Source organism: Ammospiza caudacuta, chromosome 3 (assembly GCF_027887145.1).
Source record: "Ammospiza caudacuta isolate bAmmCau1 chromosome 3, bAmmCau1.pri, whole genome shotgun sequence".
Taxonomy (NCBI): domain Eukaryota; kingdom Metazoa; phylum Chordata; class Aves; order Passeriformes; family Passerellidae; genus Ammospiza; species Ammospiza caudacuta.
In genome coordinates this window covers 54,371,141-54,443,229 of record NC_080595.1, presented here as the reverse complement: position 1 = coordinate 54,443,229, position 72,089 = coordinate 54,371,141, and the positions used below count along the sequence as shown (strand labels likewise).

Genomic DNA, 72,089 nt, shown 5'->3' with positions numbered 1-72,089 from the left:
GAACATAACATCTTATCTGTACAACCGTGTTGGTGTGCAAAAAGACATTCCAAGATAGAAAGTACACTACACCCGTATATATGTTATGGTGAACTCGGTAGGTGAGCGGGATTTGAACATACAGCATAAAGCCTCATGCGTTACATTGTAATATGCCTGTCAGTGTGGTTTTCTGAAAAATAAAGTTGCCAAGGGCGCAACTTTTTTTGTGACTTGCCAACATACTTGCTTTAAATGTAGTTGTCCAGAGTTATGATGCATAAAGTATTTATTATATTTATCTATTAAACTTGTAATTTTATAAATCTGCTTTCATTTATATAGTAGACTTTGTTCTTTTGTATATTTTTTATCTCACCTGGAAGAGCTATGTAAAAAGTGCTTGTAACGTGGGGAGGGAGGGTGGTGGGTGTCACCCTCTGCCTCTCTCTTACCTCACAGGGTAACCCAGGATATTGCTGCATCAATCCAGATCTGCGTGACACTGGAACCAGTTTCATTTCATTTCCAGTGGCTTAGGAGAAGGAGAATATATGATTGAAGGATTCCACAGTGGGACATCTCTGACCCCCCTCCCCCAGGAATTGCTGCCACCTGAAGCCACTGACACAAATACATACAGGTCTACTTAAAATATTTTGGAGAAAAATGCCCATTATTTTAAGGCAGCTGACATTAAGTGCCAACTGTTGCTGCCTTCTGCCCTCACTCGGCCTTTGGCAAAGCTCCTGCACAAGTTATTAGTTTGGTGAGGGCTGTGGGATCAGGACCCTAATAATACATGTAATCCTGTTTAGCCATGCTTCCCAAGTTCCACAGAGGAGCAGTACCACTGAGCCTTCTTTTTGCTTACTTTTTAATCCTTGTCTTCTGAATTAGCAAGAAAAACAGCATGGTGGATGTAGTTAAATTTTAAACCTGGTCACGTAAACAGGAGGATATCACCACACAATGGAAGTGTAAATAGCAGTGTTTTGAATCAAGCTGGGAAATTAAAGTGATTACTATTTCTAAGATTGCCCCAGCTGGTGAGAAAGTGATACTTGTCCTTCTTTGCCTTACAGACACAAAGCAGCTAACATGTTTATGGATGAAAAAAAGGTAAATATTAAAGTATTAGCAAAGGTAAAAAGAAGGAAGTGTATGCTTCTGGGAAAAACTGAGATGACAAAAATGCACTCTGCAGGCAGTGACAGTCCATTCCTAGAAAACTCAATACCAAGAATTTTAAAAAAGCAGCCTTGTGGTTTCAGCCAGTGATTGCTAATGTTTTGTGACAGTTAATTTTACATCAAATGACAGTAAATCATAACTTACCAATTCACCAATAACGTAAAAGAGTGTTTAGAAGACTACAGCTGTAGTTTTAAGAGCCATTGCCCAATTTGCCACTATATAAATCCTTTTTCCATTTTAAGGCTGTTTGATCTGCGCACATTTCATTGCCCTCTTCTGCGGGAGTTAGGATGATTCTTCTGATTCTAATCAACTTCTTGTAAAACAGACTATCAAATTATGTGCATACCAAATTGCATAGATATTTAAAGCCTCAATGATCTTCTAAAACCAAAGGGAATACTCTCACTTTAATGATAGGCACTTTTGCTTCATAAAGTTGGTTAAACAACAGATTCTTCACAGTTGAGACATCACTACTTAAGTCTGTCAACATTAAATCCTTCCATGCAAGATTTTCCAAGAGTAGGCACTTCCATGGGCATACTGGTAGAGTGTATTTGTGTACAACTCTATGTAAAACTGAGGGCTGCTGCCCCTGAGTAACAGCAGCTACAGAAAGCACTGGCTTTGGGCGAGGCATCACTAAGGGGTTTTATGATTTCTTAAAAGTAGACCCTGGGGAAATTTGCCAAACAATCATATTGTCTGCCTTGTCCCTTAATTTTTAATGAAGAGTCAGATCCCAGTGGATACCACAAGTGTGTATTTTTTTTATTCATTATATCATCTACTGAGCAATATTGGGGGCCTGACCCTCATCTTGCCGACATGAACCCCTTGGCAATGCTCCCACTGGCTCCCATGGCTGAGGCAGTTACAGGCTTTCAAGTAGATCCTCTCTCTCCTCGCCACGCGCTTCCAAAGAGACTAAAGTAATTTATAATTGGAACCCAGCGATTAGTGAAGGATGCACAGTGACCCAGTTCTCCAGCTCCTCAAGAAGGACACTGCCGTCTCACATCCCGCTAAGTTGCTGTCAGTACAAGAAACTTGACCTCTGTACGTTGGCTGTTTTTCAAGAACTTCCAACATGGTACATGAGATCTGCTCCTCTTTAAGCCACGGCCAGAAATAGGCGCGCTGCTTTATTTGGACGGCAGATCAGCCCTAAGCCCGCCCGCCACGCAACGCGCGCTCGGTGGGAAATTAGGCACAGACTGACGCCGTCCTCATCCTTGCTCCCCGGAGTCAAGAATTCACGGGTGGGCGCTGGGCTGGAGGCCGCAGGAGGGGCGGCTGCCCGCTCACCGAAGGGCTGGGGCGCTGCCCGCCAGGGCCGCGGGCGCCGCGGCAGACCCGGCCCGGCCCGGCCCGGCGCGGCCCCTCAGCCACCTGCGCGGGGCGGCCGCGGCGCCAGCGCGGGCCGCGGCGCCAGCCCGCCCCCCGGCGGCGGCAGCGCGCTCTGCGCCGGCCCGCTGAGGGCGGGCGGGGGGCCGAGGGCCGCCTCCGGGCCGGGAATGTCCGTCCGAGCCGCGGGCAGGGGCTGTGCGGGGCCAGCGGCCCGCAACGAGGCCTGCCGGGACTCAGGAGGGGCCCGGCTCTCAGCCAGGGCAGCCGGCCCAGTGCTCGTCACTGCCCTGCCCGAGGGACCCCCGGGGAGCCGTGCCCACCGAAGGGGACCCTCCCCAGCACCCGGCCCGAGGGGGGTGCGGGCCCTAGCGAAACTTCTCGGTGCGGATTTGGAAAAGAAGCACACTAACCTGGAGAAAGCATGCCTGTTGGTCTCAGGTTTTATTAAAAAAATTTTTAAAAGAAAAAAAAAGAAAAAAGTTATATAAACAAGGATTATCCCCTGCTTATCTTGTCTTGCGAGGGGGATTGGAAAATTCCAACATCTGGATTTGCGGAGTTCCTTTCATTTGTTTCATTTTTTAGTCACTCTTTTCTTTTTTTTTTTCCACTTTTTCCCCAGGGAGATGTTTTCCGCACTCAGTTGGATACAAAGCCCTGTGCATCGCTGGTGTTTAGCCAAAGGCTTGTGTCTGTGGAGCCCCACAGAAGTAGTTCATCAGGGCATAGGTGACTTCTGCATCAACATCTGGCTATAGGAGTCGTCCTATTCCAACCTGTTCCCGCCCTCTTCCTCCTGCCCTCTGCCTCTGTTTCTTCCCGACTGTGTGGGACACCAGGGCTTAACGTGTGAGCTGGTACCCAAGGGGACAATACACCCTTGTATCAGAAACCCCAGCAAAATCGTGGGTCACAAGCTCTGAGCAGAGGGAAATGAAGTCAGAAGAAGCAGTTCTTGTCCCTGACCCTACTGCTGTCCCTTTTGAAGCCTTCATTTCTTCAAAAATACTTTGGCTTTACTGCAGACAGGAATAAGAAATGCCAATGATACGGATCTGGGCTACACACACCGACCTTAGCCAGATCTATTTCTGTATCATCACTCACAGGGATAGCAGTGTGAACAAGGACTAGGTAACATTGACAGGAGCTGTTTAAATGATAAGACAAAGTATTTTTTAAATAGTCTGGCAGATATATTTGTCAGATAACAGTGCACGTGCAATAAAACTCAGATGAGGAATCAGAGGAATTTGGAACCCGAGGCAGCAGCATTTTCTCAGGATTTCATGTATTCTAAGTGCATCATTTTGTCAGTAAAGAGGAGGTGTTTTACATAGTTTATGAAAAGATATTTACACATTTCAATATGGTGTCACTATTGTGCTCACGCACAAGATAAAGCTGAGTCTCAGTAACTGCAACAATAAAGAGATACATCAAGTGACTGAACAGATGAGCTGCTGTTATGGTAGGTTCCCCATTACTCTCTTTGCCTCATTTTAGAAAAAAATTGCAACACCTGGTTTTTAATAGAGTTGGTTCAGTCCCTTTCCAGCTGCTGTGCCTTTCCCCCTCTTAAAAAATTACAGAGAGCCAATTTGGTCACAGGCCTGAAACAGATTTTGAAAGACTTATTTACCATATAAAAACCAAGCAAAACATTTTCCGCCTTATCGGTCTTCATGAAATGCTAACCGCTTTTCACACCTTTTTCTTTCACTGGACCATTTTGTTATCTGTCTCTATTGGAGTGTTCATTTGGCAACATATTGCCCATTTTATAAGCAGTGAAGTAAAAGAAAAGAAACTTTCAGAATTGTGAAGTTCCTAAAACTGTGTCTGAAGTTATTAGTGCCACTACACAGCCTTTCCTAAGCTCAAAAGCTAATTATTGAGCAGATGCTCGTTGTGAGACGAGCATAAGATGCTAAGGGCAGTTTTGACCAAGAGCCTCCTAAGAATTGCCTCATGAGTTTTCTGCTGCAGGCTGCTTTGCTAGCAATAGTGTACTGTGCAGGAGATGGGGACATTTCTGAGAGTATATAAAATGTCTTATCTGCTGCTATTCAAACACAAGTTAACACAGGGTATTTCAGATTTCACTCACTCTCTCTGCCAGGATATGTATTTAAAGGCTTGATAGTCGAAATCTTTTCTATTTACTTCAAGTTACATTATTTGGTCTAATAAGTGATATTATCTCTGTCTACAAACCTCATACACTTATATGCCCTCCATCAACTTTACATGAAGTAGAGTATGTATTTGAAGACAGAAATTAATTCCTAGGATTTCCCAATGATGGGGAAAGACACCAAGCTTTTGCACACATCTGCTTTGTACAGAAACTAAATAGCTATATTTAGGTTCCTTATAGGATTATAAGGGTTATATAGCTATATTTTGGGTTGCTTATCAGCAGGCTGCACTAAGGCTAGTGTGTGATCCAATGAGGAGATGAAGGGTAATGTTCAAATCCAAAGTCTTTCTAAGTAGCAGGCTGAAAAAAATTAGTGACCACAACACAGAAAGTTTTAGGAAAAAGGTCTGAAGACCAGTAAAGCCTTAACCACATGCTGTGAACTGGTGCCTATCAGTGGAGTGGTCAGGACAGGCTGGTTTTGCTCATCATGTCTGATGGGGCATAACACTGTATGCCAGAAAAGTGGAAAATTCAGGAAAACATGAGGCATTGACATGTTAACCTTCTTCACAGACCATTATTTACAAGAAAAACCTGAATTTTCTTAGGTGAATATAAGTGAGCAAAGCTGCTGCTGGATGGAGCCAATGAAGCCTGCAGTGTTGAGCACCAGCTTCTCTGCTCTTAAGGGTGGACACAGGATGCATGTCCCTGCTGCTGCACTGTGAGCAGGGAGCAGTCCTGTTCCCATCAGTTGTCACACTGGAAACTGTTGTAGCCAAAGGATGGGCTTGAAGCCTGTGCTCAGTGCTGCTTCTAAAAACCACCTCCTCTCTTCCTAAATCCCCTGTAATACCCTATCTCAGCTTTGTCTGGTGGGGCTCTTTCAGGGGCCAGGAAACACCACAGGCCTTGTACTTCCTCATGTCCTCACCCCAGTTTAATCGGGGCAAATGTAACCACTGGAAGTACTTGGGGCAGCAGCGTGTTTGCTTTGGGATGCACAGCCAGCCATGCAGTGCAACAGTGCTCTGGGATGGTGGTGGGGGAACAACTGGTCTGTCACAAGTCACCGTGTGACTTTGCCCTATAAGGAAAAGAGCAGCCTCTGACAGGGATCTTGCCCTGCCCCTGGCTCTGCAGAGAGGGACCTGCTGCAGGGCAGCCCGCCATCCCATCGTGTCACTTCTTGGTCTCCATCTGAGCTGTTGCCTTTGAGACCTTGCCTGACATTTTTAATTAAGCATTTTATGTGAAAGATGCCAATGTACAGATAATCAGACAGATTTTACAAGGAGCTGTTTAAATTGTTGATACTTACTTGGAGGTGCTTAGTTTCAATTCACAGTTTCTGTATTGAAGCAGAGTCAGTCATTTACCACGACAGATAAAGCCTTGCTGTCACAGTGCTGCAGGAGAGGCTGCAGTACTGGGAGCTTGTAGCTAGGTGTAGCTGAAGCCCTGCCTTTCTTATTGATTAAAGTATTTAAAAGAGCAGTCTTTTAATTTGATTTATTGTATACATTTTAACTGAATGAATGTAGTCAGAATGAGTAGTGATGGATGCTCATGGAGCAGAGCCTTTACCTACTGCGAGAATTGCTTCTTGGCAATCCCACAATGCCTTCACAAAAATTAGATTAATACACACAGCAACTCTACTGATTCCTTTAGCCCAAATCTCTTAGTCCAGGGGTCTTTTTGACATGGTTTTACACGTAAATATTGCAAGCAATTAAGTCCTTTATTAGAGGACTGTGTTGTTTTCCCCCAAGCTCTGTTACCAAGGTGTGTGTTTAAAGGGCGAGATTGGGTCCACAGGAATCAGTGAAGCACAGCACTTCTAAATTCCAAAGCTGAACTCTCAGTATTTTGGCCTGAGGAAGGAACAGAGACTACTTTTCTTCCTTGCCTCTCTTTCAGATCTCTCCAGCTCTTACTGTACATAACAGCTTTGCCCTGAATGGCATTCATATAACTGTGATTGTAGATAAGGCAAAGTTCAGGAGTTACAGGAGTTACATTCTATTCTCTCTCTCTTAGGGTTTTTTTTGTATGTTTGTTTGGGGTTTCCTTGTTTTTATGGGGGGCTTTTTGTTGTTTTTTGTTTGTTTGTTTTGGGTTTTTTGTGTTTTTTTTTTTTTGTTTGTAGTTGATTTTGGTTTTAGGTTTTTATGCTTCGCTTTCAAAAGACAGTGGTCTTGAATTGTAAAGATTAACATGACTTAACTTTATTATTCACCTATGATTTTTTCCAGATACGCTTTATAACCAAAATCTATATCAGTGATCTTTGGATCCAGTTCTGACTTAGGCAACTGCTTGGTCAGTGAAGTCCAAGTCAAAAACCAAGGCCTGACTAATGGCTTATCCAGTATAGCCACAGCCTTGGGATCCTTTTTTGAGAGCAGACAGTACTTTATGCCAAAACTACACAGCATATTCTTAGTCTAATGCAGCTACTTCAGCTCCCCCAAAGTCACCCCACCAGAATCAGTGGGCCTAAAAGTGCTCAGAGCACATTATTCATTTTAGGAGGACTATATGTTGCTTGGTCAGGTTATACCATAGTAGTGTAAATTAGTCTTGGGTCTTTTCAGTTCATCTTGAGAGTCTGGAGTGGTGTTGCTGGAGATACTGCTGGATCAATTAAAGTGTGGATTGAGCACAGCACTGCAGATGCAGACAGGAACCATCCTCTCTAACTCCAACACCTCGTGTAACAGTGGTAATTTCAGATTGGATTACATCAGAATTCACAATCACTGTGATGACTGAGAGTCTATCTGATATTCTCATTAACTTAATTCAAATATGGTGTCACATATTTGAGTATAACCTTAAAGTGTTTGGGTCAAGAATGGATTAGAGAATGTTCTGATCCATATTTTGCTCTGACATTAACTTACTGGGGTTTATTACTGTTAAAATCATTCTGATAAAGAACTGCTGTGACCTTATGACATCAGTTTTTTAACTTATGACCTTTTTCCTCAGCCTAAAGTGAAAAAAACTTGAAAATGCCTTCTTTCTTAGTTTTGAGGGTTTTGTATCACCCTGGTAGCAGGTGGTCTTTAACTGCTGAGAAGGAAAGGAAAGTAGATGGAAATGTGATTGACTAATATTTTCCTAAATTTTTTCCTCCCTCACAAAAATGAGCAGCTCCAAAGTGCTTGTCAGTGGCTTTGGTCAGCCTCTTTCATTGTGAGGAAATTGCATGTTGCTTTTTAAGGAAGCTTAACAACATTCATGAATCACTTTCCTGTATGTCACAGCTATGGGGTATAGAAACTTCTGGGTTTTGGTGGTTCTGCTAAAAAAGTAAAGACATAGGTGTATATAATATTTAACATCCAAACCAATTCCCACTGCCAGTAAAGTATCCATTGTTATCAGGGAGATTTTGTACTTTCCTTTAGAAAGGCAAGTTGCCAGCTTAGGCCTGCTTGTGCCAAGAGTTGCCAGATTCATGACTCCTCAGTGTTTGTTGCCTGAGGCGGGTGATCATGCTGAAATGCTGCATGACTTTCTTCTTCCACTTTGTTGATGAAAGTTATGTAGAAGATTGATGATCTCTGGGTATCCTTGACACCTGATGGTCTATGAAGGAACTGGGTCATGGAACAGGACTTAGAAATTGATAGAGCCTCACAAGGACCCAGCTAGTCAAACCTTAGTTGGTGACATAAAAGGAAAGAGAATACAGAGAAAATGAGACTCACAAGAATTATATTTTCTCCTTGCTTGCTGTTGGCTGGCACACAGGACGTTTCTGAGGGCCTTAATGACTGGTGTGCCCTTCAAAAGCTTTTCCTCTTTGTAATTGGCAAATAAGTGAGAAAGGATAGGACTAAAGACTGATTTTTTTTTTTTCCTATTTTGTGGTTGGTAAAACAGTCCACAGTCATATGAATTGTGACTGTCCTTCTTGCCTGCTCTGCTAGCTGATCTAGAGAGAAAAGATTATGGCACAGAAGCCAACACTGAGAAGCCTGGAGGTGCAACCAGACAGTAGGAGCCTGCTGCACCAAGAAAGCACAATCATATAACAGAATGGTGGCTCTGGTGATTTACTCACCGTCTATCTTACAAGACAGGGAAGACAGATGAAAGATCAAATGATGGGGGGAAGGAAAACAAACTGAAAAAAGGTAATATTTATTAGTCATTAGAATCATGATATTAGAGTCCTGTGGTTTTATTTGCATTCTCCTGTGTGGGTTGTCGCTGTCATAACCTCTGAAATTTCTCTGAGATCTCACAGATTTTTTTTTTTTTTAATTTAATGAAAATCAAAATTACTCATTTCCCTGATCATGTGGACTACAGTTCCTTTGTACAGGAATAGATTTGATTGGTTAACATTTAGGCCCTGCAGTCCTATATTTACCTAACAGCCCTCCTTTGTTAAAAGCAATGTGGGTTTTAGACTGTCTGCTCAAGCTGGCTGGGCTGGTCATATGAATTTTTCAACCTATGTGAACCCTTTGCAGAAAGTGAAGGCACATCAAGCACACAAAAACACAGAATATTTTTGTGAGGAGGACTTCCCTTTCACTCTAAGTATGCAACTCTGGTCCTCCTGTATTAAGCAAGCATGCCACAATTAAAGTAGAAAAGAATCTGAGCACATCTTGTTCCCATCTGCATGACCTTGGGTAGGTCCTTATTTATTGTGCATTAGCATGTAATGCTTTGTGTGTCAGTTTACCCTTTCAAATAATGAGTACAGTGTGCTTTTTGCAGTTCACTGCTGCTTGATCTTGAAGTTACTGAATAGGTTATATTACAATCTTGCATGCAAGCTACTACACAACTGGAAAACACTGGAAACCACAGAAGCAAACAGTAATTAGTGATATATCTTGCAATGCTATAGAAGCACAGACAATATTACAGATTGCCTGCTGATGAGTTTCCAAGCAAACTAGAATTGTTCTCTCTGATTCCAGGTGGGGGGCTAAATAGTTAATTTTCTTCCCTTAGTTCAGCAATTCCCCATACTCCAAATAGTTTGAGAGTCTCAAATTACATAACTGCTCTGAGGCTATTGAAAAGCAGCGAGATCTGACCCATCCTCTCCTTTAGCATGCTGTTAGAGGAAAAACAACTCTTTAAATTCATAGTAATAGAGTTTTGGAGACACATCTGAAGATATCTAAGGCTAAATATTATGTATGTATCTCTCTGTATACTCCTATTCAAGTCCAGGATCTAAATTAGAGACCAAATTGCCTTTCCCAATAAATATGAGTTGCATAGGCTTTTTATGTACACAGAATGAAGATTTACTATATTCTAACAAGTTGGGGACATTGGTGCCATCTCCTGTATTTGTCTTTCAGCTTAGTAAAATATGAAGCTCACTCTCACTGATCTTTTCTTTATTCATCCTTTCATCTCTTGGGTTCTCTTTTCTTCTGTATTAATTTGGTCCCACAAATGTTATGATTAATAAGGTGCTTCTGCATAGCTAGAAAACCCTTATAAAAAATCCAGTTGACACCATTTCACAGTTCTGGTCTGCCAGTGCCAATATACCTCTTGCATCCTTTTGCATTCTCCATGTAGTGATTCTCCTTCCATGCATGCCCTAAAATAGGTCATTGGTGTTTACATCAGCAGCAGTTTTAGCCATCACAGGCTTGTGCTGCCCGTTCTGCTGATCACAGGATCATTCCTTCTGAACTAACAGTCCATTGTCCACCCTGTCATTATCCTATAAAATAAGATCCTTATTAGGACTTATTTCACCATCAGTGTCTCTTATTTTCCCACTTCTTTCTACAGATCTTTATCTTTCACTACAAATGTTCCCTGATTTCCAAGCATCATTTATCTCAATCTGTCATTTTCATTGTGTCAGGCCCTAATCTTTCCTCCAGTATTCCTAGACAGGCTAGTCATAACCTCAGTGTTGTTCAGCCCCCTGCCCCTCTCAGCTTCCTTATGATTATCAGCAGAATTTGGACTTTTCCAGAGAAAGATGCTTGGCTCCAATAATGAGATGCTTTCCTGCCCATATACAGCTCATACAGCTGAGAGATTCAAGCCTTCAATTTCTAATTTGCTTTATTCTCTCTGCTGCTCACAGGCAGGTGCTGTTTGGGAAATCAATGAGAGCTCCACACATGAAGCAGCTGCAGGACTGAGCCTTTAATGAGTCTTTCCCATTTCTGATTTTTATAAGCCAGTTCTAGCAGCAATCTAAAATAAACTATACATATTGATAATGAAACTGATGCAAGTGAACATTACTAGCAAATGGGAGGATTTAGAAAAGGGAGGAAAAGACAAAGACAAGTACCTTTTACAAAATAATTGTCTACATTATCATGCTGTAATAATAATTTCTTCTCTATAACTCACCTTTGACCGACATACCACTGGCATTTAAAAGACTTCCCAATTACATTTGATATGTGATTTACAGCATGATCACATCTGAATTGGGCCCAGAGATTTCCCCTGGCCAGCTCAGAAAATGTCTGGGGTTGATGGTTGACTTGGCCCAACTCTGTTCCCATTGTGTCTTGATAGAAGATGATTTTAAGCTGGAGGAGTATAATTTTAAAATGAAATTACATGACAAAAATAGATTGTTTCAGGATTCAGTACCTTTTTTGAAGTTTCATGCTAGATTTGTGCTCACTTATAAGGGTGTAAATCAGCAGTAACTTCACTGCAGTACCAGAATAAGAGCAGTATTAGCTGTTTCACTAGAAACAGCTAATACTGCTCTTTCCTTTCCCAATGAATTTCCTTTATATATGGAGAAGAGTTATTTTCAAACTGCTAATATGCATTCAGGTGTGACTGCATGCCTCACCTGAGGGTTTTCTTTACCTTTTGTGTGATTTTTCAAGTGGAGCTATTCTTGACTCTGCCAAATTCTCCAAGTAGCACATAGCATAATGTATGTATGTAGAGTCTGTCTCCTGGGCAAGCTGAAGCGGTGGAAATTGCCTGGAGAAAATTGAAACCCTGATAATTGATTTTGTTAGCTCTTAAAGTTTCAAAAGACTTGAATCTTTCCAAGAATAAATCAAAAACTGTTCAGTAGCAGACCATGGGTATTCCCTCCAGATTCTTAGAGTGGTTTCCTTGCTACACTGCAGAAATTATATTCTTACTGATGTAGATTAAGAATTAAATTATTTGCTTAAAATAGTTAAATCTGCTGCCTGTTGGGGTTTTCTGTGTCAGCTAATTTGGCTGCATTATTAAGTGCCATTGGTAGTCAGGATCTTTAAGCTCTGGAAGAAAAAAACATGGCAAACATTAGGTATATGACAAACTCTTCAGGCCATAAAATCTTATTAGAAGGCAAATCACAACCTTCCAACCTTTTCGAGATTGATGTGGAGCTAGGAAATCTGTAGAAAATTGATACAGTGTGGAATGCAAATATATTATTCCCCTTCCCCTCCTTTTTTTCGTATTAACAGAGGACTAAACAGGAGAGAAATTATTCCCAAGAGACCACTATAGAAAATGCCCTATTGGTCCTGGTGTTCACAACGTTTCTATGCAAGTAAATTAAACCCAGTGGAGATTGGTCTTGGCTAACTTTTTATTGGAAAATCATAGAACTCTCCCTATACTGGTTTAGTTGGCGGTGCCAATGGCATAAAAGACTACCAGACTGAGCAGCCTTCTGACTTTTAGACCATTCTTCACATGTCACTGTGCTTCTGTGTCTCAAGAGCCATTATGAGGGCTCTTTCTAAATTCAAATTAAATGTTTTATGTTTATAGGCATTTCTAAATTTTTCATCAACACTATACTTTCATTATGTATTTTACATACCTGCTTGTTACTGTATATTATCATGTTATAAGTATATTAAATTATTATGTTATAACAAAAGTATATTATGGTCATATTTAAACAGAACAGATCATTGTTATTTCATAGAATCATAGAATCATAGAATCATAGAATGGTTTAGGTTGGAAGGGACCATCTAGTTCCAACCTCCCTGGCACAGGCAGGGACTCCTTCCACTAGACTAGGTTGCTGGAAACCCCATCCAGACTGGCCTTGAACACTTCCAGAAATGGGGCATTTACAGCTTCTCTGGGCAACCTGTTCCAATGCCTCACCAACCTCACAGTAAAGAATTTCTTCCTCATATCTTATCTAGATCTACCATCTCTCAGTTTGAAGTAATTGCCCCTTGTCCTATCATTATCTGTCCATGTAAAAAGTCACTCTTTCTCATTTATAAGCTCCCTATAAGTACTGGAAGGTTGCTATAAGGTTTCCCCAGATCGTCCCTTCTCCAAGCTGAACAACCCCAATTCTCTTAATATTTTTTCATATGAGAGGTCCTCCTACTTTTTGTGGCCCTGCTCTGGACTTGCTCCAACAGGTCCACACCTTTTTTGTGCTGAGCTGGGGAGGTGAGGTCTAACAAGGGCAGAATAGAGAAGAATCACCTTCCTTGACCTGCTGGCCATGCTGCTTTTGATGCAGCCCAGGATGTGTTTGGCCTTCTAAGGATGTTTATAAAATAACTGACTGAAATACTGGTATTACAGCAAGTGGTTCTGTCACTGCACACTATAATTTGAAAAACCTGTATCTGTCAAAAAATAAACCAAAAACTGTTCAGGAGGAAAGCCATGAAAAACTCATTCGAATTCTTAGAGAAGTTCCTGCACAAGAATAAAAAATGATACTCTCACCAATACAGAACTGGCACTGAAGTAGCAGACCATGGCAGTCCACTGACGTCTGCATCCCTGTGTGTGACAGGACTGTAAATGCTAGTCTCCAAATTTCCTTCTGCTGCTGGCTAGCAGGGTCATGGTGAAGAGCAGCTAGAAGTTGCAGAGGGGTGCAGACAGCCCTTTCCTTGCCAGTGCAGAAGGCAGGAGAACCTCTGCAGCCTCTTTGCCTTCTGCCAAAAGACTGGCCTGCAGGACAAATCAGTCTCTATGGCTTCCAGGGGATATTAGGGCTTCTGCAGAAACTAAGTGTTTGTTTAGGTGGTAGAACAACTAAGGCTTGCCATTGCTTGTGGTGAAAAATAAACCCTCAAAACTTTTTCAAGTAGTTTTATCCAACACAGTACTGCCTTCATTGTCGGCATTTTTTAAAGCCTTTGAGTATTTGAGAGAGAGACTCTAAACATGAACCATCAGTCTTTCACCTAAACTATCCTACGGAACACAGAAGGAACACACAAAACTCTCAAAAGCAATATTAGCACTGGAGGGAGTGAGGAGAGGAGGGAGCAGGTGAGAGGTGAATGTTGAAGCTGTGGAAAATGGCCTAGGCAAAGAAGGGAAAAGGTATGTCAGAGGTAGATAGGAAGGAAACCCAAAAGCTTCAATAACATTGACTTAATGATGAACTTGTCCTTCCATTTGGTAAGGCTGAACACGTTCTCTATTATATAGAGCAAATGACCAATACAGGTAGAAGTTTTTTCCTCCCCTGGGAAGTCTATCCTTCAACAGATTTATGCTGCTGATGATTATGTTTAATCCAGAAATAGACAGTTTGTTTATGATATTCCCCATGACCCCCGTGGAAATGCCACTGTGCAACAAAAATCACCATTGATATGCAATCCAGCTCATAGCTGAACACATCTGTAAAATAAACTCAGTTTTGTTCCTGCAAATTCTCAAGGAGTCATCTAGCTTTAATGTGAGGAAGGTACATTTCTCCTCTTTCTCATGTATTAGGGAATGATTTCTTTCTCTTCCCCAAAACAGGGACATGAAATGCCTAAAACATTGCAAAAGCTGAGACCTCACACACTGTGCAGACTCCACAGAAAGCACTTTCAGTCCACTCTCTCCTGAACTTGTCAGATGTAACCATCCTAGCATGCAGAATCCAAGTGCCAGTCAGTTGGTTGTCCTCAGCATGTAAATTGCCTGCATGGCAGTTTCAACACACTCCTCTAATTTTTTCTGAGTTTTTCTTTCCATTTCCAAGACAGTTATTTCAGTTCACAACCCAGAATCCAGCAGATCCCTTTTAATCTTCTGAAGCTACACCCACATACTCCCCACAAACTAAGTAATACTGATTTTATCTGTGTTTTTCTATTTCCTGACTCTACCACAAACTGCTTTATTTACTTCATATTTAGGAACAGCTCAGAATGTGTGGCTTTGTACTACTTGTAGCTGATTTTTATAATGATGGCCCCAACTAATTTCCCGTTATCAGTGCACTCTGATGTCTCAGGGACATGACCAAGTTCCCAGTGCCCAGTGAATCCCATAATTTCATTTGACCCATGATAAGGGTTCCCATACATGCTGTTGCAATGAAGAGCTGACACTCGTTTTTGTCATAGCTTTAACCCCAGTGAAAGAGAGCAAAGCTGAACCTGTCTTGCCTTGTGTTTGCCAAGGAGTGAGACTATGCCAGAGTGAGTTTCTACAACTCAGCTGTTACTTAGCTCCTTGGTACTCAGTTGTGCATTTTGATCTCAGAGCTGACTTTATTTCAAAAGAAAAATGAACAGGGACTGGAACAGGAAAATTCTTCAGTCAAATCAGCAGGAGCACAAAGAGTCCATACAAACATTCTTATTTTCATTGGTATTCTGATCTCTCACACTGCCCTGTCACAAACATCCCCAGAGTTTTATCTTCTCTCAAAATATATCCAGCCAGTTTCCAACCCTCTCCAAAATATTTTCTACAGAAGCCCCTGACCTTGCAAGCTCATGCCTTTTCTTTGCCCCTAAATCAGTGACTTCCTCAGGAATTCTACCAAGCCACCACCAGTGTCTGCAGAAAATTGGAAGAACCGATTTTCCCTGAAGCCATAACACCTATGCATACCCAGATTGTAGGAGCTGCCTTTTCAAAGTAGAGAAATAAGACTAATGAGAAACCACCTCAAACATGAACTTTTTGCCCCACCATCTCCACAAACATAGCAAGACTTTAGTCCTCTCCAGTAAAAGTCTGAGATGCTGCTAACATACAGACTATTTCTGAGCTGGTAGTTCTTGATACTGAGCTGCCCAGTACTGCTTTCTCTGACATCCCCTGTAAATCAGGCACAAAGCATTTCTGGTTCTTCTGTTGCCATGGATCAGTCTGAAGCTTACTCCAAATCATTATAGTTTTGCCACCCTTTGTTCTGAGCCTCTTTGTTTTTAAGTGGAGACCAAGTCCCATTTCTCTTCTCACAGCCCTGGCTGCCACTTCAGTACCAGCCTATCATTTCTCCATTGTTAATGCATATCTGTGCATTAAACTGACCTACATCTCCTTCTAGGGAGTGGGTAGCAGATGGTGCTTCGGTGATATGGCATCTCAAGATGGTGCTTGAGTGGCTTGTGGGTCACAGAAGTGGGGAATGCTGGTTGCTGCATAAGCAGCATGCAGCTGTGTTCCCTGGTGAGCATTCTGCTTGTTTGTATCAACAACTTTGGGCCAACATGATCCAGCACAGTCACATGCAGAAAGTGGGTCAGGCAGGTTATCTTGGCTACAATATTTGTTTGGGAGCTGCTGGGACTGGGAGCAGCTACACCACTAACCTCTTTTAGCATCACTGCCTTAATGGAAAAGTTGATCAATTCAACAGAGGAGCACCATGGTGGCTGGCACTGGAGCACTTGTCCTGTCAGAAGAGGTTGGATGTTCAGCCTGGAAAAGGGACAGCTTTGGAGGAGATTATCAAGAAGATAGAGACAATCTTTATAGGACTGTATAGCAGGAAGACAAGAGGTAACAGGCACAAGCCAGAACAAGGGAAGTTAAGGCTAGGTAGAAAGAGAAACTTTTTCAGTGCCATGACAGTCAAGCCAGATAACAGGCTTCCCAGGGACGTCATGCAGTCTCCATCCACAGAGGTTTTAAAGAGCAATTTAAAGCCCTGAGAAACCTAGTCTGAGATCACAGCTGAACTTCTTTCAAGCAAGAGCTTAAACTAAAGATGTCTTGTGGTTTCTTCCAGCCAGTGAGTCTATGATTAAGAATCAGTCTGTTTTTTAAAAAAAACTGCCCAAATCCCAGGCTGCAAAGGGCAGTCACAGCTGGGAGTTCACATTATGGAAATCCATCCCAGTCTTTGTGGTAGACACAGAAAAATTCAACCAAGTTGGACCAATCCATTGTCAATACAAATTTCACACAGCACAACGCCTCAAGTCATTGAGGGGTTAAGACTTAAATTTGAAGGGTAGCAGCTGTGTAAGTATTCTTCCTTTCTTTTTGAGCCCTCTTTCTGAGGGCCCAAGTCTCTAACCTCTCGTGCTATCTCTGTCAGAGCAGGGAATAGCCAACATAGCTGGCTCGTGCTGCCAGCCAGCAGGCAGCTTCCCCGCACCTATCAGAGACAGTCCCTGCACAGTGCACACTCAGCCCCTGCACTGTTTGCTCCTCCTGTGTCACTCTGTCCTTCCCGCCTCACTCCGTCTTCCTCTCTTTCCTCAGTGCCAGGAGTACAGAACCTGTTGCTGGAGTGCCCTTGTCTGAGTTTCTGCCTGGCTTTTTTCCTCTGCTCAGATCTTCTCTTTGCTGCGGTAAGTCTGATGAACAGCTTCCTTGCTGTCACTGCTTGGTGACATGGCACAAGGGCTTTAATGCAAGTACTTCCCTTTGGGAGTGTCAACATGCATTTTATAGGAACAGCCCTAGGAAAGTCTGGGCACCATGTGACATCTGAGGAAAACGGGGGGGTATCCAAGGCTGCTAGTTAAAGAAGAAGAAATTCTTGTCTCAAGAGTGATCAGAGAAATTACTTTGGTGGCACCTGTATTGAATTGAGATTGGGGGCCATGAGTGGTCTGCTACAACAGTGGTCAAGGTTCAGGTGCCACGTGAAAGGTGAGGCAGGAGGCTTCAGAAAGCCTCCAAGTCTGGTTCTGAGCCTGTATGGAAAACTGCCACAAAACCTCCAAACTTTTGTTCAGTTTTGTACTAGGAAATGGCACATAAACCATAAAGCTATTCAAATGCAGTGGGTAGCTGATACAGCTGGTTTTATCTCTGCTTTCTAAAGTAACACATAGGGCACTGTCTATCTAGACTGTAAAAAGGTACTTGTATTTTTCTGGAGGGTGATCAGAGCTACAGTAGCAGGAGCAATTCCAGAGTTTAATGTTTGCTGCTTTGAGGTATCACTGTAGATCAATCTGGTGTTATATAAAGATAAAAAAATCATAATTTATCAGCATGTGTTTGCTGCTGCAAATATACGTAAAGCTTTGTTTTAGAGAAATGTGTGTGTATGTGAACTTTGAGCATAAAATGCTAAATACCATCACCCACTTTAGAAGAGCTTAAAATAGCTCCTGGCTGCAGAGCAGGTGCCATGTGTCCTTCTGCTGAATATAGGGGGATGCAAAAGCTAAATATAGACCAGTTTGTAAACCCTCTAGAAGTTAAAGCTGCAAGAAGAAAATCAGGAAGCAAATCCCATAAGAAGGAAGGGGAAGCACACTGTTTATAAAAGATAAACAAAACTCTGTGACAGTCTTCAAGGCAGCCTGTAAGACAAGCTAAGAAGAAGATGTTTAATTTGTGTTTTGGTCATGCCAGGAGGGTGCCTGGGCAGAAATGCCAGCTCCCACCAGTGAGAGGTGGGCTGGCACACCCCAGCACAGGAGCAGTTTTCCCAGCAGCAGTGGGATGGCTATTTCAGCTCTGCTAAGTCAGTCATTGGGCCTTGCCTACTGACCTTTTACTTTGGAAATACAAAGCACAGTGAAGGCAAATTGTCTGTAAATGTGAAATATTGAGGGATATAATTGCAGACAAACAAACTCAGCATGAAACCAGACTGATATGAGGCATGCATCTCTTGCTTTGCCTCTGGATGCAGCTGTGGCTAGGCTGTGTGCTCAGCTATGCTGAAAGCTCCATTTCTGTCCTGAGTCTTCCCAAGTTCTTAACAGATGAAGGAGAAGGGAGAAGAGTCTTCCTCACAGTGGGGAGGCAGCAGCACTCTCTAGCTCTTGGGGGTGTTCCCCACTGAAGGAGAGGAGAACCACAGTGACTATTTGTAGGCAGCAACCACAAGTGTCAAGTTTCCATCCAAAACACCAGAGCCAAGAAAGGTGCTGATCTCACAGCTGTGGAACAGGTCCAGGATTTGGGAATGCAGAAAAAAAAAGAGTAAACAAGATGCAATGCTCAGACTCAGTCAGAGTAGCCAGTCCTCCCCCTTTCCACAAAACAAGATAAGGCTGTGTTGGAAATTCAGTGCCTGGAGGCAACAGTAATGCTAGTAGGAGTTGCAAAACTGAAAAAGTGGCCAGTCTAAAATTGGGCAAGTCTGAAAAACCAAGGAATTCCTCTTCTGGACTCTGTCACCTAATTTTTAGGCATTACTGTGTTTAAGATAGAGTATAATGTAAACACTTTGGGTCTTGCTGAAATTGGCACCAAAAGTCTTTTATGGCCTGATAAGGGAGAATTCCTTGTGTACATCAAGGTTAAGCAGGCTGGGGTACAAGGGAGAACTGGGGCCAACTGCAGTAAAAACTCCCAGCATCAAAGGCTGTAAGTAGGCAACTCCCAGATGCTGTGACTCCCTCAACATAAACTGCAGCACTGTGAAAGCTGTTGTGCAAAACAAGGTACAGAAGTCTTCACAGGCATTGTGTTTGTGCTGGACAGCAGTTATCAGACTGGTTTAGTCTGAGGAAGAGCAAAATGAAACATTAGGATATTTATTGTGTGTGTAAATACAACTGCTGGTACGACCCAGTGGGTGGGCACCTTTGGGTTAGAAGTTCATTGCCGTGTATTTCTGGGGTTCCTGCCTGCTCACCATTCTGGGCTGGTGGATGGAAACTCAGCAGTTGTGAATTGCCATGGTTTCAGACTGATTATAGCTAATCCCTTTCTAGCCAGGAATGTATGTTAGGGAAGATTTCCTGCAAGGCCAGCTTGTAAGCATCTTGTGTCCTTGATTCTAATAATCCAGTTTCTCTTTCACTCACCCATGTTTTTCTATTGTTACTGAGACACATCATGGACAGATCAATTGCCACAGTGTATTTAAAGCCTACAGTATTTGGAGACATGCTTTGTGATTCACATAAGAGGAAACCTTTAGCCAGAGAGTGCTACAACATGAGTGATGAAGTTGGGAGGCAGCCAAGGGGAGAGTCGGAGTACAGAGAGAACATCGGCTTGAGCCTTCGTACAAAGAGGGAGAGATAGAAAAGAAATTAATATTTGGAAATAGAGCATTTTGCAGTCCTGCTCTCCCTCTGTGATGAACATATAACAAAAATAGCTGTTTTGAAATGGGATATATAAATATAACAAATATAATAAAACTTTCTGAGTTTTATTCTGCCTAAACAAGAGCTGGTAGTCCTGGACTTTCTAGCTGATTGATTGCCAACTGCCAATTAGCTCAAATTAATGATTGCAACAGTAAACACTAGCCTGAACATGTCAGAGATAAACACATATTTTGTGGAGTGTCTAGTTTAGCCTTTACAATATTCTTACTGACCTTGAATTAGTTGGCAGTCAATTAACTCTAGTTTAAAAAGATCACAAACAGGAGGCTAACATTTGTGCTATCTGGAATTATTTACTTAAATTGCACATATAGGGTCTAATTTTTCAACGTCAATTAAATTCGATATGACATCAAATCAGATCACTATAATTTTACAGTAATTTTGCACTGATATAGTGACTATGGCACAAGGAGTGAGGAAAGAATGGGACATGACTGTGTGACAGATTTGTGAGACCAGGTCCAGATGCATTCCTAAACCAATTCTGCTGGCAAGTTGTATCTATGGGTGCACTGCAGGGGCATGGATTTACAGCTAACAGCTTTCAAGCACTTCCTGAGCCCACTCAAAGCTTTCAATTATTTGCTTGAGAGATGATAACTCATTTGACTATCTTATCTGCAAGCCTGGTCATATAGCTAGAAAATCAAATCTTCAAAAATGTTGCCTTAGTGATGGCCATCACTGCACTTCCAAACATCACTTTGACTGGGGAGAATTTAAGAACACTGAGTCATTTATTACAGTAAACGACATCTCTCTTATCATATAATGCCTTTGGTCATGTTATTTACAGTTTTGAAAGCTGTAGAAATTTAGACACTATAGAAAACATATGTTGCAGCCTGTTTGAGCAGGGAATAAAATGATTTCCAGTTAGCTCCATGTTTTCAAAATCTATTAAAAATAAGAAAGCAATCACTTCACATGCTGGAAAGAACCAACCAAGTAAGTTTCTTCCCCTCTTCCCCACTGGCACCATTATAAATTATATTATTAAGGAGAGGAACAACAATCAGTCTGGAAAAGAGAGAGAAGGAGTCGTGGCTGGAAAGAGTACAAGAGTCTGCAGTCAAGCAGTAGTGGGGGCTAGTTGCAGGTCAAGGTGCAGCTGTGCACCCCACACCTCTGCCTTACTTCATGAGGGCAATGCAGAGGTGCCAGCAACCTCTCCCTCTAAGGGGAAGGGGCCTTCACTACTCTGAGTTTTCCTGGTGCCCAGGATGCTCTTGCTGACAACCTCATTACCAGGTCCTGGGTAAGCCAGAGCAGGAGCACAGCTATGTTGGGGGCTCTGTATTTGCCTGGCTGAGTGCAGCTGCTCAAATACCTGAGAAAACAAAAACTTCCCTTTGCAAACTGGGAACAAATTAGCTGAATTTCACTCCACAAAAGACCATGGACTATCCAGCTGTGTTATGTGTCGTTGGGTTTATTTCATTGTGATTTATTCTGCAGTTTGTACTTTGTCAAAGAAGCTGTCAGCAGCATGCAGCAAGTACAAGAGAAGGGTGGTTTATAGCTGCTAATCTTATTCTTTGCTGTTATTGTGATGGTACCAAACCACGTCTCTTGTAGATCAAGCACCATGCTGGGCTTTCCAAGGGCACAATGCAATTTTCAGTTGCACTGAAAATATAAATAGTAAAACATTAAAAATATTAAAATATTTTTTGTGATTATTGACTCAAGATGTGTCAACAGGAGAGAAACAGGAAATGAAACTAATGCAGCTCTGAAGTGAAGCTGCCTATATCGGAACCAGTGTTGCAAGTAAACAGATCAAGAAAAGTAAACATGTGGCAAATATTTTATTCAAGGAGGAAAATGGTATAAGTGACTGGGGTGTCATTTCATGTGTCATTGCTGGCAGTGGGAATAAGAGGTTTTCATTTTTAAGTGTTAGATTTGGGTAGGCTTTTCTCTTGGAAAGTATATGATTTGCCTTTTTCCTTGCAGGCAAATTACCTTGGTTATTTATCTAAGTGTGACATATTTGTCAAGCCAGAACCAATGGATAAGCTGCCATCCCAAATTTCACACAAAATCACTCACACGCTGGCCAAGCTTTGAGAACAGCCTGATGGCTAATTCTTTGTATGGCTGGTTCTATGCCTTTAAATTAACCCTCCATTTGTTTTTCTGTCAGGTGCTGCACTAAGCATGGAGAGTGACCAGTCTTCCACCTCACCTGGGCAGGACATCCAGGGGCAGAGCGGGGACAGACCTGCCCCTGGCCTGCCATCCCCTGCTCCAGCCCCCATGGAGCAGCCAGGTAGCTGGCCCCAAGCAGCCGTGTGTGACATCTCGGAGGAGCTGAGCCGGCAGCTGGAGGACATCATCAAAACCTACGGGTCTGCCACCAGCCTGATGGAGAAGGAAAGCACTGCTGCAGGAAGAGACAGGCCTGAGAAGGGAGAGCCAGGCAGCTTGGAGGATGCAGAGTATGAAGATGGAAATGAAGAGAGTGAGAAAGAGAAGCTGGCTCCTGGGGATGCCTCCAAAGCAAAGGAGCCCAGCGGCAACAAGGAGCAGAAGCTGGAGAAGAAAATCCTGAAGGGACTAGGTAGGTATTTACATACTCACACAGCCCTTCTGCAAACACAAGTGAGAACTCCCTGGTCCTTGCTCTTTACCATGTTAAGTTTCTGGTATGGATGATAGGGGCCTCCAGCTACCACTGAAAATTATAGCGATCATTACAATTTTTCTGTAACTGATAATTTATTTTGGCACTACCCAACATGTAGGCTATATCAGATATTAGTTCTTTAAAGAAAAGAGTTGTATCACACAGTACTGATGTACTTCTGAGCCACCCACATTGGTTAGCCAGAGCTGTCAGTCCAATGACACACTGCACAAAGTCACTTAGATGAAGGAAAACCTAGCCTCTCATCTGTATCTTGGTGCATTTTTCTTCTCCTGTCTGCTCAGATATGGCTACTCACTGGTCACAACAGTAATAATGGTGCTACTGTGTGGCATGGGGACCTGCAGAATAAATTAACTGTCATGCCCAGGTTGTTTTTCATTTAGTAAACCCCTCGACTAATCATATAATATAGATGAAATAAGCCAATACATTTGTTCTCTAACACCTCAGCCCTGGCAGAGCTGTCAGCTGAGCTAGAAAGAAGTCTTAGCAAGTTTTTGAATACATGTACTTTCTGCTGGGCAGCCACTAGAGAGCAATGTAGTTACATTCTAATCTAATATAGATGTAAATTATTTCCCTTCCTACATTTAATTCCAGCCAATCTTCGAGCCTCCCCTTTGCATGAGAATCCAAACCCAAATGCAGACTAAGCCTGTAAATTAATCACCATAGACATTCTCACAGACAAGGGACTAAGCATAGGACACAGCATGGATTTTTTCCCTCAGAAATTCTTTGAATATCCAGAAGAAAATTCCTCAGTTTCTACTGCCTTGGCTTTGGTGCTGTTACTGTACTTCATCAAGCTCTGTGAAAACCCTACCAACACACAATGCTCCATCTGCCCTTGTGACAGTTCACACCAGGATTTGATTTTAGCTCCACTTATTTATGCTGATGCTGTAGAGAGAATTTAGTGTGAAATAAAGGATTTTCTCCAGAGACAGTACTCCTGGCCTGCACTAGAACTGAAAATGTAGAAAATGTCCAGCCCAAAGCAGAAAGCAGATTTTGTCTAACAGTCTCAGGAAGGAGGAGCATTTGGAAAAGCATGTCCAAGCCCCTGGGACCACAGGCAACCTTATCTCCAGGGATGTCAGAGACACTTTGTATTTCATGGACAGCAGTGTTCAAGTCCCAGCTCATACCTGGGGCTGAAATGAAAACCAAGAGGTGTCAGAGGAGCAGCAATACCTGAATGGCTGTGCAGTGATTTGGCTTTGCACGCCCAGGGAGTTATTAGACTCCCTCTGGAATACAAACTTTCTCCACCAAGTCAGTGAAGTGATTTACACAAGTATCACATAGCCCAGACCTGGCTGGCAGCACATACCACCCTCTGATTGTTTACTTCCACAACATAGTCTCTATATCTGACTTAATATCCTTGATGTCTTGTGTGGGTCTATCAGCAAAGGAGCTGAATACACCAGACTTGATCCATTTTCACTTACAAAGAGAGCTTTTCCTGAGCCTCTGGGGTCCAGGCCCTTTCTGTCCTATTTCAGTCCAACGTGCCACGTGTCTGACCTAATCATCTTGCAAAGACATTGAATGGAAATCGGATTACACAGGACAAAAGCATCTCACAGACAATGTTTTTGTTAGAAAAAAGCCCATTACTGAGGTGTGAAATGGAGGAAATTCCTAGCATGTTTGTTCTCATGGGGCAAAGAAAAACTCAGAAATTTACTGTAAAAATTGTTCCTTTCCTTCCAAAATGCCTCATTTCAGCCTGTGTTCTTACAGGCCCAACCAATTTCAAACAGCCAATTTCATAACAGGACATCAACTACAAACTATATAGCATCAAATCTCTGCTTCCTCTTTTTCTAAGGAAAAGAAGCCACCCTACTGATGCAAAGTTTGAATAAGCTGAGTACTCCAGAAGAGAAGCTGGACCTGTTGTTTAAGAAGTATGCTGAGCTGGTGAGTACAGTGTTGGCTCTTTTCTGTACAAACTGCCTACACAAGAAGGTATAAAAAATACATGACATGCAGCATGGTCAAACCTCACATACCAGCAGTGTCTGTACTCATAAGTGAGTCCCAATACAGTTGTCATAGTCAGATAATTATGGGTAAAAAAAGAGAAAAAAAGTAAAAAGTGAGGAAAACAAGATTTGGGACAGAAAGTTGATGAGGCAGAATATTTGTACTTAAAAGCAAATCTACCAAACTGACCCACACTGGAGACTGGTGTCTAGGCTCCTGCCTTCACCTCCTGCAAGGAGTTTTGCATGTTTCTGTCCCAGGTATGGCTTTAAATTATGCATTGGTGATTTCATCCAAATGAAAATAATACAGGATCTAGAATAAAGCTTCCTGTATTAGGAAGCAGACAATAGACAACTAAGACTAATTGTAAGAGAAGCCAAAGCACAATGAAATGAAGAGTCAAAGCCCCTGCCACCATAATGTCACTCCTGTAACAGTGCCACCTACCTGACTGTTCTTTCCACACTTAAGATGGGTTATTTTCAGATGAAGGGATATTTTCCTTTGTAGTCAAAGGACTGCATGACCATAAGCTGTGGAAATCTTACAAATGACAAGGCTGCAGCATTTTACACTTTGTGGAGTGCTGAAAAACGTGTGAAGCAGAACACTGACTTTTTAATTGATTTTATGCACAGATGTGTCCATGTCTCATAATAATGCGAAGTGAAATTTAGCTTTCCGTTTTTCATGTAAAATCCTCTGATTTCATAAATTGGGTTCAGGCTGTTTATAGCCTATCTCATGCTTAAAGGGACTTCATGCTCTCAGATTAGCTGAAATAGGTCTTCTTCCTCTACAAAGTACTCTCCACCGCATTCAAATGGCATTGCAGCACTGTATAAAACAGGGGCTGGATTGCCAGTAGCCCATTCAGGAGAAAGGTGCTAAAACAAAAGTACTGAACACTTGTTTCTGACATACTGTGCAATGTCACTGAAATAAATCATTCCTTAAATACAACAAAAACCTTGTTGGAGACAGGCTCACCCTGCTCACTTGAAGTGGCTGAGGGGCATGTGGTGATTAATGGCTTGTCAGCAGTTGGCTGTAGCTGTGACCGCTCTCCCTGCTCCCTCTTGTCCGTCCCCATCACACACTTGGGATCATGTCTTGCTTTTGCTGAGCTGTTTTCCAGCCAGATCAGCTCCCTGGTCTGGTGGGCCATGTGGTGACACAAGCACTTGTTGCAGCACAGCTCAGGGGAAGGTGTAGCCATGTGATAGATGGAGCTGGCTCCCTGGCAGTGCTTCCCTCGCTTCAAATAGCTGGAGAGGCCGCCCAGCAATGTTATGTCCCTGCCAGCCCATGCCCTGGCACAGTCTGTACAACTGTGGGCACACTGCAGGCCGGAGCATGGGCTGGAGAAGGTAGAAGCCATGCCAGAGGGGATGGGGAAGCAGGACAGGCATTTGGGCACAAGCTCTGCCTCTACTCACCAACAGCGAACATCTCATTCACTAAATCCGGTGTGTTGGGTTAGCAAAGCAGACTGTGGTTTACAACAACTTTAACTTACAAACAACTGTCACAGAATTGTTTATAACTGGATTATTTTCAGAGGTCCTGCGATTCTCACAAGTGCTGGATGCAAGAACAATATGCTAAAAAATAAATACAAGCTCAGACATTGTCTGCAGTGGGATCAAGATAAAACTTCTCTTTCCTAAATTGACTGTTTCTCTAGGACAGCTTTCAAAAGTCAAAATTGCTTATATTTGCAGTTAATTTTAGCTTCTACTTCATTAATTATTCATAAAAAATTATAATTGGGGACCATTTTGGCATTCCTATTTACCAGTGAATTGCCTTTTTCATTGCAAAAGTAACATCATGTCTTAGCTATTCCTGAGAACTTTGAGATGTAAGTTTCTAGTGCAAGTAATATTAATGGGGGGAAAAAAGGAAAAAAAAATACATGAAAGACTTCTCATATCAAGATTAATACCAACTTTATTCTGAGATCCCTAACTCAAGCACAGTTTGAGTGAATGGTGAAATTTGGATAAATCATTATCCACTGAGCACAGGGTGTGCATGCCAAACGTGAAGCAAAAAGAACACTTTTTTGTGTTTTTCAGCAGAAAATGGATGTTGTCATCTTATTGCAAAGCTCCCATACCTTCTCGCACACAGCTCCTCACAGCACTGACTCCTTTTTCACAGCACAACCAACAAACTCCAACTCTTTTCACAGCACAGCCAACAAACTACAGCTCCCTTCTCACCCAGCTAACCCACTCTGCTGTAGCACGCTCCTTATTTGGCACAGCTGTGGCCTGTTAAGGGCAGGCCTGTTCCTAATCTTTGGTGATTAGTACAGCTGCAACTCCTCAGGGGTGAGATACCTTCTGCACTATCTTTATTTTCTTACATTTTATCCCTCCACAAAGGGAAGGGGACAAAAACAAACTTATGAAGGAAAAAATCTCAGCCTTAATTACAGAAATTTATTTTCCTACAGTACTAGAAAAATTATTTCAGCTAGTGCAGCTTGACTAGATGCAAAAGAAAGCCTGTATTGTGATCTACAGAAGCAAAAATAGACAATACATCTGTTAAAAGTTGGACATAAACTGTAAATATACTCCAAGCTGGTGAGAGCATTGTTTTGTGGTACAATTAGCTGTGATTTGATTAATAATACATAGACCTCTCTACTGTAAGCATAAATTACTGAACATCTACAGAAAACACATGAAAGTGTAAAATACGATAATGTTGACTGTCTTGTTTGAGCTGCACATCATTCCCCAGTGCTCACAGACTTTCCCAGTCATACTGGGGCTAATTAGTACAAGTGACACCATATTATTAGATAATGTAGTCTTAACAGCAACTGTTATTATTAAGGTTTGCATGTTTAAGCTCATGTGCTACTGTTTTTCAATCAGAAAACATCTGGATTTCAGAAATACCTTGCAATGTATGCACATCTGTGATACAGTGAGGAGGGTTATTGTGTGTTGGAACAGGAGATGAAATCATTAAAAGCTTCAGAGGTGAAAGACTTCTTTGACCTCACTGTTAGGGTGTTAATTTAGGGTACAGGAATTTTTTTCAAAACATCCAGTGATGGACACGCATCAAAAGAAATAACCAGACTGTGCAGGGGTTACTATTAGGAATTAGGTTGCTGGTCCTCTTTGCCCCCTCCAAATCCACCCTGCTCCCTACCAGCCTTCCAGGGAAGGCAGGAGTCATGCACCCACAGAACAGCAGTCTCCCAAGGGAACAGCAGGGACTGTCCCTGTTTCCTCCAGGAATTATACGGAGACAAAGAGCCTAAAAGAGGTTTGGTGTGCCATGACCCACCCCCAGTGATGGCAGGACCTTCAGAAACACAACTGACAGGAGCCTGGCAAGAGGAGGTGCCGCATTTTGGGAAACTCTTCTCTGAAGAGAATTCTTCTCCATCAGCAACAAAGCCCCCACATGAACAACATTCCTGGTCTCCAACTCCTCCTCTGTTGTTTTGTCCAGCAGGTTCCTGCATATTTAGGAAACTGCTTCTTTTTCAGGAAACTAAAAAATAAAATAGAATTAGCAACCACTGTGTCACCTCATGATCTGGAGAAATCTCACCACATAAAGCACTACTGATTGCTCTAGATCCAAATGTTGAAACAAAAAAAAATCACAGATGTCCTTCAAAGAAATTCAAACCAAAGAAGGAAGAGCTAAAATGGTTAAAAATTATATTCACCCAACCGCAGTACAGCACACTTGGGACTGTCGCAGCAAGCAGGCTTGGGAATCTCCAGGTTCTTCTCTCCTATCACATTAGTGCTGGTAAATACAAAATATTTCCTAAGAGGTTAAAAAAGTTTGAAGACTTTCCCCAGAACAAAAGAACCTATTTTCTTTTCCATCCCACTTGTTTCATTTTAATCAATGTTTCCCTGTTTTAATCCCCATTTTGCCCAGCTTGAAGAACATCGTGCTGAGCAGAAGAAGCTGAAGTACCTACAGAAGAGGCAGGCCCAGATCACCAAGGAGAAGGACCAGCTGCAGAGTGAGCACAGCCGAGCCATCCTCGCTCGCAGCAAGCTGGAGAGCCTGTGCCGGGAGCTCCAGAGGCACAACAAGAACCTCAAGGTGAGCGGGAGCCTGAGCACAGTACCCAGCAGGGAGGGAAAGGTGATGTTGACACCTTGCCATCTCCCTCTAGTACCAAATCAAAGGCACTTTTGCATCTACACATGCAATAATAATAATTATATATACACTCTGATCTTGAGGTCCGTTTACACCAAGATCTCTTTGTTTCTCATTCGGAAATATCCCAGCACTTTTGGACACTGGGTTTGCCCACACTGGCTGTAAGACTTCCTTGCATTACTAGGGAGAAGAGTGCAGGGACTAACAGACCATGTCCCTCAGAGTGCAGATGCAAATGCACGTGCATGGACAGAACCACAGGAACACCAGCTTTGCTCCAGTGGACTCACAGGAGGCTGGTGGGTGTTTTCATGTAATTCAAGCACTTGGACTTTTCAAGTGATTTGTGAGGATCAGTCATTCAGGACATTTGTCTAAAGACACAAAACATCAAGACAGGAAGAATGCCAACATTATTTGTGGAAGTTGTTTGGATTACCAGAATCAGTTAAAAGAGAAAATTTTGAGGAATGTCAAAATGCTGGGATCCATACACCATGTCTGCCAATTGCTTGGTGCATCACGCCATTTAAATGTGAAATTTATAATATGATTATGCTCCTTGAAAAAAAAGTATGTTCAAGAAGAATATTTCTGTTGTGATCATCCTTTTTTTTCTGAGTGCATGTTAGTGATAGTGTTGGTATTAGTATACAAAAAGCCTCTGCTTTGATCTATTCAAGCCCTTTCTTTATGGGGATACAGTTATGTATAGAATTACACATAGGAATTGTCAGCAGCAAGAATTCCATCTGATACAACCTCTATTACTGGTAATGCATTTTCATTCACTTCCACCGGCTCAGGAGTTGGCCTTCAGGGTCTTGCTCTGACTTTCCTTGTGTGCTGGTAAGAATACAGCTGGGAGAGGGAATAGTCACTCATACACTCAAACTAGTGTGTGCCCTAGTAGAAGGATAAAAGCAGTTTAACACATAGGGAAGCTAGAAGCAAATCTCTCTGTGCTCAGTTATAGTCACAAAGAACTGCTAGTGAAAATTAAATTTGTGCCTGTTATTTGTATTAGACCTGAGCCATTCCTCAGTATTGATCCACAGTGATTTACCAGGCCACCTGTGGGTAAAATCTTTCAAAAGAAATATGAGCCAGTTTTAAAGTGAATTAAGGATACAGTGCTTTGCATAGCCTTAACTGATGTTCCTAAGCAAATCGTATCAGTGGAACAAATCAGTGAAGACTGGGGCATTGAGAAAAACTAATTCTATTTGGAAAACATATTTGGAACAAATTTTGTTGAATTTCTCATACAGTTTCACAGCTACTTTATGCTTATTAATCTTCCTACTAGAAAGCATGATTTTTTCATTCTCTTTGTATACAAATACTTCTTTGCACATTTCATCTTTACAATTAGGAAAGTCTCTTTTCAACATTTTTTTACCTGTTGGACTGCTTTACTTTGTGACTAGGTTCTCTAAATAAAGCTATCAATTTCAGGCTCATTTTTTATTTTTATTGTGTATCTTTGCCAGGTGAGCCAGGGAATATGCCTGAGGTGATCTGGTATTAGGAAGAAGTGTTTGTATTTTCATCACTTCTTTCTAAGAATTTTGAGACCTTTTAAGAAACCCAGAATACTATCTTTCCTCAGGTTCCCATGCTATCAGCGTAGAAAAAACCCCAAAATTAAATAAGACAGTAAGACAAAATACACTTGCAGAATGCATAAGAAGTAAAGTAATAAACAAAAACATTTGTTATCTTTATCCAGTTTTGTCTCTCTAAGAATTTTAGCATAGTTCTTGGAATATTTGCCATTATGCTTTAGCTCCTAGATATCTGTGAATGTCCAGAAACTCATGTTCTATTTATTTAAATGAGTGCAATTTTCTTTCACTCATGACTGTAATGAGAGGGCTCAGAACCAGAAAATCTATCAAACTGTATTTTTAAAATCTTACGCTTAAATATTTTTATTTTGGTTTTGGCAGGACAGAGATTCATAACTTTTAGTGCTTGGGATTAGCACTTTGATTATGTTTCAAAACGTGGAAAATAGAAGCTAGGAGGCTGTGTCATTTCAATAGCAAAGGAGAAAGCTGGTCTGCCCAGATCAGAAACCCCCTCTGACTTGCCATGTGGTACATTATATGCACATCATGTCATGTAAATGTCATCTTCACTCATCTGGTGTGTGGAATTCCCATTAACTGCACATCCGTGCAGCCAAGTGGTGATGAATATGTATTCAATGCAGAGCTGCATTGAAAATCCACAGGGCAGATCAGAGAAAGAAAATTTCTGCGTAGTATTGGATACCAGCCTCAAATTTTCACTTACATATAGTCCAGCTACTCTGATTATTTCCTTGCAGTTACACAGATGTTTAACTCTCCCTCCAAGAAAAGCAGAATAAAGGTTTGTGAAATAGTGGAATGTGTTCCCACTGCAATAAAGAGCAGCTCTGCTGAGAGCAACAGCAACTCATTTCTCTGCATGGAGTTCATGTTCTGCCAATTATCTGACAGTTTGGTAGCTACTTAGCATCTTGTAGTGACATGAACATCTCAGGTCCCTCGTCCTCCCTGCCACCAGGCATTAAGCAATGACTTTCATAGAAATGTCACAAAAGTCAACAGCTTTAGCTATGGGCTCAGCTCCAAACTGGCTCAGACCGTGGTGCCTGGGAATAAAGAGCACAGTTCATTGAAAAAAGGATTCCTCACTCATATCATCTTGGCTGATACGGCTTCAGCAGACCAATAGTGCCCCAGAGAGGCACGAGAACAACTCCAGTATCAATCACACTCTTCTGTTCACAAATGATCTCACATTCCTGTGCTAAATCCCAAACTCCAAAATATCCTGTCTTAATTTTAACAAGGTTTTACATTCTTACATTCTTGGCAGCAAAACATGAGAGCAAAAGCAGTATTGCACTAGGACAAGAACATATGTTTGAAAGGGTAAACAGGGAGTGCAAAGGTTCAGAAAGGGCAGAGAAAAGAGAACTAGAGTTTCTGGCTGGTCTCTGCTCAGTGCTGTAGCCACACTGTTGTCCTTCTGCTCAGCTCAGGATTACCTTCCCTTTAATCTGTGACTGGGATCTCAAGGATTTAACAAATGAGGGCCTCTGAGGAGCTCCCCAGGACACACACCAGCTCCCATCCCCCAGCAAATATCCTTCTCAAGTATATTTTTCTCCAAAGCAGAACAGATACAGAGAAATCCTGCATCCTGCAAATAAATGCTTGCTGGCTCAGTGTCTTTAACCATGAATCTTTGTATTATCTCTGTGCTTTGTATTGTATCATTTTTCTACCCCAGAGGAGCAGGAAATAAGATCTTCTGAGTAACACATATGCAGAGGGTTGGTTTTTTTACATTTTCATGATTGGTAGTCTCAGGATGTCTCCTTTCACCTTGTAACAGAACTGTTTGGTGTGACATATGAACAATCCACATTTTTTGGTTTATATTCATATAGACTTATTACTCTGGAGAGCTTTAAATCACAGCAGTGACATGTTATAAGGCTACCTGCATTAGAACAATAAAGTGTTTTTGAGGAAGGATGTTTTGAAACCACAGATAGACAACTTCAGACATGCAAGTTCAATTTCTCACTCTGACTTCTGGAAGTGAAGCACCTTCCCTCTTCTGCCTGCTCAGGGCTGCACCTATGTAATGGAGAACTAAAAGACATGAGGAGTTTTTTAAACAGTTTATCAGAGATAAAATGGAATTCTAACTTAATTAAAACTACCTAGGAATTCAAGTCAAATTTGGAAAAAGTTTCAAATAAAAATAAAAAGGATGACATTGTTTGTAAACATGTCCTTTCAAAAGAAAATTAGATGTTTCCTTTTGGGAATGCTAAATCAATAGATCTAAAACATCTTTTGAGCGGCATTTTTAACTCTGCTTTGGAAGGTCATTCTTCTGCTAAAAGGATTGAACCAAAAAATATCTACAAACAGCTCTACTGCTGGTTAAGCAAAATGTTTCAAAATAATTCTCACCAACTGAGAGAAAAAAAATTGGAGAGCTTCTCTTTCATCTTGACGCAAATTTTTTGTATGTTTCATTTCTAAGCCAGGTACTGAACCAGGATCCAACCCCCAGGTCATTTGCCCAGTTCCACATGAAATTTTCCTTCCTATTAGTAGAGAGAGTCCTTCTGGGTTTCACACTTTGTATTACTCTTTATGAATACACACACAGCTTCTTGGGTGAACTGCAGAGCACAGCAGGGCTCCGTGTACCAGGGTATTATTAATTTCTGTGCACCAGGGTATTATTAATGGCTCCATTGCTTTCCTCCCATCATCCAAGGTCATGGCATCCCTATTGCTCCCTGGACAGCAAAAGGACAAACATGCCCTACCTTGAACAGCAGCTGTCCTAGATCAAGCTCGTGCTGTGCATGCTAAGCAGAAATTGGGTCATTTGGTATTCACCTTACTTTATGAGCAGGGCCCAAATCAACGCCTGCTATGTCACATTCATGATACAAATTATACCTTATTAGAGTCAGCCAAGGCTTTATTCAAATATATTTATAGAAAATATCCATATGCAGTGTTACCAGAGATTTTTATGCAAATTACTATGATAGTTGAAACCTTATCAGAGTATGCCATTTGCATTCTGTGGAGGGAGTTTTTAGCGTGGTCCTGGCCTGATTTGTAACTACAGCAGACATGGTCTAGCAATTCTATATCAGGATTACCTTCCCCAGAAGGGCAGACTGCCCTGGAAGAAAATGAGGAAGGAATAAAAATAGTCTGTATTACTGGATCCAAAGCAATGAATCCAGATTCTTTCTGCATTGCCTTTTATATAAACAAATCTAAAACAGAAGTTCAATAATAGGGAAACAAATTAAATCTGAATGTCTGCTTTAATTCTGTAGGAAACAACTTAAAAGCTTTCCTTGAATTCACTAGCTAGTAAATTAGTGCAAATATTTATGTCAGTTAAAAAATTAGGGAAGGAAAATTGGGAGGGGATTGGAAGGGATTCTTCAGCAAGTGATGGATTTCTCTTAAAAATTTAAATCCCAAAGGCCGTGACTTTGATATGAAGATTCCTTGTTAAATCGAGGCATTGTAAAAGGTGATCTTTATAAATGCAAATTCTTAGTTCCCTAATTTTTTTCAAGGCCGCTGTGTAATTGGCTCTGTAAATTTAGAATCTTGCCTAATGCTGGAGCAGATGAAAGCAAGAAAATCTCCAAAGAGGAATGCAAACACGTACAATCCTTCAAAGAGAAACCTTATGCTACTCTGAAACAGTATTTTTTGGGAACTGCTTATTATGCCTCTCACTCACTGTGTTCTCTCCCATTTAACAACAGGAGGAAACAATCCAGCGGGCACGGGAGGAAGATGAGAAGAGGAAAGAAATAACTAATCACTTCCAGAGCACGCTGAGTGAAATCCAGGCTCAGATCGAGCAGCAGAGTGAGAGGAACATGAAGCTCTGCCAGGAGAACACGGAGCTGGCCGAGAAGCTGAAGAGCATCATTGACCAGTACGAGCTGCGGGAAGAGGTGAGCGGTGCCCCGGCCGCTGCCGGGGATGGCAGCACGCTGTCCGGCTGTCCCGGGGGACCAGGAAGCACTGCCGGCAGCCTGGCCATCGTTCGTCTGTCTCACGGGGTGGCCCCCATGTGCTTTGCCCTCCGAGCAGGGCCGGGCCTGCAGCAAGGCCTCTGCGGTGTGGGGCTGCGTGGGACAGCGCCCCGCCCGTGGAGCCGCGGCTGCCTTGCTGTGAGGGAGAGGGCTGAGGCACCCGAGCAGCCAGAGGTGCCAGCTGTCTGCTGAGCTGCTCCAGCTCCCCCAGATCCTGGGACCTCCCCCAGCATCCCTTTCCTCCTCCCCACTAAGCTCCCTCTGGGTACACCCCAGCTCCCTTTCCTTTAGTAGCGTGTTCTGCAGTGACAACAAAGATATTTTGTTCCCTCCAGAAGCAGGTTGCTGAGAAGGGCTCTGATGTAAACTATTTGACCCTTTCCCAAAAGCAGAAAATTAGGATGACAGATAAAGGAGACCCTTTGAATTTAAATAGATTGTGTTTTTTTTTAATTTTGACGCCAGAAAAAAATCCTCCAGTAAAATCCCAAACTACCTTTTTTTAAAATTTTTTATGACAAACATCAACAAATATCACAATGGGTCTTTTTATAGTTTCTAAATACATTTACTGTGAGCCTCAGTACAATCAGACAACATTATCATACTGAATAAAACATAAGTTATCTATCTTTACAATCTGGAATGACTGATACAATACCTGCTTTTCCAAATCTATTGAATCATGTATGAATTTCTATACTGAATGAAGGAAATGTACACTCCTCTCTTGTGGTGTCTATGAGAAGAAAATGTAAACCAGAGGGACACACGCAGAATAATTGCTCCTATGAATTTTATCTAAGTGAATGAAGAGTGAAGAAGGCTATCAGCAGCATTTATCTCCTGAAAGTCACCATGGAGGCAGACAATTTACAGGCTGGAGGAGGCCTCTGGTTTGTTTGGTCTTATCTCCAGATCCCCACTCATGTCCTGTCACCCAGGCCCTCCATTGCGCAGGTGTGTCCAGACCAAAGGGGATGTGCTGGGCTTGTATTTACTCAGAGGCTGTCATGGGCTGTGCACATGCTCCCAGTACTGCAGGTGCAAGGTGTCTACACCATCATCCACACTGTGGCCATTTAACAGCTAAAAAAAGTGTGTCCTCAGCACTTTTATTATTGGTGAGCAATTATTTGATCTTCAATCATACTAGATTGTACTGATCACTGCATATGTAGATCACAGAACTGGCAAAGATGCTAAGGCTTTTTTTTTTCATATAATAAATCAAAATTGATAATGTACACCAGCTTCCCTTCCCATGTTAATTCTGGCACAGTTTATTCTTTTCACAGCTGTAACGTTTCAGTAATTGCAATAGGAGTGTCTTCTTGTTTTGCAATGATTTTGTCTTTTAAGTGTTCCAGTAAATACAGTACATGTATAAGCATGAAGTTCTGTGTAGATAATTAAACCTGCACATTCAGCAGATTTTTTTTTTTTTTTACAGCACCTTGACAAAATATTTAAGCACAGAGAACTTCAACAGAAACTGGTGGATGCCAAGTTGGAACAGTCTCAGGAAATGATGAAGGAAGCCGAGGAGCGACACCAGAAAGAGAAGGAATATGTATGTGCCTATCCTTCTAATTCGTCTGTCTTTCATCTAGCTTTAGGCCAAAACAAGCCCTGCATGCTATTTCACGAATATATTCAGGTCCAATCTGGGGTAGAGTAGCAGAGAAGTTTTTATAGCTACCATCAGTGCTTAATGCAAAGGAACAGCCTCTGAAAGGCTGCTTTCTTTGTAATTTACAGTTTTAGAGGCACACTACAGAGCAGTGGGTTAGAGCCCAGACTGTTTCAGCTAAATCACTGTCACTGTGCAGTTGGTGCATGGTGATGTTGGGTCAGGTGATGCCATTGGTTTCCATTTGTCTCTGGTACTTGATACTGCATCTCCCCACACAATATGAATGCACGCAGCTAAACCATCAGAGAGGAGACTAAGAACTTGGGATTGAAGTGAAATGGCTGAAGGCTGCTATTCCCCCAGGTTCCAGGCTCCCCAGGCATGCTGCCATGGATCCACTTTTGCCATGGAGGAATCCACAGGAGCCACTTGCTCTTACAAAGCCTCCCCTTCACTGCTTCCCTCCTTATACTGGTTTGCCAGTGCCTCTGTCAGGCAAGGTCTGGATCTGTTTAGCAGCTTTGTCTGCTCTGTCTCCCTTTCTGGAGGCAAGGACATCTCTAGCAGGGGGACAAGGAAAAGTAGGAGACGTCCTCTGCAGGCACAGCTGGGATGGAAGGAGGACACTCCTCCATCTGTAGTCTGACACATTTGTGACTCAATCTGACTAAAATTAATTTTCTCAGACTGCCTGGTATTTTCACAACAATCCTCACATCCACAAAGGATCAGAGTTCAACGCAGGCACGTGGTCCCTCTTCTCAGTGGAGGCAGCAGCTCTCAGAGGGAGTGACAGGCTCTCATCAGCTGCAAGAAAGCTTTAGTTTTCACCAGTCCTCCAGCTAACTCAGGAGCAGCATGAGAGATTTCTATAGAGAGAACATTTATCCCTTCCCCATATCTGGAAACAGATATATTAGCACAAGCATGGCTTTAATGGGTATCTTAAAATACTCAAATAGATGAAAATATGGGGCTCTAAGACTTGTTGTTAGAGCCCAAAGGAAACACAGCATACACCTCTTACCAAAAACAGCCCATAAGAGGATTTTTCCTCTTTCTCTGAACTTATCTCTCAGCTGGAACACCCACTCCTGCTCAGCTTTACTCCCGGCTAAAGAGTGAGGATGAAAATGAGCTGGGGCTTCTCGGTGCAAATCTGCATATCACTGCATGACAATCTGTAGTCCAGCTGACTTATTCTCCTTCACTCTGAAACCCACATAAAGCCAAACCCCAAAATTTCATTCATGACCATCGATTCTTGGCAGATTTAAACTCCAAAAATCTCCAGATGTCCAAGAAATCGCTTACAATGGCAAAGCAAATATGGGCTTACTTTACTGAAGTCACTGGGAGTTCTGCTAATGAGTACCAGATTTCAAATGCTGAGGGGGAAAAAACCCTCAGAACAGGAGATATAAAAGACCAAGCATTGGCTCTGTGGAAAACTGGCATATACAGCCTTGTGTCAAAGAGCTTTCATGCTGCACCTCTCAGAACATGAATTTTAGGGCTGCTTGTCATCTGTGACTGTCCCTGTTTTAGCCAAAACTTCTTTGCATGTATTATCCAGAACTGGTATGCACAGATTTGGTATTTTCATTTCTTTTAAAGCACTGAAAGTCATCACTGTCTACAATTGGGAGTGGAAGATTTTCTTTTGGGCTTTGCTGTGTGCTAAAATTAACAGGTTTGAAAACAAGCTACAAAACCTTTACGCAGTGGGTGTATAATGGTATGCACAGTGTACAAAGAATATTTTTCCCATTGTCCAAATGAATTCTTAAAAATCCTGTCCCTGAGGTAGGCTGGTGATGTGGGGCTAACATTACCTCCAAGCAAAGTAGATTTAGCTGCAGAAATGAAGGCCAAAAGCCATGCAATGAGTCAAGGCATAATTAGGCATGTCACGATGCATCACGGGCAGCCCAGCACCAGAGAGCTGGCCTACACTTGGCTCCCACCTCCATCCTATTGATGTGCTCTTAGTCCCACCCACCCAGCCATTGTGCTAGTGTCTGTGGGAGTAATGTATATACATGTATGTGTGAAACCAAGGTGCCTTTGATGGAGTTCTCTCACTTAGCTGTAACTCTCTCCAGCTCAGTAATGTGCAAAGTTAGAACAGCTGTCAGAATGTTTCTCTCCATAGAATTTTCTCATCCCTGTGCATGACCTTTGCTGCAGGATTTTGCAAGTGTTCTTAAATGAAAATTATTGTATGCTTTTATCTATCTGATCACTCTTTGAAGGCTCACTTTGATGCCTTCCCATGCACTTCTTGCATGTGGGAATCTTTGCCCCTGTGCAAAACTTCTTTACCTCAGACAATGAGAGGTGTTCCCTCGTGCAGGGCGTGTGCACCTCAGAAGGAGGTCATCTCATTGCTTGCACAGTTCACTCTACACATTCACCAAAGAATGCAATTCCCTGTTGAAGCAGCAGTGGTTCCTAATGTGTGGTTTTCACAAAGGGACAGCTTGACCTAAGGATGCTATTTTATCACCATCCCACAACTGGTCAGCACGACATAATTGGAATTTACAGAGTCTGACAGCAAAAAGAGAAGTTTAATTTTCACTAAACCATCCCCTGTGACTGTCTGGGCCTCCAGCAGCTACCATAGCTCTAATAATAGAGTGTGGCATCACCACCCTTCACTAAAGTGCTGCTCTGTAAACACCACATGCAATATTTATTCATTTCTTAATACTTCAGCCTCCTTGTTACCACTTCACAGTCTATTAATAAATGTATCAGTTCTGATTCATTTTCTCCCAGCCTGGTGTTTGCAGATGACCTCAGGCTGCATGAGAATATGTGCTAATTTGAGCAAACCTCTCTGTGGCTTGCTTCCAATACAGAAGACTTTATTAACGCTTGGATTTTTGTTCACTGCAGAAGTTATGTGGGTCAATAAGAAAGAGGGATTTCATTAAGAGGCAAAAGAAGCAACTTTTCTTTGCCTTCTCTGTCCATCTGTTGTGCTGTGGCTGAAGACATGGTGCAGGAGGTGGGACCTTTTCATTATTCCAGTCACATTGGGTATGGAGGTAACCCCAGCTGAGATTGAAGCAATTCAGATAAAAGTCCAGTCCTTGAAAGTAATGACTGGCCTAGGGACTGAGTAGCTCTGAAGGTTTTTGAAGCACATTTCATTAAATCATTCAAGCCCTATAAATTCTAAAAGACACTCTAAAAATTAGATATCAAAGAAAGGTGAAATTTAAAAATCCAAATTTCATCCAGACTTTTAAAAAATTTATTTCATTTTTTGTACATGAAAAGCATGCCCTCTTCTGAGAAAATAAATGCACAAACTGATGCTCATTTAACCCATGCCAACTCTTTTTACTGGCCAGGGCTTATACTATTTGAAATTTTAATCAACAAGACCTGAATTAAAGAACTTGATTTATCTCCATGGAATCAAATTAAATTCTCAAAATAAATATTGAGGCAGATATAAAATAAGTACAACACAATTTCTTCATAATTGAGCTGTAAAACATTCTTGTCTAGGAAACTTTAGATGTTAAAAATTCAGTGGGTCCAAATTAAAGGGCTGAATTGATGAAATATTTTTCTAGAGCCAATATACAAATGTTTATATATGCAGCAAATCTAATTCAGATAGTTTCTGTGCCACAAACAGCTGGAGACCATCAGCATTTTAGGGTTCATCTTCAGCTCTTTTACCAGGTGGTATTTGCATAGTTTACATATGTTATTTCCAATAAAATGGTTAGAATAAAAGTTTTTACTGGGGATCAAATACATTTTCAGCATGTGCTTCTACTTGCCTTTCACTTCCAGTATAAGATCCCCTGACATACACAGTTCTTTTAATTATCAATATATTTTCAGATCCCAGCTGTGCTATTTTAAATACAATTTACAGTACAATTTAAGTTCAATTTAGTCCAACAGAGCAAAATCCTGTGGTAAAATAACTTCTTTATGTCTCATTTCTCAAGCTATCATTAGCATTCATTTTCTAAAATATATTTGGCCTGACTAATAAAACACTTTATAAATGTTTGGTAGACAACAGGGACATTTCTTTAACACCCTGGTAAATTTTTCCTGCTTTTAGATTAAACCATTTGCTGAAATATTACTGTGTACTTTGGAAGTGCTGACTCAGAACTGTAGCCAGGAAAGGTCTCTGCAAACCTCATTCCTATGGTTCATTCAGCCTTGACCAATCCTCCACCTGTTTTATCTGCAGCCTGCAGATCAGAATGTGATTTTGCCAAGCACCTTGGAGTAGGGAAGCAGACCTTCCCAGGAGAAGCCAGGGAAGAAATTGCAGTCAAGCTCCTCCTGGGCTGCCTACTTAACCTGAGACATTTATCACCCTGAGCTGGAATTCTCCACTTGCCAGGGCAAAAAGAGCCCAAAGATAACAGACAGCAGTAAATGTATGACATTTCCTATGCACTGGATTGCTGAAAACTCCCAGATTTTTTTGATGCAGGTCTGACTGTGACCATCCCCACATAGTAACTCAGGGTCATTAATGTGACAGGAAGTTTGCCATTCACTGAACAGCAGGAATTTGGCTGGAGCTGTGCTGAAATAAATGTGCCAGAAAGTACCATAACCATTCTCTAGAAGTCTGGTGAAGATGTGGTTAAATACTGCACTTTTTATAGCCCACTGTACTGCACACTTAATTCCAAGTAGGCTTTGAACTCCTATTCAAATATGCCCATGGAATGCAAATAGCCTGTCCCATGTCTCAGGATAACAGTAAATAGTCTGCCTTACCTAACTGCTCTAACTGTATTCACCTGAAAGTTAGGCCACTCCTTATCACAGTAACATGAGGAGCTGGAGCATGAGGATTTCCAACTGATAATCTAGGGACCTAACAATTTTTTCTCTGTTGCCCAAAACACAGCTCCTGAACCAAGCTGCAGAATGGAAGCTCCAGGCCAAAATGTTAAAGGAGCAAGAGACTGTCCTGCAGGCACAGGTGACGTAGGAGAGGTGATTGCATGGTGTGCCTTTGTTTGCCAGTTTTTAACCCATGAGGCACATCCCAGGTAAAGTATCCAAACTGCTTTCTGTGTATTCCTTCTAGCCTCATTCTACATCTCATAGACTATTGCAAAGGAAGCAGGTTATTTTCAAGCCAACTGTAAGGTAATGCCCATACTGCAAATCATACTCTGACATGTGGGTTGTTTAGTCTAAAGAAGAGAAGAGGCCCTTTTTGCAAATTTTTGGTATAAAAGAGGCTTACAAAGATGGAGAGAGATTTTTTGCCAGGGCATGTGATAGGACAAAAGATAACAGTTTTAAAGTGAAAGAGGAGAGATTTCTTTTACATATGAGGAATAAATGCTTTGCTGTGGGATGGTGGGACACTGGAAAAGGGTGCCCAGAGAAGTTGTGGATGCCCTGTGCCTGGTAGTGTTCAAGACTGGCTGGATGGGGTTTGAAGTAACCTGGTCAGTGGGAAGTGTCCCTGCCTAAGGCAGAAGGATTGGACTAGCTGATCTTTAAAGGTTCCTTCTGACTCTAATAATTCTAAAGTGCTGATTTATGAGTATTTACAGCGCTCAACCACAGAACAATGTGTGTGCCTTGATAATTCACCATAACTACCCTTCAGGCAGGTCACTTTTACAGCAAAGCACTGGAGTACATACACATCAGGAAACAAGTTTACCAAACTGGAGCTGCTGTGCCCATATGCTTTTCTGAACTGGGGTGCAAAGGCAGCATTTTCGTTAACAGGAATTCTGTCTACTAAGGGCTTATAGAGAGGGGTCTCTAGGATTTCAGTGCTTAACTGTAATTTGAAACTTTCAATAAAATAAAATTACTTGCCAAAATTACGCCAGGAGTCAAGCTGGAGTGAAAGCCAGTAAAACCAAGCCATAGGCAGAATATGGGAGCAATTTGGGAGCAATGCAATAATCACCTTGAATATTCAAGTGAGGCCTTGAATCAATGAGTGAGAACACTAGATGACACCAGAAAGAGAGAGTATCAGTAAATTTTTCTAGATTTAAGAAACAATTACGTAGATTCTTTGACCTGTCTGTGAGAAAGATTTCCCCCAAGCAGAACCTTGAGGGGGGTGCTGTCAGTCTGTCAGTGCCTCTTGCAGCTGCCCATCTCCTCTTCCATCAGAAGTGCCTCCCAGCCCTTGCTCACAGTTAATCATACAGGCAAGTTGTCCCAGCTTTTTCTTTGCAGATGGTCTAATTGCTGCCTCTTGAGCCCTCAAGAAATTTCAGTGTTAAACTGATAACCTGGACACCTGCTAAGAGGGGTTTAGTTTTTAGTGTGTTTTTTCAGAGGCTGAGATAAGCCAGTGGCACACCAAAGAACATCATATAAACTGCTGCTGACAATAGTTTGACAGGTTCTGCAATGAAACCTCCAAGGCCTCCAACTGAGTCTGTCCTGTCTGCAAACCTGCTCCAAATTTTCTTAGAGTGGTTTTAACGAAACTTTTATGATCAACCAGAAGAAAAAAATTATGCAGGCAGACCTCGGTAGCCATCTTAATGAAGCTGGAGTTATTGATAAAAAAATAGAATACTTGAAAGAGAAAAGGTGTTTTTAGAAAACACCAGTCGAGTCTGTGAAAGCATTGAGAATACATGTGCTCCTCCCAGGCTTGTGCAGACAAAAATTTTATTTGCTTCCTGAAATGAAATATGCAGTTAAGTGTGTTGCTCAAGTGTGAGAGCTCTGTCACTTACATACCAGCCTTCATTTGGAATTACCAGGGATAATAACATTATTAATATTATTTTTAAAATTTTTTATTATTTCCAGTATGGTAGCACCAAAGGACCTCCCTCATGGGCCAGATGCTGTAATGCAAGGTGTTGTGCAAGTGCAGAACAGAAAGAGCATAAAGGGCTCCTTGACACAAACAACACAAAGCAATAAACAGATATTATGTCCCATCCCTGGAAGTGTTCTAGGAGAGGTTGGATGTGCCTTTGAGCAACCTGGTCTAGTAGAAGGTGTCCCTGCCAGTCTTTGGGGTCCCTTCTAACACAAGTCTTTCTATGATTCTGTGATTAACAGAGGAACTGCTGCATGGAAATTTATGAGAAGATGTTGGGTCAGTGAGACAGGGAGAAGCCATAATATAACCTTCACAGTGAGATATCACTCTGCTTCAGAGGAGGTGATGAACACCCACTTCTTCCTTGAGCTGGAAGGAACTGGGGACATCATATTCATGCCAGCCAGTCTCTGGATGGCCAATGTGGCGGTGACAGCCAAATCTGGGACTCCAAATGGTGACAGGGGTCTGGCACCAGCTGAGGAGGCACACCCAAACTGTGGTGGTGCTTCCCAGGATGCTGCATGCTCTCCCCAGGCATGATGCTTAGGCAGACTATTTTAGCTTCACGCATTGAAACCAAATAAAAAGATAGAAGCTGGCCAAGACCTTTAATGTTTGGTAGCCAGCACAGGGCAACCACTAAACCATGGCAACCAAGAAGAGCACAACAAGGCCAAAGAGGTGTCCCCATGGTAGCACCCTCTCAGCATGGCAGTGCTGAGGAGCCCCCACTTCCCACAGCCTTGCACTCACAGCAGTGCTGCCTCTGTCCTCCCTTCCCACACAGTACTGCTGGATGCAGCAAGGCAATCCTCGTCTCCCTGATCTTGGAGCACAAGTGCATGCTCCCAGTGAGTGACATCTCTCACAGCCTGTTCCCAGCCACTGTGAAAACATTTATTTATTATTCAGTTTAAATTGCAGATGCTATTCTTAGTGCTGTGGTGCTCCTCAGGGACCCCGCTGAGGTCAGAGCTTGCCCTGTGCAAATGGGAAATGTTTTTGACCTAATTAAACAATTCGCAAAAATTGGAAGGAAAAGCAGAGACAGAATTGAGGTGAGCTTTCTTAAAAAAGATCTGGGCTAGCAGGCTCAGTTCTCTGACTCCCACCTCTGCTCCATCACCTGGCTTTGGGAAGCTCAGGCATTTCTCTTTAGAGCTGTGACATCTCTTCCAAATGTCAACATTCCACTACTACACCCGGTAGCAGTGTCCCACCTAGGCTGTGGAACTTGGGCTGCTAAAACAAATCCCTCTGAGTTTTTGTTTGTGCCTAGGTCACAGCTCTGGCTACAGCCTTGTATAAACACAAACATGCAAGCTTCATGTCAGCTAGCTCTGACAGTGGCACCACGGAGTGCTCTGTATGGGTTAACATCCCGCATCTTCACCCAGCTCCGTGGGGAAGGGCTGCAGCCTGTGCCCTCCTCTCAGCCTCCCAGGCCCTTCCAGCCCAGGTTATACCTGCCTGGAACCCTGCTTTTGTGGCTGTGGCGAGGGGCACCATAACATAACAACCAGCTAGAACAAGCATGATACATAACATAACTGTACTTGATGTCAAAGTCAGAATGAAACCCACCCCGCTATTAGCAATGTTTCCTAAATCTTCTTTTCCTCAGTGACTTCATAGAAGTATCAGGGGTGAGTTGCCTACACCCCCTCTACACTAAAGAAAATTTCCTAGGTAATCCATTTTCCAGCTCTCTGCTGGTGTGGAGAAAGAAGGCAACCTGCTTCCACCCACACACTGGAATACTGCAGGCTGCTCTTGACCCTCCCAGAGCTCTGCAGCCACCCTGCCTCAGCCACCACATGTGACACCATGTGACACTTTTCCTAAGAGCTGCCAGGGTGGACAGATGAAATGTCTGATGACCTAAATATTTCTAGGGATGTTCTGGCACCAGAAGGAATGGAACAAGCTGGAGCTGGTCTTCTTTTTCAAAGGGAAAAAAACCAGCAAACAAACAAACAGACAAACAAACAAACAAACAAGAACCAACAAAATAAAGTACAACAACAAAAACCAAACCACGCAGGAAAAGCTGAAAACGAGAAAATCTTACAGAAACACTAAACTCAGATCTTTAGAACATTTGTTCCTCCAAAACCATCTGATGATTTTAGATACAAAATATTGTAATAATGAAAAAATACAGCCACAGATAAACTTAGACATGGCCAGGTATAAACTGATAGCAAAATATGGAGCCCTGGTAGTCTGAAATGCTGGCACACTGCAAGAGAATTTTATTCTGCTCTGCTCCTCAGAGTGAAGTGAAACTGGCAAAAGAGGCTGGCTGGGGATGGCTTGCTCTGTCTTTGCTGGCCTTGCCTACAGCTGCAGTCCAAAACAGAGCTGACAAGGTCTCAGCTGGCTCAAGCTGTGGTGCAGGGATGCATCCTGAAGGAATCCAGTGCAGATTCACAGCAGTGTGAAAGTGAAGGGTGGGCTTTGTTTGCATGCCAGGTAATACAGAAAGTGAGCAGTGACGCTCCTCTCCAACAGGGGAGTGCAGCACATCAAGCACTGCCTGTGCAGCTCCTGGCCAAGCCTGAGCCACCAGGTGGAAAGATGGAAGAAGGGAAACCACGACTGCAGCATGGTGTGGGGATGCCTCTCCCCCAGCTCACTTGGACATCCAAAGCATCCTAGCCAGGGCAGCACCCAGGTCCCAGCCTGGCTGGAAGAGTGCTCAGAGAAATCCCCAAGGCAGGTGAACAGCCAGGCAGCCATGCAGTATTGACCTCCTCTGCCAGGGCTGAAACCCCCAGGTTAAAGCTGGGATTTGGTGACATCTGTGAGGTGAAGCAAGGCTTGGAGCTCAGGCACAGCTCTGCTCATGCTGGCTCTCACCTTGAGTTAATCACACTGAATGGTCCTGCACAGCATCAGTGCTTGGACCAGCTCAGGTTAGTCCTTGCCCATGGAGATGGGCCAGGGATTAAAGCAAGGGGAATGTTTTCACAAGTCTTGATATCTACAGAATTACTTTTTTTCTGGACACCCTGTATAGGGATACCACAGCTGCAACATTCAGGAGAGGAGGGCATCCATAACTCCAAAGTCTTTTTAAAATCACTTGCCTGACTCTTTCTATTCTTACTCATCTTTCTGCAATGGAGGAATCATAATAGTTTGCAACCATAAAAAGTTGCAAAGAGTTTCTGCGCTTTCATGGTCTCCAAACAGAAACTAATTTCCATGCCCAAACATAATATTTATTTTATTATCTTCTACCAAAGTAGAAGTTTGCCATCCTGGATGTACTGAAATTAGTGAGGTTTTTTTTCTCTCTCTGTTAATACAGATCACTCTCTACTCTGAAAGATTTGAAGAATTTCAAAAAACCTTGGCCAAAAGCAATGAAGTGTTTGCCACATTCAAACAGGAGATGGAAAAAGTGAGTAGGAGCTCATGCCTGAACTCTGTAATTGATACGTTCCTTTTAGATTTTGATATTTCTCACTCTAATAATTCTACCTGAGATGGGACCATCTCTGCACATTTTGAAGAATAATTTCATCAACATTCAAATAAGATTTAGGACACACTCAGCCACGACTGACAGCAGGTTGGATTTCAGCTTTGCAAGCTGAACAGCAGAAAGGAGAGTAGAAATCTCTCCATTTCAGCTAAAACTGAAAGTGCCTGGAAGAATAAATATTTTACTTAAAATACACTGTGGTGGTTGGGTACAGATCCCTGAGACATACCAGAGGGGGAGTCTGGAGCCACATTTATCAGACCATGTTCCCAGGAGTGCATAGAACCTTCTGGGTGACTGACACTGGTACAGCGAGTTTGACATAGGCTACATAACTTTTACTAGAGTGTGTAGGCAGAGCTGAAGCCCACCAACCCCTTTACACCATGTGGAAACCATCCAAGAGACTGTTTCCTTGCAGCTGGGGTTCTTATTTCCTGTAATGAATGGGAGTTAAAAACCAAACACATCTACCTATTTTACATATTTGTAATAAAAAATGTTCTGTTCTGCCACCAAGGCTCAAAATCCTCATGCCCTGATCCAGGCAGCACCTAATAATTCTTCACAGAGAGTCCTGCCTGCACAAAATCATCAGGAAAAATGGTGCTATTTAGCTAGTGGTGTGTTCTGGGGGTAGTATAGAGGGGTGAGTCGTCCAGGGGGAATTTCCCTGGCCTTGAGGGCTCAGAAGAGCCCCTCTTTAACTTCCCAGCAGTCTAACACTGTAGTCTGGTAAAGAGACAAACAGAATCCACCAAATTCTTTGCCTTTTGTTTTTGTGGTAGTTTGTATGCTGGAAGTTGGCTATAATCAACTGGTCCTATTGTTGGGACTACAGACTAGAGGCTGAAAGTGATATAGCAGCTACTTCAAATGAAATCCATCCCTCAACATAAATTATTACTTAGCACAGACACTACAGCTGCTGGTAGCAGAGCTCTGAGCAGGGCCAAAGACTTGAATAAAGGGGCTGCCCTAATTTCATCTTTAGCTTGGAATTTCTGTTGTGATGTAGCTTTTCTTCCTAATTCTGTAGATGACAAAGAAAATGAAGAAGTTAGAAAAAGATACTGCTACATGGAAATCCAGGTTTGAGAACTGTAACAGAGCATTACTGGACATGATTGAAGAGGTGAGCAGTCTTTCCCATCTCAAGATGCATCCTTTTCCCCACGTAAAACTTTAATTAGGAGATGAGATAATCCCAGAAATCAGTGAAAAAATTCTTCTTGAATCTAAGGGTCTTTCTTTCAAGCTACCTTGATAATTGGATGTCTTTAGAGAAAAAGACAATCCCAGCTGGTAGTGCTTTTAGATTGTGCAGGCATCCACTACATCCATGAGAAACTGAATTATGTAACTCTGAATTTTAAGTGCTCTAAAAATGGGTGATTCTCAATGCTCTCCCATACAAGCAAATTGGCATTAGTTCACTTCATGCTACTTTCTGCATAAGAGCATCCACCCAGGGAATTAATGTGTTCTAGCTAATGAACTTTAAAATCATGCTTTTCATTAACTTCCTGTGTAGTCAGACTCTAAGAGTCAAAAGCAAGTACTGTGTCTCTCCATATTTTTAAATGTGCTGTCCCAGGGGCATTGCAAAGGAAGTTCATAAGCACATTGGAACTCATTCAAAGAAGATAAGAGGCTGCCTGAAGTTTCACCCCAAACATAAACTGAACTGGGACCAGATCTTTCTGGTTAGCTTTGTAGCTCTGTGCTATGGCTATTTCTATTTTTATGGATTTCTATATCTCTTGTTTCCTCACTGGGTGTAGAAAATGTTCCAATTCAGGATGCTCTTACAGAGCCCAGAAACAAGATAAACAAATAAAAAAAAATGCAGCTCATTTGCTTCCAAATTCACACCCACACCAACCAAAAGTCTAAGCAGGCTCTGGGTTGCTTGTCTGCATGGACATCCACTATGCTTTTCCATTTCTCCAGAGCATCAGCAGGTACTCCTGCAAATATATTTGAGTGAAATTGATCTGAATATGTATCCAGAATGTTAATACATTGTAGTTACAGGGATGAATTTCCTCTTGAATCTTTGGTCCAAAACACTATAGTTATTGAAGAGCAGTTGGTGAAAGCCAGCCACCTGGCAGCATCCTCTGAAGGCTGCTCAAATAATTTCCTAATTGCCAGTTCCACTAATGAATTGTATGCACTCAAACTGAACCTGTACCTTTGCCTGATGTCTTTGACTACAGAAAGCCATGAGGTCCAAGGAATATGAGTGCTTTGTGCTGAAAATCCAGAGACTAGAGAACCTCTGCCGTGCTCTGCAGGAAGAGAGAAATGAATTGTACAAAAAAATAAAGCAAGCACAGTTCCCAGAAGAGGTGAATGGAAATGGCATCTTAGAAGAAGATGATGAAGAAGATGATACTAAAACAACGCCTTCCCCCTCTGAGCAGGAGAGCATTGAGCTGCATGAGAGTGACAAGAGGATGCTGAAGCAGCTGGCTGAAGCTTTCAGGGTGTCCCACAGGGCAGAGGAGTCCCTCCCAAGCAACAGCAGCAATCCAGAGCCCTGTGACACTCAAACATGTAATGCCATCCTGGTGCCAGAACCTCCTGCTCCTCTCACTCCTCATTCAGAGGCTGGGAAAACCTGTGAGCAGCCCAGCACGAGCACACCAGCACCCACTGAACACACAGCAGCACCCACTGAAAGTATGACAGTGCCCACTGAGAATGGGTCAAAGCCCACCAAAAGCACGCCCTCCCCTCCAGACAGGGTGCCAACACCCACAGAAAGTGCGCCAGTGCCTCCTGAGAGTGTGCTTGTCCCCACTGGGAACATGCCAATGCCCACTGAAAGCATGCCAGCAACCCCTGAAAACGTGCCAACCCCCGCACAAAGCACACCCATCTCCCTTGGGAATATGCCAGTACCCATTCAGGGCCCACCAAAAGCTGCAGAATGTGTGGATGGCCCAGCAGATAGATCTGTCCAGGGGCAGTCTGGGAAGCAAACAGGGGACACAGACATGGAAGCAGTGGATTGAAGACACCATGTGCCCAGGCTTGTCTTCTGCAAACCAGAGCTCTGCTTCGTCCTCTAAATTGATACTTTTTTTTTTTTTAAGAAACAAAAATTGTTTCCTAAAACACACTCATGTATTTGTATGCAAATGTAATGCACTTCTCTTTGCTACCACTATCCAGTAATAATGGGTCTGCAAATTTTGCAGTCCTTCATCTGCTTGAAGTATAATACTTTCTTAATGACATGGAAATACAATGAAATCACAGTATCTCTTTTTCCCAGGCATGATGAGTCATCTCATTCAGGAAAATAATTTTAGTGTTGCACTTCCATGTTTCAAAAAACAATGCAATTCTCATGCATATATTTAAAGACTCATAATTAATTCTATCTATTTATTTTGATATTGCATAAAAGGTGGCCTACTTGGACACACTATGATTTTAATAAATGAGGTGAAAGGAATCTGTAATTACAAAGTAAAATACTGAAACCATAAATGTGGTCAGCCATATCCAAGGAGTGGTGCAACAGCCAGAGGTGAATTTTTGGGCAAGGAAATCACCACTCAGCACTGTAACCTAAACACCCACAAGCTTTCAGCCTTACCTTCCATTGATCTTTTCTGCTCAGTCTTCTAGAATAGGTTTTGTTTTCAACAGAACTACAGGGAAAGGGAAAAGATCTTTTCTAGATTCACATAAAATAATTGAAAACAGCAATTTCCAAATTGATGGCAATTTCCAAGGTAGGGGGTCACAATTCTCTTTCTACATCCAACAGAAAATTGCTACATTATCATACTATTTGGAATCACAAGGCCAGCAGTGGGGATCATGCCTGTTTCCAACACACAAACAAGGTGAGGAGATGAGAAGCTGGTTGCAGACCCCAGTTTCTAGGCAAGGAGCAGAAAGCAGAGTGGAAGGTAGCAGGATGTATTCCAGAAGAAGACAGATGAATAATCCTGAGATTGTGCTTCTGGATGGTGCTGTCGCTCCCAGTTCCAGCCACATGAACCACAGCTTCCTCCTGGCACTGCTGCATGGGCCAATGCTCCCAGGAGAAGGATGAGGACTCACCTGTCACCCCATTCTGGAAGCAGAGCACAAGTCAATAAGCCAGAAGCAAAGAAGAACCAGGAAAGCAGGAATCCCTCTCACAGATACCTCCAGGGGCTGGCTACATCCCCATGCCCTTTCCTGTCTAACCGGCTCTTCCCACCTGCCTGCCAACAGACATTGCTTAACAATGCAGCCACCTTGTCTGAAACTGGTTTGTTCTGGTGCCAAGAACAGCCATGAAGGAAGGAGCCAAGGGAGGATACCTACCCAGGCAGCTCTACAGACTCAAGCAAGGAGACTAAGTAGGCTTTTTAGAAGGTTGAAATGTCCCCCCAGGAATGTCCCCCAGGATTATTTTAACAGTCTTTAAGCCTAAGTAGGTTTAAAGACTGTTAAAATAATCCTGGGGGACATTCTTTGTTTCTCATCTCTTTCCTCTGAATTCCACCCAGGCCTTTCAGAGCCTTAGCTGGACAGCTTAAGAATTTGAAAAGGGCAATTAAGCAAGATGTTTAGAGGTTGGAAAGAGAAATCTTACAATCAAAGAAACCCATGTTTACAGACAAATCCCAAGAAGACCCCAAAGACAAAGCAACTTGTTCAAGCCAAAGTTGAAACACAGGTGAACCAAAAGGAAAGATATCACCTTTGACACACTCTGGGAAACAGTGGCCACAGAGTCCTTCCAGCATGCCACCCTCCAAAAACGGGGTTTGAATCTCTGCTTACTGCCAATGTGGCCCATACCCTGGTTAAATATGTCTGTGAACTGCTTGGTTACAGAGCTGACCCTGGGAGTTTACAGAGCACAAACTGCAAATGTGTCTTTGGATATGGCCTGTAGCTAACATTACTACAGTTTTCAATTGTGAATGCCTTATGTTAGATAACAAGACCTACAGGATTTATCTCATGTCTTTAATCATGTGAAAGTGGATAATTTGAGTCTTAGTTATCTTAAGCTCCTTTTATAAACAGTGGAGAAGGAAAAGCATCTTTTGAGGACAAGTTATCCCATGATAAGACTGGCATCCAAGTCAGAAGGAATTACTTTCTCTCTGAAGATGATCTTTCTCTTCAGATGCTAGAGCCAGCCTAAGACAACTAATTTAAATTTAATACGTCTATTGTTAGGTATCTAAATTAGGCAACATGAATTCCATCAAATATTCAGATTCAAAGCCCTAAGTGAATGGCCATCTCTGAAAACCAAGCCAGTTATGTGCCTGTGAAAACATTAATGTATAACAAATCTGTATCCTAAGATAAACAGTTATACTCACCTGATACACTTATTTTTAGTTTCCATTGACTTAAGTTGGTAGAAATATAGTTTCTGTTACAAGTTTTGTTTGTTATCAGGGTGACTTTTAAAATTAATGCAATTTATATACTTGTTAATGTGTTGGGGGTTTTAATTCTTGATCTTGTTTGATTCTGTTGCCATTTTAGTAACCACCTGCATGAAACAAACTCCTTTTTCTTTAAATATGCCCTTATTTTTCTTCAAATAGCCTTCAGTTGTTGATGTTTTCTTATACATTCGAATATTTAATGCAATAATAATGGCCTTACAACTTTAGGTTGGTTCCATTTTACATAATCATTATGGTCACATCTTTAATTATGTAATTCATGTCTCATACCTTCCAGCTTCAGCAAGCAGGGAGACAAGAATCCTGCAGATAAAAACTTCCTACATAGTTATGATTTATTCTTACAGCATCATTCCTCATGAATAAATACACAGCCTTCTGGGAAAATTACTCCCACTCTCTTCCACCTTCCTCATTTTTGCCCTTGAAATTCTAACACTGCAAAATTCTAACACTCAAATACTTGCAGCTCCTATTACTATGAGTTTCTCTCACATACCTGTTGCTTCTCTTCTTTTCTCATGTACCAACTGTATTTTATCCCAGCAGTTTCCTCCTCATTTTCAGTATGTATATGCACACATACAATACTGAAAACACAGAAGAGTGACCTCCATAGCTTTTAGTTTCAGGATTTGGCTTCATGTGTTTACAAGAGATGAGAATTGCAGGGAAAATTCTGGCTGATCCCAGGCTCCATAGAGTATTTAGTCAAACTATGGAGATGGTTTATGTAATCTCATGGCCTGTAGAGCTGTGGAAAGCTGGAGTACCCTCATTAGAAGTGGAAAATCTGTAAAATTTAACCAAGCAACTCTTTATCATCCACTGCATCAGACCAGAAGATTAAATCACCATCACAGATTTCTGTGTGCTAACCTGGATTCTCTCATTCTTCTTCAACATTAATTCCTGGCCTCCCTTGCTCTTTTCTTCCACTGGTACCCAATATAAAACTGACTATGCACAGTATCCTAGTGAAAAGCCTTTGGGATGGCAGTCTGCACAACAGCTCTGCTGCTCTTCCTCAGGTGCCTCTGCACTCAAGGTGCAGAAGCCCACGCTGCTGTGGGTTTCACACTCATTTGGAGGCAGCAAGTGGCAGTGAGACCTGCCTCCCCAGTGTCCATTGTCATCATCATTATTCTAATCTGGCAGTGTCATCAGTCCTGGTGTGTTCTGTGGTTGCCTCCCTCAGTCTTGCTTTTATTTCGCATAGTTATTCCCTTATCTCCAGGCACAGATTTGGGGGAGAGGAGAGGTGGTGATGGCAGCTATTTCTTCCTTACTAAGAAGCAACAGCTTTTTTAAAATCAGCATCTGCTGACATTCATTTGGTTTCTGGAATTTGTGTTTTCTCAGGTTAGGTGGTCCAGGTACCCTATGGCTGACACTGGAAAGTTTCAGCCCTCACATTGCCAGCTAGTTCAGGTTCTGAAAAACAAAGTTGCAAGCTGAACACACCTCCAGTGTCACAGCCAATCCCACACAGAAAAGAACCTTAAGTCCCAAGTGCCAAGTGCTGCTAGTCATTATGCTATCTCTTCCCATGTGTTCCACACCAGTTTCCAGAGAAATAAAAATAAAATGCCATCTCTGGCAGAAATTTGAGTTACATCTTGTAATCAACTTGTGCCCCCATTCAAGGCATCACTCCCATTCGGATGCTGCACCCGCTGCCCTCACCAGCGTGCATGGCTGCATTCAAATTGGGTCACTCAAACAATTCAGGTTAAAAATACACCACCACAATCACCAAGAAGAGCTAATTTTAACTTAGATCATTGCAGTGATCCCACTGGGTTTTTGTTCTGATGGTATCTAGGGAAACATGACCTCAATTATGGTCACCATAATTGCTAATTGAACTCCACCCATCCTTTGCTCATAAAGGAATCCACACTTTTGGATGTTAACACTGGAGGATCATGTTGTTCTCAGAGTTAATGGTAGTTTAATGGTAGCCTTTCCATTGACTATTTTAACAGACATCTCCAGGAGCAAATACAGAATTTGGAAAGTTGCATTTTAAATCTCAGTCTGACCCCCACACAAAAGACAGGGAAGAACAATGTCCAACGCACATCGGTAACAACCAGCTGCAGCCTTTGGAACTGTGTGTTACATCTTCTGCACACAAAGAAAGCTCTCACACTCCCATACAGACACCCTGGCTTCTCAAACAGGAGAACAGGTCAAGTGCCAGCAGCAGGGTGATCACTCAAACTTCAGGGATCATGTCTCGGGTCCCAGTTGCTGTGGTAGAGGCTAATTGGCAAAATGACTCAGCAATACGCATGCATTGAGTTTCTCCTTCTCTCTCCTCTCCTCTCCTCTCCTCTCCTCTCCTCTCCTCTCCTCTCCTCTCCTCTCCTCTCCTCTCCTCTCCTCTCCTCTCCTCTCCTCTCCTCTCCTCTCCTCTCCTCTCCTCTCTCTCTCTTTTCTTCTTATTTTCTTACAAAATGTTATTAAATCAAAGTTTATAGACCACAGCATCCCAGAACACAAGACTCTGCTTCTGTTACACTGGAGGCTGAATGTAATGTCAAAAAAATAGGCTTTTTTCACAGAAAGAAGAGAAACAGTGAAGAAGTCCGTGTCATTTTTGGTAGAAGCAGCCTCTGTTTGTGGGTTGGTAATGCAGTGTTACCTCCTGAAATCCAAGGTCATATTTGAATTACATCAACTGAAGACAGTTTTGATTTTAAGTTTGTGCTTCTAGACCATCGCTAGACTGCCAGACCATTGCACAAACCCACACCTTTAACTGGTGCTGTTCTGCTCAGCTAGAGAGTCTGTTCAGAAAAGTCTTGATGACAGAAATAGTGGCTTGACACAGTCAGAAAGAGATCGACCTGCCACCATGAGAGATGTCTTAGCAGCAGGTCTCTCTCCTGCCTTGGTCAACCCATTTATCTCCCCTGGCATTTCCTGCATCATTAAATACACCCATAACACTTTAGATGAAAATAACTGCAGTTTACCAGCATGGTTCACAACAGCATGGCACGTTCAACTGGCTCCTCAGAAAGGTGTCATGGTTTAGCCCCAGCCGGCAATTAAATACCATGTAACCCCCCTTTCACTACCCTCATCCCCACAGTGGGATGGAGAGGAAAATCAGAAAAAGTAAAACCCATGGGCTGAGATAAGAACAGTTTAACAACTGAAATAGATCAAAATACAACAACAATAATAATAATTTAAAAAATAATAATTATAATAGTGATGAAACAGGAGATAACAAAGAATGAGAGTGGAATAAAAGAAAGATGAGTGATGCACAATTCAGTTGCTCACCATCCACTGACTGATGCCCAGCCTGTCCCTGAGCAGCAATCAGCAGCTCCTGGCCAGCTCCCCACAGTTCATATACTGCACATTTCACTCTGCGGTGTGAAATAACCCTTTGGTCAGTTCTTGTCAGCTGTCCTGGCCATGGTCCCTCCAGGCTTCTTGTGCACCTGCTCGCTGGCAGAGCATGGAAAACTGAGAATTCCTTGATTTAGAATAAGAACTAGAGAGCAAAACTAAAGCATCGTTGTATTATCAACATTATTTTCATACTGAATCCAAAACACAGCACTGTACCAGCTACTAGGGAGAAAATTAACCCTATTCCAGACAAAGCTAGGACAAAAGAAGATTGAACTTCTGTAAAAGATCACAGTGACCTTGTCCCTGCAGAACAGCAGCTGACAACCCACCCACCCCATCTTTAGTTTATTATGTTTGCTGTTATCTATGTCTATGTCTCTGTTACACATATAAAAATAAAGAATCTTAATGAAGCCCAACTTAAGCCAGAGTTACTGGTGAATTGATAGATACCACACTGACATCCTAATCATGTATTAATGTAACATATCAAATGGTGCAGGTGTTTTGTTACAGACCTGCAGAGCTGTAGTGAGACATTTTAGTGGTGTAAGCCTTGCAACACCACAGCTGTAGGGACACTGCTGCTCTGCTTGGTGCCCCTCTGCTCCAGAGAGGCCCTGGGTTTCTTACTGCACCCTGGAGAACCCCACAGGTACCAGTGGATAGCAGGGGGTAGAATGCAGACACCAGGTGGTGGTGGCACACCTGAACTCCTGCAAAGTTTGCACTATGATCTCTGTTCTTGAGACCCTGTGTCTCACACAAATCAATGACCTTTCTGCCTCATATTGCTGCTTGTAAAATATGGGTAGTGAATGTGGTTGTGAATTATTTTGAGTACAAGTAACATTTACTCCTCAGTAAGACTAATTGTTTTCATCTAATTTAAGATGCCATTAAAAATTATAATCATGTAATATCTTATATTGGTAGGGAACTTTAGGGATCACCTCCCCTTCCTAAGAGAAGCAGGATCAATATTGAAACTACATCAGGTTGCTCAGGTCCTCAGTTCTGAGTATTTCCAAGGATACAGACCGCATGTCTCTGGATACTTGTTCCCATGTTTGATTTTTCTTCACAGAGAATTTTTTTTCTTTCCATGTAATCTTCCTTGGTGCAGCCCATGTCCTTGGCCTCTCTCCTTGCCATTATGCATCACTGTCTTCTCTATAGCCTCCCATCATTAGTTTAAGATTCCCTCTGAGACTTCTCCAGGATGGAGAAAACCAGCCCTTGAGATGACATGGGACATTCTCATTTCATAGCAAGAGAACCCACATGCATATTTAACTGCAGCAGTGTTCACACTGCTGCTATCCAAGTAAAGCAGCCACCACTTCCCATTCATCCACCAGTCTTCCCAGTACCTCACCACCACAGTGGAAACCCTCACCTATTTTCCCAGCATGGCAACTCACGTGATCATTTTCTAACCCAGCCTGCTGAAAATGCCTCAGGCAGCTTTAGATTGTTATGGAAATGCTCGAGCAAACCAAATCATTTTGAATTGGCTTTGCTCAGGGGATGACTTTGTAGGCATCTGTGCCGGATGAGCAGAGAAAAAACTGTTGGCCAACGGGTGGGTTCATCCAGAGCCATTGGGAATGCAAAATCCTCATCCCCCTGTGGCTGCAGCTCCCACAGGATGAGTGGCACAGCAACAGCTACTTGAGCACCAATTCCCACAGGCTCAGACTCCTGTGCTTGATAGAGTTTTTCTCCTGAGGTTTTGTCAAAACTTTCTGAGTCCTCAGCAGAGCAGTAATTGTTAACAATAACATTTACACAGGTGTATGAACTTTCCACACGTACTGTTCCTGCTTGCCAAGCAAAATGTTACAAGGATCAAGAAGAAGAAAAATGCAGCAGCACAAGAACTTAGTTAAAGCACACCCACACGTGCTATGCTAAACAGAGAAAGCAAAACAAGCAAAAGTCTCTCCTAATCCTTAAAGATTAAGAAGCTTAAGTCAGTTTTGTAAAGATATTTTGTCTTGTTGCACCAGCCTGTTACTGAGGAGCCACTTTAGACTAGAGTAGAGTAGCACAGAATAGAAGAGTTCAGTTGGAAGGGACCTACAATGATCATCCAGCCTAACTGCCTGACCACTTCAGGGATGACCAAAAATTGAAGCACTTTGTTAACAGCACTGTCCAAATGCCTCTTAGATACTGACAATCTTATGCCACCTCTAGGAAGCTTGTTCCAGAGTTTGACCACCCTCTTGCTAAAAAAAAAAAAAACCAAACCTTTCTAATACCCAGTCCCTGTCACATTTTTGGACCATTCCTATGCATCCAGTTACTGGATTTCGGTGAGGAGAGATCAGCAGCTCCCTCTCCATGTCCCCTCCTCAGGCACCTACAGAGAGCAACAAGGTCAAAATTCAGCCTTTTTCTCCAAACTAGACAAGCCCAAAGTCCTCCTCCACTCCTCCCCGGACATGCCTTCCAGCCCTTCCACCGGCTTTGTTGCCCTCTTCTGGATGCACTCAAGGACCTTCACATCCTCCTTAAATTGTGGGCCCCAGAACTGCTCACAGTGCTCAGGATGAGGCTGGTGATGACGTGTCTGATGCACCTCAGGATACAGCTTTCCCTCCTGGCTATCTGGCACACACTGCTCACCCACACTGAGCTGCTACCCACCAACACCCCCAGATCCCTCTCCAGACTCTCCTCTCCCAATGTATACTGGTACCTGATGTTACTCTGGCCCAGGTGCAGAATTTGGCATTTGGATTTATTGAATTTCATCCCATGAATCATTGCCCAGTACTCCAATCTATCTAGATCCCTGTGCAAGGCCTCTCCTCCCTCAGAGTCATTAGCACCTCCCAGTTGAATGCTGTAAGCAAACCTGCCAACAGGACATCAACTGCTGCATCCAGATCATTTTAAGTGTTTTAAACAGAAACATACCCTACAGGGCAAGTCCCAGACGTTCTCCAACCACCAAAGTCTGAACAATGTATGTGAGATAACCCTTTTGAAGCCTGTTGGATGTCTACTTTTGTTTTGAAAACTGCTGAAACAATTTAGCTAACAGTCACGGCTGGTGAACTGCGTAACTGCAAGGACTTGTGAGGCATCAGCTTGGTCCCAAAAGACAGGGGCAAGGTTAAGTCACTATGATGAAGCTCTCACATGGCCTGTGCCCTAGCACTACTGACTCCAGGACTGAAAGAAGCCTGTGTGAAATACCATCCCCTGTGCTGCTGCAGTGTGCACCTGCAGCAGTCAGAGGGAGCAACAGTACTGCAGAGGAAAGTCAGGCTTATTCTGGGGACCTCACTGCCACACTACAGGTTTCCAAAGGTGTGATACTGACATTTCTGGGTCCTGTACATTTTCAAATTGACACAGTCAAGCCAGTGTAAGTTCTCACATGCCCATTCATCGTGCCTTGGCAGCCATCAAAATAATCAGAAGAAAATGAAAGTTCACAGTTACACAGTATTTTTTCTGAAGATTATACACATGTAGTTTAAAATTTGGCTTACTCTCTCTGGCTTACCTCATAAAATTACATTTCCCCTACTCAGCAGCTGAGCACAGAGGGAAGAGAGGATTCAGCAGTAATCTGAACAAGAAAGTCCAGCTGCTTTACGTGTGGGTGTGTGTTTGTGCCGAGGCGGCAGCTGGGTGGTCATGGGACGTCAGGGCAGCCTTGCTCTCAACCCAGGAGCAGAGCAGGGCTGGGCCCTCCAGCACTCCTCTCCTGCCAGCACATTCTCATCAGAGGCCAGACATGAAGCACATCAAAATCTACGCAATAACAGAACTCCAGTAAGGCAAACACTGCAGAGGCAAGAGCCAGTGTGCAGACACCATCCTCATCAGCAAAAGCTGACTGCAACCCACAAACCCCCATCCCACGGTGTCTTTGCATTAGGCTGTGACCACTGCTATGGGTGGTGACTGCCCCCAGCTCTAGTGACCTTAATGACAAGATAGACCCTTTGTATTTGAACGAGGTTTCTCACCAGCTAAACTTTATATTACAAATAAACTAAATGAGTCATCAAACAGCTTGAGTGAAGCTCTCTTATTCTTCACCAAAGTGCTAATTCCACCTCTCCCCCAGTTTGTTGAGTCAGAATCTCTCTCCCTCCAGCCCGGCTCTGCTGTACACAATCCAGAGAGGAACTGCAGTGTTAATTCTCCCATCACTTCTTTCATGCCTTCAGCCAAATATCCTCACCTTACCGTTTGAGTCAGATTTCTGATTCGTTTCTTCCTGTGAAAGGGATTTAGCAGATAAACCCTCATCAGTACTATAATTCTTATCAAGAATTCCTTGCTAATGAGAGATCTGCCAAACACATGACTAGGCTAATTTGTACAGTGCTTGTTCTCAGCAATATCTGCACTCTGGTGTCCATCAATTATCCAAAGCACTAGTACAAATCTGGCATAAACAGGCACCACCCCATTTTCACGGACTCCAGGAGACAGAGGAAAACTACATGCCAAAATCCTGTCTTGGCTTCCTAGATCTGCTGCAAGCTACTAGTTTCTCACTTTTTCCAGCCACAAACAGGCAGCTGCTGAAACCTGCTTCTATTAGGATCTTCCCACAGAGCAGAAAGGTGGGTGGGCAATCCTGCTCCACCTGCTGCAGAGCTGGGCTGCCCCCTGTCCATGGAGCACTAAGCAGTCACACACACCATGGCAGGGACAGCCAGGTGCTCCCACCAATCTTCCAGTGCACAACTAACAAGCAAGGACCCTCTCCAGACCCCCTCCACCTACATGGTGCAGGGAACTTGAGCAGGCTCATGATGCTTTAGGTTCTCTGCATAACAGGTCTCACATCAATGATGTGTAGCAACAGGAATGGCTAAGTGCTGCTGCTTTTTGCCTTGCTTTTCCATGACAGACTCTTAGATAAAATAGTTCTCAGAAGTTCACAAGCATATCAGAGATGCTGGAGGCAGAATGCAGAAGCAAAACAACTCAGCTCAGCCATGCCCATGCTGGCTCTCTCCAAGGCTTCCGACTCTCTGCAAGCACTAAGGTGCACAGAGCCAGGTCCATGATCTCCCCAGCTGTGAGCAGTGTGTGCCCAGATAGCATCCCTTCAACGCCAGCAGAGGTAAGGAACGGGGGCACTTCCAGCCAGAGGCAGAGGAAGTTAAATTCAACAAGGCACAAGCATTGCCAATTTTTAAGTGAGGAACTGAATACAAAATCAACAGGAAGAATTGCCATGAAACTTATGTGTGGAAATGGCCCTTACTCTGCACTTTTTACTCCAACCAACCTGGCTGCTGCACTGCCTCAAGCAGTGGATTACACTTTGTGTGTGATTGTGCTCCCAACTATTCAGTTTCCCTGCTCCACCTGGCTGTATGCTCAGGTGTGCAGCCTGACCCCCTTTTGCCATCAACCTGGCAGCCAAACTAGCCATGACTGCACCAAATGCAGAGGCTGACCAATGGCAAGGAAAGACTTCCACACAGTTCAATATATTCTCTGGCAGAAAACAGATTTAAAAGCAGGCTAAATTCAATTATTTGTATAACTGGAATATCCTTGTTAAAGGGCTTGTAAACATAGCAGTCACTTAAACAAAGTTTTAAAGAAAATATTCACTCATTATTAAAATATTGATTTTAGATTCTGATTCAGTTTCTCAATCTTCCTCATTTTTGACCTCAGAGGTGCTGTCTGCCTCCAGGTCTCATAAAATACATGGAAAAGGAAGAGCTTGGCTCAGAGACACCAAGTATCCTCAGCTAGTACTTGTGTCTTGTGCCAACAGAATGATGCTTCCTAAATATACAAATACAAAAGGATCAGGTTGTCATGTGGGGACTGGGAGGTTTGCAAATATTATAAAAGCAACCAGCTAGCAGGGATGTTTCTCAGAAAAAGTCTCAGGCAATTAAACTGAGCCGACATTAATCACATTGCAAACACAAAGTATTACTTCAGTTGGAGCCAGACTCATTTAAAAGCTCAGGCACTGAAAAAAAAAAAAAAAAAGAAAGAAAATTAGAGGGAAAAGGCTGAAGTATTTGGCAATTGGCAATATACATTAAGGTCCCTTGACATTATGGCTGGATTATCTTCTATCTCCACAGACTCCATTCCACAGTTATGACTCCTGTATTAGTAAGAGTCATGCCAGCATCACACAAAGGCAGCATTGATTTGTTATTCTGTAACTCTATCTGGATAACCAGGGAGAATTTGTTTTGACAATATTCAGCCATAGCCTTTTCCTTCTTTCAGCTGCCTGTTAAATGAGTATGTAGCCAGGAAAATGGGACACAGAAACTGTAAGATGGATGTGATCTGCACACACATTTTCTCACAAGAAAACAAGTACAGCGCATGTTTAACAAAAGGAAGTAGCTCCAGGGTTACATTCTATAATGGAGCTGAATGCAAACGCCTGAATATACAGCACCTCAGGGAGGTGCATTAGGAAAGGTACAAGAAGGAAAGTATTCTCTTCATGCGAGGAAGGAGAAAATATCTTCTTGAATCATGACTGGAGAGTCCCTGCTGGATGCCACCACAGCTGCTTTGGCCCGGTAAACTAGCCATGTGAGTTTCAGATCAGGTGGCCTGTGGATTAAGGAGCTACATCAGCTGCTTTAGCTTCTCTCTACATCCCACTGATCTTGGTTGGACATCAACGAATGACAAGCAAACGTGCAGGAAACCCAGTGACTAAAAGATGTATTTAAGCCCAAAACATATTCATGTACCTGAAACACTGCAGCAGCAGCTGTTTTGTTTTAAATGGTCAGGTTCAGAACAAACAGAAATTGCTTCACAGAATACTGTCAGAATAGAAATCAAATACAAATGTATCTGTGTGAAACCTGGGCATGTATTTTTAGGTGCACACACCCACACACATAGGCAGCCTGAATAGTTCATTCCCCTCCTCTGACACAGTCAGGGATGCCTTCAGAGGACAATGAGCCCAGGCATGCTCCTAACCCAATCTGCCTGCACCACCCCTATTTTAACTACATACAGTATCATGTACTGGCTTGGAAGTCTTTTTATTGCTGTGCCTTTCTCCTTCCTCTACATTCTCACAGTGCTACTCAGTTTCTTTTAGCAACGCAGTAACACAGCAGATCAAACCTGAAATTCTGCAGTTTAGTGCTCAGTACCAAAGACTGCAGTAATTATGCTAGGGGAACAGTCTCTACAAAACATTAGTTCTCATTTACTTTTCCCACACTGGCTTAAGGTTTAAACCATGACCTAAGACTCTACAGCAAAATATCAATATGGAATCACTGCAGTCACTTGCAATTAGCTGATGGCAGCTTATTTACATTCCCGTCCCATGAGCAGATACTCGTATTTTAAGCAGCAGTTCTCCAGAAGGCTTTTCACAATTAACATACAGGTTATCAGTTTCAAGGTTACTCAAACCAGCCGCAGTATCTGCTTCCAAAATTAAACCTGCACAGCTACAGTGGGCTCTTTAGAGAGTGTTTCCAAATCTCCAAATCCCACCTCATGCCTCCTAACTATGGCACTCCTTCCCTCCCAGAAATATTTGCTTTACCTTTTGTATGTTCAGATGGCCTTGATCACTTGGATCCTTCCTGAACTTTGCAGTGGTAATATATAAAGGTTGAAAAATCATGCTAAAAGCACATGGTGCAAGGTTTGCTAAAATGGATGATTTCATGATTAGACAGACTGCTGAGAAACTTTAGACAGGAAGCAAACATTTGCAGCCAGGTCTCAGAGATGAAGTGTCCTGTCATAACGTGGGAAACCCTTTTGCCCTAGGTGCTACCCTGTTGTGTTCTCCCCTCCAGAAGCTCTCCTGATATTTCACAGGCCTCAGAGGGTACTTTCCATTAACAGACTCCTGCACCAGGAGTAAGGATTCATCAGCACTCCACTCAGCCCCACAGGCAGCAGCTGGCACAGCACACCGGCAATCCTGAAACTGCTCCTGCAGGATTGACTGCGCTACAGCAGGAGCATTTCTGACACCAACAAAGTGAACAGGAGCTCGGTTTGGCAGGGTGACACATCACACACAGCCCACTGTGACCCCTGTAGTACAACATTCTTCAAAACAACGACAATGAAGCTCCATTTTAACTGAGACCAAAAACCTGGCTTTACTGTGCCCTTTAAACTGAAGGCAACTGGAGTAATTCTATAAAGAGCAGGTGTAAGAAACTGCTCCAGGGAACAGGGAAAGAAGAACCCACACCATTAGCTGTCCGGTATTTATTACTTTTTAATACAGAGAACTCACAACAAAATATTCTCTAACAACACACATAAATGATATCATAACAAATTATTTTAATTTCATCAACATTCATTTGCTATGTACATATTCTTCCATCTGCAAAAGTGCAATCTGAGAATGTCTCAACAAGAAACCTTTATGGACAAGTATATTTTTGAGGGGTTTTCTCATCGGTGGCCTTACAACGTGTTTGTCCTTGGTTACTTGGTACAGCAAAATGAGGAACACATGGGAGGGGGAAAAAAAAGGAAAAACAAAAAATATTGGGGTAGATGCCTCCCTTGTAGGAATATTCCTTATTTTTCCAATTAAACTCATTATGAATACACTGCTCATTTCTGGAGATGTTAATGTAAATAGACTATAGGACAGTCTATGATCTGGCTACAAAACACTGTAGTTTTAATGACTCTGCAGCATTGGAACAACAATTTCAGGCTGTTCATGTTGGTAGGTGTCAAATTACACATCAGTGTGTAAAAGATGTCAATTCTGTTAGTTATGGTTATCAAAATTTATTTGTAGACATCTTGATGGATGAATTCAGTTTTACACATCCAAAATATGAAGCCTACCTAAATGTAAGCCTCTCCTATGGAAAGGAGAGTTAACTACTGGAAAGAAAAGCATTTGCACATGCAACTCCTATTACTATCACAAGGAGTATCGTGCACTGAAGAGTAGAATGAACCTCCAAATCCAGAGGACCGCATTCTCATTTACAAAACATATTGCAGGCAAATTTAATCTGACCATGGGCCAGCTTGAAAAGAACACACAGCACCAGAGAAAGGAAAGGTAGTGAAGAATAAACCAGCCAAGAATAAACTAAACAAAGCAAGCAGCTCCCTATCTTAGGAGGTAATTTCCCTTATGATGCATTTGTAAGCTCATGACTACTTCCAGTGCTTGTCAAGACAGGAAGCAGAGCAACTGTGGTCTAGTTGCAGCTCCAAAGTAGCCATTAGGTCCCAAAGAAGTTGCATTTGCACTTCTACTTTGGCAAAGCCCAGGAAACTCTCCTGGCCAAAGGTGAGGGCTGACTGCTTGACTGGAATCTGCAGGTTGGAGAAAATCGTGCATTTGCCAGTGACCCAAAAGCAGCTTTTGGTACCAACAAGAAGCAGGGAAAGCCTTTACAAATTAGGGATAATTTACTTTGGAGTGAAAGTTCAGAAGAACCTTTCTGTAGCTCAGCTGGTTTCCACTGAGGATCATTTTTACAGTGCTATGTATGCTGCTAGCCTCCAGTTGAGCAATGTGTTTTACAAGAAAATAGGCATTCCTCAAGCAGTAGGTAAGACTCAACAGCAGAATTAAAAGGAAAAGCTGGCAAAGAACTAAACTGCTTTCTTAGATAGATTTGTATGTAACTCCTTGTCAGTGTTAAGACTTTAAATGTGCTTTTCCCTTCCCATTTTCTCAGTCTGCTCCATTCCTGGTTTTGACTTGGATATATTACACAATCTCTCAAATACTTATTTTAAAGCTGATCATATTTCTTTTATTCCATGTCTACTCATTTTTTATTATCACACATACAGTTCTAGAGAGGCATCCAAGAACTTAAAGGGCAGAATTACAAATTAAGCTACTCTAAGGGAAGCAAGTGAACAAGTATCTAGGACAACTCCAGATCCCACTTCTCCCCTACCATGTGCATTGCACAGTGACACCCTCCCAACACTGCACAAAAAACAGCACATAATGCCATGTATCCTATATGGGAACTGACACCCCAGATTCATGATGTGTGACTGGCACTGAAGACTGAACCTACAGTAGGAGATGTATGCTTTAATTGCTCTCTTTAATTGCTTCATTACAGGAGCTTTGTCTTTGCTGTGTGATTTCAGGCCGCTGCTTTCTGTCTGGTCTGGTTCTCATGGTCCTGCCAGGCAACACAACTCCAACCTTGTCAGCCACCCCAGCTCCAGCAGATTGCTCAACACACCATCAAAGCTGAAGGGCTCATCCTTCTGGAGGAGTTAATCCAAATTATAATTCCATTGTTCTTCACAGGGGAAGTCTACACTGCACAGCTAATTAGGTTTAATCTCTAGAAACCTTCCTGCCCAGGAATGCCCAAGGCCAGGTCCTGCTCCTATGGACAATGGGTGCAGTGCTGGTCCCACTGCAGCTGGGCTGGGTGTAACTTTGTGGTAACCATGAAAGGACAGTGTTAGAAGGCTCTCAAAGCCTTTCCCACAATTCTCCCAGAAGAAGAAACAGGTTTTCTCAGAACTGATGCAAAGAGGACAATGGCACAAAACCCCAGGAATGTGCCCAGACCCAAACCCAAGCCCAGGAACTTGCACAGACGGAGAGGAGCACCAGTGGTGAAGCTACCACAGCCTGCTAACACAGCTGCACCACATGAGCTGGGGGGACCCCAAGGACATTGCCACTCCAACTGTGCCAACACTCTGTGCAGCTTGGGTACAACCTGAAGGGTAGCTGCTAATGCTAAAAGGAGCTAATTCTGCAGTGGAGACAGCCAGGAAATAAAACTCTGAACTTGTCATTTTTACACACAAAGAAACACGGATATTCAGCTTGACTTTTATGTGCATGATAATTTCTTAATTCAGCAGGAAGTGTAACTCTCAGTCCAACATAGGAAAAAACACCATTTTGGCTTCTGACTTTTTTGTTTTCTTTCCCAGGGTGGCAGACTATCAGGGCCATTTTCAAGACTGTGATTTCAACAGATACACTCTAAAAAGATTCTAATTTCAAAAAACAAAAGATTTCAGAAGAAACAAAAAATAATCCCACCATGTAAATAGAAACAAACCCCACACTTCTCCAGTGGACAAACACTTCATAAATACACTATCGAGAAAAGTAAAAAAACCAAATGTCCCTTAAATCTCAACTAATTTGAGAAACCAAGCAAAAGATTAATGACCTATTTTGAAAAAATTTATTTAAGGAAGGGAGAAATGGGAGTCAAGAAACAACAACTGCAGAGTCTACAGGGCCAAGCTCTCTGATACAAATTCACTGCTTAATGCAGTCTATTATGTACAGCACAGAGGCATGTAGAAAGTAAATATGCTAAGTTTGCTTTCTTAAAACATCTCCTTGTTTTTAGATCCTAGACTGAACACAATTTTGAAAGACAAAGGTGCAGCAATTAATTGCTTTAAAAAGTGATGACATGTTTTGCACTCAGTACCTCTCAGCCCATGCAGGTCTGAGGGCCCAGACCCTAACTCATGGTTCTCCTTCCACACCAGCCACACAAGCCTGCAGCAGACAGCAAAGCCTCAGTCCCAGCAGGCACATACAGTCACATCCCCACTCAGCTCAGCCAGTTCCTTCCCTAAAATGTCTGTGAAGAAACACCTTTAAATAAAGCATTTTAAGATCTCCAGCTTGTTTTGGTACGAGCAGATGACCCAGCTGGGCACATGACAGCCCTGTTGGAAGCAGCACTACTGCCTGCACTATAACTCAGTGAGGGCAATGCACATCAAACACACATAGCAGGAAGACACAATGCCAAAAGAATTCATTCAAGATTGCATTTGCTGGCACACATTTACATTCACTTGTCATGATACCTCAGTTTACCCTGGCCATGGGAAATCTGAAAGAGAGCCTGCTGAGGGGACTGGGAGCAGAGGGCCAGCTCCTGCACCCCTGGGAACCAACGCAGAAGGCTGAATGAATTCAACAGGAACAGAAACATTTCTTTCCAAGGATTTCCCATTTCCACCAAGCTGGAGGAACAACCCTATGCAATTACCCATTTTCCAACTGGACATATTTCTCTGTCCTTTATGTCTCCCCACACCCTTCCTATAAACTGTATTACAACTGTACAAAAAATAAACCCAAGTCATTTTTAGCTGAACTTTACCCCACACATGGGATATATTGAAAGGCCATTAAATTGGCTTGCCTCCAACCTTCACAGAGATCTTGTCAGGAGGATTCTGGTTTTAACAACATGTATATATACATATTAATATGTACACTGACAAAGAAGCTTCTCTTTCAGTTAGAAAAGAAATTAGATTTCATCACAGAATGAATCCTATAAAAAGATATGTAATAAAGTTGAAATACCCATAAAATAGCTATTACTAAAGCAAAGCTTTCGTCAATAAGCCTCCAAAACTTTAAATGAAGAAAATGGCTTCACAAAGTGGTAGTCTAGATTTCCACAGTGAGGACATTGCTGGACGTTGCTGTATTCAGAGAAATACTGCATGCCAATCCGCACATCTATTACTGGCTTCCCACAGTGCTTACAGTTCAGCCGAGCCTGCAACAAACAAATAAACAAAAAAAAGTATTGAAATAACCACACTCCCCTCAGCTTCTCACCTCTGGAAAACAAGGTGCCAGAGGCAGCCCCCTGTCCCCCCAGCAGGGGAAGGGGTCAGTCAGGAAAGTGGCAGCAGTGGGATGTGCTGGTAGGGGCATTCCTCACCTGGACTGGGAACCCACACACACACACCATGCCTTTCACATTAAAGACCATCCCCAAATTCTGGGGAGTGGGTCACCTCCCACTCTGACTGATGGAAGGTAGAGAATATCAAGGTTTATTTTGTGCTGCTAAATCTCTGAATCAATTCCTCATTTCCCAGCACAAGACGTGGTGTCTCAATAAATCATTAATGAAGCATAAAAGCTAAGAGAGAAATTTCATATTTGTGCCACAGTAATTCAACTATTTAGGTTAACATTTGAACATCATCTGTCTACGAAATACATCAGCATTTTAATCTTTTGGCTTAACAAATGTATAACTTGATCTACTTTATCAGCACAACATGGTATTGTATCACTTTAAGTGTCTATTTAAACATTTATAGTACATATCAGGTTATACAAACTAAACATCACTTCAACACACAAACTATTCTGCAAAATCCAACTGAGAAAGAAGCAACATTAACTGGGTGGATATGAGAAATAATTCAAGGTCATAGGTGAGGACGGACAGAGCTATTAATATTCAGCTGTTGCAAAGAAGTGAGACTTGAGAAGAAATCTAGCTGAGAAACCCAGCCCATCTGATACAAAGAAAGCAACAGGCAGCATGAAAGCTCAGCAAGCCCTTTGGAATAATCAAGAGAAGCAGAAGGATTTGAGACTGTAAAGAAGTTAAAGAGTAAAAACAGCAAATGAGCAGCGAGGGTCTGAGCTGCACCACAGTTTAACTTCACAGCCCAATACACTAATGAAAGCTTCAGCTCTCCACTGAAAAGAACAAAAAGTATTGTCTAGGCCACCTCGATTTAAGGGATTTTCCTGGACGAGGAGAGGAGGAAATTATTAAAGTACTATCCCTGTTGAGACCACACTCAAAATCAAACAAATCAACAGCTTCACTGCTCTGCTGGAAAAGCAGAAATTTTAAGAAATACAATTTACTAGGTAATGAATTTTTATGGAACTCTTAACCAAAGGGTTTTCTCCTTTACTACAGGTCCAGCACATCAGCTAAGAGTAATCTGACACTGGTTGCAGCTTGTTATTCTACATGCAAATTTGTGATGCGGAATTAAATATTTTGAAGTAAGGCACGAAATTATTCATAATAAATCCAGAAAGGCAATTTGGAATTCTATTATATACCATATTTAAATGTCATTCTTCTGTATGCACAGAATCATCTGTAACAATCATGGTGAAACAATAATGCTTATTATCTGGCAATCACAGTCACTGCAGCTAATGCTTTTATAGTGAGTTCTTAGATCATGTACTGTCACACTGTCCATTAATCATGTAATTAAGGCTCTTGTATAATGAGCTCTTAAATCTTTTCTTTTAACACAAACAATTCAGATTTGAAGCTGCTGACTTTTACAAAGGTAGCAAGTTAGTATCAGTGCTTTCCTTACCTTTAAAAGTTCCTATTTTTAAAAAAAAAGGTACAGCCTCAAGAGACACTAAATTTGGAGGTAATGTGTCAGTCTGTAGTTATAACTGCTACCAATGTCACCTTAACCAGCAGCAGCAATACCACTTGTCTTTTGAGCAACACATTTTGTTAAATACATTAAATTTAAAATAAACTGTCATTTTGCATATTGACAAACCAGTATTTCAGATGGCTTTGAAGTATGCACATTACCATGAAGTGATCCCAGTCTGAATGGGTGCATCTGTGCAAGGCTTCTGTCCTGACCTACTACCACCATCTGTGTGTCTGACTGAGCATCTGCAGCAGAGCACTGAGTCATTCCCAGACAGATGTTTTTTCCACAGCTGCCTACCCCTACCTGCATGGCAGAAGTGCTCTGTCTATCACATGGACAATTAATTCTCTGCAATGCAAACAATCCTGCTGTCTCAGACACACTCTGGAGTAGCCCCAAGCCTTGGATCTTCCTCTCTCAAGGCACATATGAGGTGAGTGTTTAATGAACTCCAAGTTGCTTCAGGCTGCTTCAGGGGGGTGAGTGCCATCACCAGGGTCGGCCACAACAAAGATTAAGGAGAGCTGAGTAATCTCCAAGCACAAAGACTCTTTGGACCTTTCTGTTCCCTTGGCACTTTTTTGCTGCATTTAAGATAAAACACAATTTATGAACTAAAAAATCCTGGAAACATGAAATGTCTGCTCAAAAGGTGGAACTATACCCAGCACTCGTGATGCTAGTGACGAAGCATCAGATTTAATTCCCAATGCATTTACAGGAGGCTTTATTTAAAAACATAAGTGTATTAACCAGTGAGCCCTGCAATGACTTTAGTCTGGCTAAAGGCCATTGTATCTCTGAAAACAAAGGGACACAGACCCATCAGCCCTCTTGTATTGCACTCACAGGCACAGGCTGGAAAAGAAGGATGGGAGGAGGAAAGGAAGAAAAGACACACAACCTTGACTTTATCGAATCAGTTGGAATTTCACCTTATGAGTGTTACTTATGTATGGTACTAACCTGACAACAGGGAGATGCTGCCAGAATATCGTAGGTGTACATAGTTCCCAGCTGATGCCAGCTTCCATCCCATCGGGACTTGCACTTAATGCAGATAATTTTGTGAACCCCTTCTAAGCAGTCTACACAAACAGCATAGAGGTGCATAAGCCTTCCTGTGGACAGAAAAGACACATTTAAGGAGCCAAAAAGAGAAGATTAAAACAGACATTTTCTGCAATGTGGTATCTGACCTTTAGTGATACAAATCACATATTTTTTTTTCATTATAAAGGGTGAATGATAAAGTAAAAAGTACTTCTCTACAGGAAATACACAGGCTTGAGTAAAGCTATACAGAACTCAGGAATTAGTCATCACCCTGCCCACTCTCCCTTACATCATCTGGTGGTAGATCTTAACAGAATATTTTATAAAAGGAGTTGCTAAACCTCCAAGAAGAGATGTCAGGTTAAGCTGTAAGATCAGCTGCTGTGTTTCCAAAACCAGAATACTGCCCTAGCTTCATCCCCACCTGACATAAGAAGTGGAGAAGTGCTGAAGCTTATTAGCAAACTTGGTTACAGATTCATTTAACAACTTGCTGGTATCTTCCAGCAAAGAGGGAACCAACAACCTAATAGTCCCCATGGGAAAAAATCAACAGTCAGAAGAGCAAATTTTTCATGTACTTTCTTCTGACTGTTCATTAACAACAAGTATATTTACATTATATATTGCACATACAAAGACTTCAAAATGACATTCACAACTAAGAATATAATGAGCTCTATCATCACCTTAGGCTCTGTATGGACAATGACTTTCAAAACCTGAGTTACATTTATGTCCATAAAAAGCAAGTGGCTCAGACTTAGAAATCAAATATTTTCACTACACACATGTGATTGAACTAACCAATGCAAAATCTGAGACCGACTTTCACAAAAAAAATTCCTACATGAATTTTAAAGATCTAGCACCTAGATTATGCCTGACTTTTAGTGACTAAAATGATTTGCAATTTAATAGTTGGCAATTAGAAGAGGCCTGACCAAGTACTAATCCTGTAACATACCAGATTTTGCACTGCTATGTAAGACAGAGCTCAGCAGTAGTGACATTACAGATCAGCCACAAAACAGGACTGTGTTCAACATGTGTTCACCTTGGATAGCAATTTGTGCTCTTGAGCATCAAAGCACTGAACACATCACCAACTGTAATTCAACAGACACACCTTGTAACTCTTCTACAAAAATGGGACCAAGATATTAATAATTTATGATTAGTCTGTACCAGACACTTACAAAATTAATAGTCTGTGTTTTCACTTGTTTTGTTTTTTAAGCCAACTATTTTAGAAAAACAAGAAAAAACAGACTCTTCTTAAAATATACATACAAAATAGACTTACTAGTGTGAGCTGGTAAAAATTGAGTTATTCTACACTGGCATGTTCAGCTCTAGAAAACATGATGGGATGAAACTAAAATGTATATAATATACATATAACATATATAATTAACTCTGTTCCTGAAGTGAACACTCAAGATTGGTGATGTTCAAACAACTCCATGCACAGCAGTTGAGCAGGAAGATAAATATCTTTCCCCATCTGAAGTTCTGCACCGTTGCTGCACTTTAAAATACTACATTCCCCCACCATTTAATTTTCAGGATACTTTTTGTATTGGAAATATGGCACCTGGTATCTTAAACATGCCTGAAGTAACGTAAATGATTTTCTGTACTGAAAAGAAAATAACAGCCTGGAATAGCACCTTACAGCTTAATTTCATTTCCGAGAATACTTCTGGTAAGAAAC

General features: G+C 42.3%; 3 protein-coding genes across 3 annotated transcripts in view; 2 read left to right on the top strand and 1 right to left on the bottom strand.

Moving 5' to 3' along the window:
- The window catches only part of CITED2 (Cbp/p300 interacting transactivator with Glu/Asp rich carboxy-terminal domain 2), a 2,805-nt gene extending 2,521 nt beyond the window's left edge, over window positions 1-284 (top strand). Inside the window, exon 2 of the mRNA XM_058802376.1 lies at window positions 1-284. This exon is cut by the window's left edge and continues 1,701 nt beyond it. The gene's annotated coding sequence lies outside the window, so the exon portion shown is untranslated.
- Window positions 285-22,086: 21,802 nt separating this feature from the next.
- Window positions 22,087-49,392, top strand: TXLNB (taxilin beta). The gene is made up of 9 exons (XM_058801914.1): window positions 22,087-22,489; window positions 24,420-24,511; window positions 28,508-28,678; window positions 34,062-34,256; window positions 35,791-35,910; window positions 40,883-40,957; window positions 46,116-46,208; window positions 47,332-47,427; window positions 48,515-49,392. Exons 1-9 carry the CDS (start codon window positions 22,087-22,089, stop codon window positions 49,313-49,315), a joined length of 2,046 nt encoding a protein of 681 aa, XP_058657897.1. The 3' UTR covers window positions 49,316-49,392.
- Window positions 49,393-63,343: 13,951 nt separating this feature from the next.
- HECA (hdc homolog, cell cycle regulator) overlaps window positions 63,344-72,089 on the bottom strand; it is a 25,670-nt gene continuing 16,924 nt past the window's right edge. Inside the window, exons 3-4 of the mRNA XM_058801800.1 lie at window positions 70,283-70,437; window positions 63,344-67,647 (exon numbers count right to left, since the gene is read on the bottom strand). Coding sequence (XP_058657783.1) covers window positions 67,483-67,647; window positions 70,283-70,437 — 320 coding nt within the window. The 3' untranslated portion in view covers window positions 63,344-67,482. The remainder of the gene's footprint in view (window positions 67,648-70,282; window positions 70,438-72,089) is intronic.

Excerpts from the sequence above, each read along its gene's own strand:
- TXLNB (XM_058801914.1), top strand. The coding sequence starts at position 22,087 with ATGGAGAGTGACCAGTCTTCCACCTCACCTGGGCAGGACATCCAGGGG. Across the intron at positions 40,958-46,115 it reads AGACTGTCCTGCAGGCACAG|ATCACTCTCTACTCTGAAAG; the intron begins GTGACGTAGGAG and ends CTGTTAATACAG. Across the intron at positions 46,209-47,331 it reads TCAAACAGGAGATGGAAAAA|ATGACAAAGAAAATGAAGAA; the intron begins GTGAGTAGGAGC and ends CTAATTCTGTAG.